General features: G+C 37.5%; 3 protein-coding genes across 3 annotated transcripts; all 3 read left to right on the top strand.

The window, feature by feature from the left end:
- The first annotated feature begins 19477 nt into the window (after nt 1–19477).
- LOC126595286 (uncharacterized) lies at nt 19478–20044 on the top strand. The gene has a single exon (XM_050261630.1). It carries the CDS (start codon nt 19478–19480, stop codon nt 20042–20044), a length of 567 nt encoding a protein of 188 aa, XP_050117587.1.
- Nucleotides 20045–38724: 18680 nt separating this feature from the next.
- LOC126597160 (FCS-Like Zinc finger 8-like) lies at nt 38725–41103 on the top strand. Its single transcript, XM_050263923.1, has 3 exons — nt 38725–38883; nt 38963–39804; nt 40681–41103. Exons 2-3 carry the CDS (start codon nt 39026–39028, stop codon nt 40760–40762), a joined length of 861 nt encoding a protein of 286 aa, XP_050119880.1. The 5' UTR covers nt 38725–38883; nt 38963–39025; the 3' UTR covers nt 40763–41103.
- Nucleotides 41104–46750: 5647 nt separating this feature from the next.
- Nucleotides 46751–50670, top strand: LOC126597719 (folate-biopterin transporter 1, chloroplastic-like). The gene is made up of 9 exons (XM_050264530.1): nt 46751–47042; nt 47196–47422; nt 47719–47783; nt 47874–48036; nt 48669–48817; nt 48912–49166; nt 49299–49467; nt 49558–49650; nt 49971–50670. Exons 1-9 carry the CDS (start codon nt 46766–46768, stop codon nt 50271–50273), a joined length of 1701 nt encoding a protein of 566 aa, XP_050120487.1. The 5' UTR covers nt 46751–46765; the 3' UTR covers nt 50274–50670.
- The last annotated feature ends 21419 nt before the right edge of the window (nt 50671–72089 follow it).

Below are 72089 nucleotides of genomic sequence, written 5' to 3'. Positions count from 1 at the left end.
TTCTTTTCAGACTCTCAAGTCTGTAATCTATGTATGTATCAATTTTCTTGCGCAGTAAAGCAGCATGAAGATGGCTGGTAAAAGTAGGGCAGGTGTCTTCACCTCTGAAACTAATAAATACATCATACTTTTCTTGAAGAGTTGGGGCATCATCATCAGCAGCGTTATCATCATCAACAGCAGGAGCAGCACCAACAAGAGCAGCACCAGCAGCACCACCACCAGAAGAAGAATACGAAGAAGAAAATGTTAAAGATCTGCAACACATGTAAAACAGAGTTCCCATGGCGATGACGATGATGTTGAAAACTAAATCAGAGTTTACAATTGAATTATTTTGCGTATCGTGGGCTCAACAAACACTGTTATTGCCAATAAAATAGCAGAATTCTCATTCTTCTCATGGGCTTTGCATGTTATGCAGGCGGGGAAGCTGGCTGATCTTGTTCTATGGAAGCCTTCGTTAACCAGAAATGGTGATAAAATGTGGTGCAATTGCATGGGCTAATATGGGTGATCCAATGCAAGCATCCCCACACTTGAACCGGTAAAGTTTATAGTTTACAACAATTCTTAGGCATGGATGCATTTTCTTGTCATGACAAATCTTTTGCATGATTGATGAGTAGGGTCCGAGTTTACCATAGAAGAATTGGAATCATAGTAGTTGGTATACGTATGTAGAAGTCAGAACCGCTCCAGGGAGTACAAAATTAAAAATTAGGACAGACAATGAGTAGTCATTTTCACGTTCAACGAGAAGAGAAGGGATAATGCTGTCATGTCCTTTTTATATTTTTTTAATTATTAATCTATTTTCTGTCGATTTTAACCGACAGATAATGATCTTATTTATTATTAATATATTTACTGTCGGTTATAACCGACACAAGTTCTGTCGGTTTTTAATATTTTCTGTCGGTTTTATCCGACAGAAAATGCTATTATTTATTCATTATTAATTTATTCTTTGTCGGTTATATCCGACACAATTTCTGTCGGTTTTAGAATATTTTCTGTCGGATAATTCATTTCCTGACGTTAGCAATGTTGTCGCTTATTATATCCTTCACTGCATCCATTTTCTGTCGGATTTTGCTTAAAATCCGACAGTAATATACGTTTTTTGTCGGTTTTTGAACCGCCAGTTATAGATAATTTTGTAGTAGTGATATAACCCATCTACATAGACCGTTAATCATCCATATAGTTTTTTTTTCGTCAAAATCATCCATATAGATTATAGAGTCAATAGATTTCTCAAAGTCCATCAAACCCTAAGATCTACTCTAACCCTTGGAGTAAAACTCAAATTTTAGGTTCTAAACTTATTCCAACTTGCTCCAACTCTTGGGTTAAATATGAGTTAAAACTCAAAACTCATTTGTAGGTCAAATTTAGCCTAAGATTATTCTTTAGGTTAGTGGGGCTGATCCACTATATATGTATATTTTTTTTAGTTTTATATTTATAAATTCATTGAATCCAATAGTTAAGATCTAATTTAATGAAATCCAAAGGTTAAAAAAAAAAAAAAAAAATTTAACGGTCCAAATTGAAAACCAACGGCTAAAGTAATTTAAAAAAAAAAATTATGTGTTTCATATTCTTTCATAGTATTTCACAAGTTTCATGGTGTCGGTTAGTGATTTTTCAATTTTTGTCGGAATCTAAATATTTTTAGGTTAAAATGTTCATAAAGTTAAATTAGGATACTCTACATATTTTTTTTTCTTTTAAAAAAGTTACTTTAAGAAAAAAAATTAGTTTAAATTCATTTTTTATTGATCTGGGGCTAAAATTTTAACCCATAAAGGTTAGAGCAAATTTTTTTTTTCTAAGTTAAAACCTAAATTTTCTGGGTTAAAAGTTTTAAGTTTTAACCCAAGGGTTGGAGATGGTCTAACAAGCAATTGAGTTTGATTACACAGAAAACCAAGAAAAAAATGATGGACCAATAAGAAAGGACATGATACTTACGCCTCGTTTGGCAACTTAGACTATACTGACTATTTCTGTCGGATAGGATAATTAGCCACCGGATAGTACTGACTAAATTAGTCGGGCATTTGGTGCAATATTGGACTAATGACCATATTATTTATACTTTGTATGGTACTATACCGGATAGAAGGAATTCAAAGTATTATTACCTTTAATATTAAATTGATGATTAATGGAAAAAAAAAATTTACACATTCACGACTACCAAATGGGTCAAATTAAAAAAAAAGAACAAAATCTTCCTTTATTTAAATCAAACTTAAAAAAAAAAAAAATTGAAAGGATCTCTTTTGTTCCCCAGATCTCTCCGCCACACCCCCCCAAACTCCCTCCCTTTCTCTCCCTTCTTCTTCTTCCCCGACTGATTTCCAACTACGAAGCTTTGCTATTAACACCCACAGACTCAGTTTTCCTTCACTGCAATTTCAAAAGAAGCTCAAAACTCCAAAGAAAAAAAGTGAGTAACAGAGTCAATTACAGCATCGTCATTCTTGCGAGCTTTGAAAGCACAGGCAAACATAGGGAGCAGATTGGACTCAGAGCCTTTGACATGCGACGGCCAGGCCTCGGGGCACTTGTAGTAAAGGAAGACATGGCGGCCGTAGGCATTGACGGTGCCGGCAAGAACGACAACGGCGAGATGGACGACGGCGAGATGAGGTGTCGTGGAGAACAAAGTGTGAGAGAGAAGGAAGGGAACCAGACTAATAATCCACTCCTTTTGGAAAAGTTTATTATGTAGGTGTATACCCTACTAAATAGGCAGATTGACTAAATTAATCTGGCGACTATTTAATACAGAAGGACACTAAACGACCGGTTCCGTATTATTAGTTCTATCCGATCTCTTATACAACTCACTAAACGAGGCCTTAGTGGAGAGGGTGGGCCCCTAATTGGTTGATTTTCCATGTGGCATTGAAGCTTGCCACCTACTGCTTCTACTTATTTGATTCTAGGGTTTCAGTAAAGGAATCTGTCTATATCTTCAGACCCATATGGCTAATGCATTATGCATGCAAATAAAATTAGAAACCATAAGAAAAAATATTTTGGACTGGAAAACCAAAAATGAATCATTTTATTTTATTTTGTTATGGTAGAAACATGCATGATTTTAGATTTTATCGTTTTTTTGGTAGAAACATGCGAGACGAGGACATTATTTTTTGCTCTTTTCCAAACGAGACTTTTCCAAAGAGAAAGGGAAATAGGATAAAACCCCAGGAGTTGAGTTGATTGTACAATTCCTCTGCAGATATGTACATTAATTATTGTTGTATCAGTAGCGGAGCCAGCATGAGATCATTGATTGTCTATGATCTAACAACTTAAAAAATTCTATGTACATTTGTCTGTGTATTGTATTTGACCCTATTAACAACTTCAGCAAACTACCTCATTCTCCTACTTCTTCTATTTTTTTATCATCATGTCTTCCTTTTCTCTCTTCTTATTTGCAACTCTATTGTGCGCATCAAGTACTTGATGAAATGCCTTAGTTGACAAGCATTGGCAATCTTCCACATTACTTTACAATTTCCTGTAGTCACCCTTTGACAATTCTCAACATATGTATCATAGTAGTTGTTGACATATATTAGCATAAGCCTTTAGCAGATGTTGGTAAGAATCAATACGTTCCTACTAGTTGCTCAACAAAATAGTCCATTGAAGTTTTTTTGTCGAAATCATGACCTCATTATTTGAAATTCTGGCTTCACCATTGTGTTGTATACATAATGTACCCACGTAATATAATATCTCTGTCCTTTTTTCACTTCTATATGTAGAGGTCAATTATGTATTTACATTATCTTTCTTTATTTTTTTCTCTGATTAGCTTCTTGTGTCTTATCAGTAATTATCTGAACATCTCAATTGCAAATCTTTGACGTTTAGCAGTAATACTAATTTCAACTGGGGCTAATCCACTGATTTAATTCCCTGCTTTGATCACTTACTCGAAAATTTTCCTTGGTGGTGTCTCATCTTCACCTTATCAAATTAACCTTTTTCCATGGGATGATATATATATGGACCCCCTGAGCTAGGTGGCCCTCTATATGTCATCATTTCATCAAATTAAATCGTCCACAAAGATGCTGAGGTGAATGCAAACAATACGGGACTAAATCGATGTGGGTCACTTCGTTGAATAATTATTACACAATCCACTCCACTCTACGGACGATCATATATATTCAGGACTCAAGAGCTAGCAGTGCACTTCTTACGTACTAATACTAATGAGTTCTATAACACCAGTACTCTATTATTATGACTTTGTATGTAAATGTTATGTGAAAGAAAGTTTACACATATTTCTGTATGGACAATGATTGTGTCCCCCTACGTGTCCCCTTATGATTAACGAACTTTTATCGTCCGAAGATTATTCATTTTCATCATGATCATTTAAAGATCGCTTTTCATAGGCGTTTGCCTCCGATCTAATCAGTAGATCAAATTGATTATAGAAACATGAGTTTAATTAGTCGATTTATTAGCGAACAAGGAAAAATATTATCTAGATAGGTGAATAGATTGACCTTAAAACAACAACGATATATGCAAAACATTATTCAATTTGGAAATTTTTTAGTCATTCATATGTATAAAACAAAATAGGTGATTCATCATGAGGATGCTACTTGTTAATAAAACTGTTGATTGGTTTAATACATATGGATGACTAAACAATCTCCAAATTGAATTATCTATTGCATGAGATGATGTTTAGATAAAGAGAATAAACAGTTCCAATTATGATGTTGCAACAATAAAAGTTCGTTGATCTTAAGTGGAGAGGACAAGTAAGGTCTCTTATTGGGGGACATAAGAATTATCCTTGTTGTATTATTGACTTATTGACACAATACAACACAATAACAATATATGTGTCATATAAGTTCCTCTTTACACACAAATATATATATTGAACCTTGTTGAGTGGGACACGACAGTTCCACCATTAGACCATCTCCAACTGAAGGAGGGCCAGAGGGCTCGTTTTAGCCCTTTTTGTTGGAAATTTTGAGTAGAGTTTCATTGTCCCACATTGCTCACCACCACAAGGTTTCCTCACTTTATAAGGCTTTGTCCCTTACAGAAAATGATTGGAGTAATGGACCTTGGAGAATAAAATTAGGCTCACCCTTGGGGTTAGGCTTTGGGTGTGCTAATTAATGTATAATTAATTATCAAAAGAACGAAACTAGGACCTAAAACTATTGATTGCGTATTCATTGGATATGCAAATAATAGTTCTGCTTATAGGTTCCTTGTTGTAAAATCATCAATTTCTGACATACATGTTAACACTATATTAGAATTAGCGGATGCAGAATTCTTTGAGGATATATTTCCTTACAAAGATAAGGAATCTGGTTCTAATACAAAGAGGGTTCATAATCATAGTCATGATGAAGCCTCTTCTTCTGGTGTCCAAGATGTGGAACCAAGAAGAGGAAAAAGAATCAAAGTTTCTAAAAACTTTGGACTAGATTTCAGTGCTTTCTTGTTCGAGAATGAACCTAGAACTTTTAAAGAAGCAATGTCTTCTTCCGAGGCTCCTTTATGGAAGGAAGCAATTAAAAGTGAAATGGAATCCATTTTGGAAAATAACAAATGGGAATTGGTTGATTTACCTCCAGGTAGTAAACCAATTGGCCATAAATGGATTTTCAAGAAGAAACTTAAGGCGGATGGAATCATTGATAAGTTCAAGGCACGTTTAGTAGCCAAAGGTTATCGCTGAAAGGAAGGTTTGGATTATTTCGACACCTATTCTCCAGTTTCTCGCATATCGTCAATTAGGACGTTAATAGTGATTGCGGCTATATACAACTTTGATATGCATCAAATGGATATAAAAACAACATTTTTAAATGGAGAACTAGATGAAGAAATATACATGGAACAATCTGAAGGGTTCGTGCTTAAGGGTCAAGAAAGCAAAGTGTGCAAATTAGTTAAGTCATTATATGGACTTAAACAAGCACCAAAACAATGGCACGAGAAATTTGATCATATACTTTGTTGACACATGAGTTCAAAATAAATGAATCTGATACATGTGTCTACATTAAGAGTAATGATAACACTTGCGTTATTATTTGCTTGTATGTGGATGATATGCTTATAATGGGAAGCAATAAAGATGTAATAAACAAAACAAAGAAAATGTTGAATTCAAGTTTTGACATGAAAGACTTAGGTCAAGCCGATGTCATTTTAGGAATTCAAATTAAGAGAAATAGTGAAGGGTATGTCCTTACATAATCCCATTATGCAGAAAAAACATTACGAAGGTTTGGTCAATTTGACTGCAAACCTGCTGCAACTTTTTTTTATGTTGGATGCAAGTTGGAGAAAAATAAAGGCAATGCCATATCTCAACTTGAATATTCTTAAGTAATTGGAAGTTTAATGTACTTGATGAATTCAACTAGGCCCAACTTAGCTTATGCAGTAAGTAGGCTTAGTAAATATACAAGTAATCCGGCACAAGAGCATTGGGATGCTTTAGTAAGAGTGTTAAGGTATTTTAAAAATACACTTGATTACGGATTACACTACACAAAGTATCCACCTGTTGTCGAAGGCTTCAGTGATGCCAATTGGATTTCTGACACTACATAATCCAAGTCGACAAGTGGATATGTTTTTACTTTGGGAGGTGCAGTAATATCTTGGAAATCCTCTAAACATAAATGTATAGCTCGTTCCACCATGGAGTCCGAGTTTATAGCTTTAAACTTGGTTGGCGAAGAAGCCGAGTGACTCAAACATTTTCTGGAGGATATTCTAGTGTGGCCAAAGCCTGTAACTGCTATATGTATACATTGTGACAATATGGCCGCACATCAAGGGTCGAAAGTCATGTATACAATGGAAAGTCGCGACACATCAGGCATCGGCATAATACTCTTAAGAAGTTGCTTTCCCATGTAACAATATCCATTGATTATGTAAAGTCAAAGGAAAATATAGCTGATCCTTTGACAAAAGGCTTACCAAGAGAGCAAATATTATTTACATCAAGGGGAATGGGTCTCAAGCCAATTCAATGAATCGAACTGGGCGGAAACCTAACCTAGCTAATTGGAGAACCCATTGTCTAGGTTCAATAGGCAAACTGGTTGAGTTTGATTTACAAGTTGAATACACGACTTACCCATTCTTATGATAAAATGTGTGTTGTATGTTGAGTTTGAGGGGTTATGTTTTATACATTCAATGACATTAATATCTTGTTATCAAGAGGAATATGGCAGACTATTCTTAATTAATGTCACCTATATAGGAGTAAATGGGCCACATTTATGAGAATTGAAATGGCTAAATTCTCTAAAGCTCCTATGAAATCCGGGATCTGTTCAGGGCCAAAATGAACACAACCGTATGAATTGACGTGTGGCAGACATGACTCCAAGGTCCATCACTCCAATCACTTTCTATAAAGGACTAAGTCTTATAAAGTGAGGAAACCTTGTGGTGGTGAGCAATGTGAGACAATGAAATTCTACTGAAATAGATGCCTCCGAACAAATGCATCCCTTCCTCATACCTGTTGCGAATAGGCATAATCATATTATATATATATATATATATATATATCCATCTGCATGTCATTTAGCACACAGAAAATATCAAATTCGTCTTCTACATTCCTAAACCTTCTTACTGAGAGAACCACACAGAAATTCGCCAGAAGTTAAGATTTTCGGTGTTGGAATTCTAACTTATCGTTGAATCCTGGTGAAGCAGACGTCCATAGAACTACAAGCACTGAGTAGGGATGAAATTTATATTTCAAGGACATTGCGGTACGCAAGTCTTGATCTTCAAGTTGTCTGTTTTATATTTTTGTTTTGTTCATACTCTATTAATTTTTCTATTCGCATTTATTATGTATTAGCATATATAATTATATCACAGATTATTGACTTATATCCAACACTCTTGCTTTGACAACTCGTCCCGAAATAATTTTTCTTAGAGATGTGAAAAGACGAAATTGGCCTTAACGTTTGGTGGTGGTGTGTATGTATTGGGCTAAGGATATTAGCTAATAAAAAATTTCTCCCAAGTTTGGGGACCAAATGGGAAGTAAGCTTTGGTTTGTTGTGATTGTTAGCCCAAACTAGGACTATACACTCTCTCTCTCTCACTCTCTCTCCCGTGTACTCTCTCTCTCTCATCTCACTCGGATTTTCTTCATTATCCGTACAATCATACGGACGATCTCCAAACCAACCCATTTCTTCGCGGATCGAGCTTGTAGACACTATCATCATCTTCATCTCATCGTCATGAACCCATCTATACCATTTTTGGACGTGAAAGCTTCGAAAAACCCAAGAAACCATAACCTCCGATTTGAGCATTGTTCATGCAGTTGTAAATGCATGTTTTTTAGAGGATTTCAAGCTTATAGGGAGCTTAGGGACCTCTCCACGAAGCTTGGAGAAGAAAAATGACATAATTTGGATGTCGGAAAGTCGAGATCGATGCATTTGAAGATTGGCTGGATTATCGAAGGTTCTCCGGCAACTTTTCGTGGATTTTAGGTCCCAAAATAGGTATAGTTGTGTTCTACTCATCCTAAGTTTCAAATTGATGCAAGTTTTACTAATTTTGGTTAAGAATTGGACGAGATATGAAGGTTTTTGTACTTTTCCATTTCCAGCGGACGGCGACCGGCTAGGCTAACCAAAGAAAAAGATAGAATATTCCGTCAAAGTTGATGGAATATTCTGACGCCGTCAGGTAGATTTAACGGTTTTTGTTGCTTTTTAACGGAATATTCCTAATGGCAGTTAGGATTCTGTCAGGGTTACCCGCGCGTCTGGCCGTGCCTTTGCCGGCGCGTTGGTGGTCGAAATTTTTTTTCTAAAAATATGGGGATGTTTGTGAGGTTGTGTAGATCATGTTGGTATATTGAAACATCCCATTTGAGTAATGTATGAGAAGTTATTAACTAGTTTTGTCTATGTGCTTTAAATAACGCTTATTCAGTTATTTCGCATATAGGTGAGACCTATCCCAAGGACGATGCAGTCAAGGGCGACTCGGGGGCTACGACCCTTCGACATACCAGTGAGTGGGTTTTTGGTTTTAAGTATATATTTATATACTTGATATTTTCCCAGAAAATGTGTTTAAATGAAAGTATGCTTTGAAATGCCATGCATATAAATTTATATTCAACATATAAATTAGTACATGATGTATAATATGAATTGGTGATGTGGGCACTCAGGTAAGTACCAGGTGAGTTATGTTTTGTTATATGAGATATTGAAAATGTGAGACGTGATTGAGAGCTCATAAACCTGCACCCCGGGTGATTGTGCTTTAGCAAGAGATACGGCACATACCTGTTTATGATGTCACCTCCTGCACCATATGCTCACATTGGATCCAATTTAGGTGCACAGTCTTGTTGTACAGACCATTATAGGTGGTTCCGACTCGTAGGTGACTAGCGATTTATCGCACAGCTATCATGAGAATGTAGCATTGAGCATAGCTATATTACACCCAGTCTTGTCGTACAAACATTTACAATGGTTTCGACTCGTGTGCAGTGTAGTGTCATATAGGTCACTTGTGGTAACTCCAGCTAGATTGACTAATGAGCTATGAATTCAGCCATACAGACCTCTGCAGGGGTTCCAGCTAATATGTTATTTTCCATGAATTTATTTTCACCTTTGTTACTTATTCTGTTTTATATTTTGGCATGGCATACTTATGAATATGGATATGTGAAGCATGATTTGAATATATATTCTGTTTTATATTTTGGCATGGCATACTTATGAATATGGATATGTGAAGCATGATTTGAATATATATATATATATATTCTATTTTTGGGAAAATTATACATGTTTTACGGTGAGGGGTTGAAGCATTTGATAAATGAAATGGTTTTGAAAAGCTTTATTTTTACTCACTCACACTTTCTATTTTGCGCCCCTCCAGGTTTTAGATAAGCTTATTCATTGGTGGCTCACGAGGATTAATTGGAGGTTTTGACAGACTATCACAAATGTAAGGCATCTTTGGGTGTTGTTTAATTAGAACTTGTCTTCTGGACTGAACTTAGGCTACTTACGCTTTGATTATGTATTCACACATATTCTAGTACTTGTCTTAACTAGTACTCTCATGAGTTGGTTTTCATTTATTCGTACTCTCTATTATCATTATTGCTTTTGCATTATGCACATGGTTACGTCATCCTTACGTGATGGCAAGCATGCCTTGATCTCGGTCGGGGTGTGTCAATATGGTATCAGAACCTAGGTTTAGCAGTCCTACATATCTTGTGAATAATCTAATCATTGTGATGTCTTCTGTCAGAACTATGCCGCCTCGTAGAGAGCAACGTCACTCAGTTGAGCCTAGTTTCCCTAATATTGCTCAATTAGGGGAAGCTATAGTTAATGCCATTCAGTCTTCACTCCGTCCGCCCCAAGGACACCTTTTAAGACTGTGTATAATCTGAAGCTGAATCATTTCATGGGTAATGAAGTTCATGTGGGAGGGGAGAAATGGCTTAATCACGTCGAGAAGACTTTTCTTGTGATGCAGAGTCAGATGAACCTTCATCCTGATAGATGGGTTGAGATGACTACCTGGTTTTTAAGAGAGTAGCATGCATCCTGGTAGAGATAGGAGTCTTATCAGATGCCACCAGAGGTAGCAGCTGATTGGGAAGTGTTTAAGCAATTGTTTCAAAAAAGATTCGTCCCTCTAGAGTATATTGATCGCAAGACACAAGAATTTACACATCTGAAACAAGGAAGATGTCGGCAAATGATTATTACAGGAGAGTTACTAATTTGTCTTGTTGTGATCCGGAGGTTGCTGCGAATCTGGTTGAGATGCTTCGTCATTTCAGGTTGGGCACTAAAAAGAAGTGGCGTTTTATAGCGACATCGACTCCTTATACCACTTACCAGGAGTTTTATGAGGTTTTACTGCGGATTGAGGATTCATAAAATATGCCCAGTTAGAGTGAGGAGGAAGAAGAAAAAGACGGAAATCAAAGAAAGGATGATAAGGGTAAAGGTCAATCCTCTCAAGGGCCTCGTAAGACCCAGAGTTTTAAAAGAAATGGTGTCAGTTCCAACTCTTCTAGTGGAGGTTTGAGCTCTAATGTACAGAGGAGATGCGGTAGATTTTCTGGCCTTAAATTTCAAAGGAAGAGGGATTTTGGTGGTTCAGGTATTCCTTTATACCGCATGTGTAATAATAAGCATTTTGAGAAGTGTAGGAGAGGCAGCAGTGCATGCTATACTTGTGGACAGATGGGGCATAGGGCTGTACATTGCCCTCAGAATCAGCAGAGGCCCCAACAGCCTTCCTTACCACCATCTGCGCTGACCCAGCAAGTTTCAGGACCTAATGGTTATGCCCAGACTGGTCGTGGAGGTGCTTATCATTATGAGGGTGACGCCACTCCTTATATTTCAGGGCAGTATCAGTACTCACATGACCCTCATCATCAGGGTGGTTACCCTCAGTATCAGGAAGGTTCTATGCCATATCAGCCACATTCAGTAGGTGGATCTCAGTGGTACCAGGGTGAACAGCCCCATCAAGTAGAGATTTTTGCTAGCAGTGCAGGATCTTCGAGATAATCGGGTCAGCCAAGGCAAAGACGAGGTATTCATGCTAACAGAGGTCGTGGTGGACAATAGCAAAATCAGGAACATATCCACAACATGACATTGCAAGAGGCTCAGAACAATCCTGATTTAATCATGGGTACGTTGAACATTCTTGGTCATTTTGCTAAAGTATTAATTAATTGTGGTGTTACGCCTTATGTTGTTTCTGATACATTTTCTCAAGTGACACAACCTCATCCTACACCTCTAAGATATGATTTAGAGTTTTCTATGCCTAAATGGGAGAGATGTTATGTTGATCGGGTATATACAAGTTGTTCAGTGATGGTGGAGGATGTCATCATGCCAGCTAACCTTATTCCGTTAGACATTGTTGATTTTGATGTGATTTTGGGCACTGATTGGTTACACTACAATCGTGCTAAGATAGATTGCTATGGAAAGACAGTTACTTTCCATCGTCCTGGATTACCTGAAGCTACATTTGTAGGAGAGCCTAGTGGGGTGAGGCATGGTGTTATTTCTGCCATGAAAGCCAAAAGATTGTTGTCGAAAGGTTGTCAGGGATATTTGGCTCATATGGTGTTGAATGATAATGCTCCTAGTAATGTGAAAGATGTACGTGTGATCAGGCATTTTCGAATGTGTTCCCTGATGATTTGCCTGGATTGCCGCCAGACAGAGATTTGGAGTTCGCTATTGATTTGCTTTTTATATCTTTGACTCCTTATCGAATGGCTCCTACTGAGTTGAGGGAATTAAAGATTTAGTTGCAGGAATTGGTTGATAAGGGATTTATTCAACCTAGTACGCTCTAGGTTTATTTGTGAGGAAGAAAGACGGAACTTTGAGGCTATGCATTGATTATAGGCAATTGAATCGAGTAACAATTAAGAACTGATATCCTTTACCACGTATAAATGATTTGTTTGATCAACTCTGAGGTGCCTGTGTGTTCTCTAAGATTGACTTGAGGTCTGGTTACTACCAGTTGAAGATTAAAAGTGAAGATGTCCCTAAAACAGCTTTCATGACTCGATATGGTCATTATGAGTTTCTTGTGATGCCATTCGGGTTAACTAATGCACCAGCAGCTTTCATGGATTTAATGAATCAAGTATTCCAGCCATATTTGGACAGGTTTGTCATTGTCTTCATTGATGATATTCTGGTATACTCTAAGTCTAGAGCAGAGCATGCTAAACATCTTAAATTGGTGTTGAAAAGTTTGAGGGAACACCAGTTATATGCTAAGTTTAGCAAATGCCAATTCTGGTTAGATCAAGTTGCATTTTTGGGACATGTTATATTAGCTCAAGGTATTCGAGTAGATCCTCAAAAGATAGCAGCTGTGGAGAATTGGGAACAACCATGAACCGTCACTGAGGTATGGAGTTTTCTTGGCTTAGCAGGTTATTACAGACGGTTTGTTAAAGATTTCTCAGTTATTGCATTACCATTGACGAGGTTAACCAAGAAGGATGTTAAGTTTGAGTAGGATAATAATTGTGAGCAAAGTTTTCAACAATTAAAGTATTGTCTCACTCATGCACCTATTTTGACGCTTCCTGACGATAGTGGTGATTTTGAAGTCTACAGTGACGCTTCCTTGAATAGATTGGGATGTGTGTTGATGCAGCATGGTAAGGTGATTGCTTATGCGTCAGGCCAATTGAAGCCTTATAAGATGAATTATCCTACTCATGATCTTGAGGTAGCGGCGATCATCTTTACTTTGAAGATTTGGAGACATTATCTTTATGGTGAGAAATGTAAGATCTTAACAGATCATAAGAGTCTTCAGTATCTTTTTACCTAGAGAGATCTTAATCTTCGTCAGTGAAGATGGATAGAATTACTAAGTGATTATGATTGCACAATTGAGTATCACCCTAGTCGTGCGAATGTGGTAGCATATGCATTTAGTAGGAAGACTCCAGTTAGGCTTAATGCCATTTATGCTTGTCATGTTCCTCTTCTTGCAGATTTGAGGTCCTCTAGAATGAAGTTAGGATTGGAAGATAAAGAGGAAGCTTTATTAGCTAATTTCTAGGTCAGACTAATATTAATTGATCGAGTACTCGAGGTTCAGATGGTTGATGAAGAAACCCAAGAAATAACTCAGGCAAGAAATCGAGGCAAGAAGAAAGATTTCAGAATTCGAGAAACTGATGGCATGCTTATGCAAGAGAACAAAATGTATGTGCCGAATAAGGCACAGTTAAAGAAAGAAATCCTTGATGAAGCGCATACTTCGGCATATGCAACGCATCCAGGAGGTACCAAAATGTATCATACCATTCGACCATTTTATTATTGGCTAGGTATGAAAAGAGAAATTGATGAGTATATGATTAGGTGTGCCATTTGTCAGCAGGTTAAAGCTAAAAGGAAGAAGCCGTTTGGATTGATGCAGCCACTTCCCATTCCACAGTGGAAATGGGAAACTATTACCATGGATTTTGGGTATAAACTTCGTCGTACACAAAATGGATATGATGGAATTTGGGTGATAGTTGATCAGCTTACTAAGTCAGCACACTTTAATCTAGTAAGGGAAAAATACTCATTAAGCAGATTAGCTAAGTTACTCATATCGAAGATTGTGAAGTACCATGGTGTTCCAATTGATATTATCTCGGATCGAGATCCTAGATTCACTTCTAAGTTCTGGTTAGCGTTCCAGAAGGCTCTTGGTACGAGATTACTTTATAGTACGGCATATCATCCTCAGACAGACGAACAATCTGAAAGGACTATTCAGACATTAGAGGATATGCTGAGATCTTCAATGCTGCAGTTTGGCGATGGTTGGCATGATTGTTTGGATTTTATGGAGTTCGCCTACAACAACAGTTACCATTCGAGAATAGTATGGCACCATTTGAGGTAGTTTATGGAAAATCTTGTCAAACGCCATTATGCTGGTCAGAAGTTGGTGAAAGAGTTTTGGTAGGCTCGGAGATTGTGGATGAAACTACTCAAAATATTCAGGTAATTAAGTCTAAACTGAAAGCGGTCCAGGATCGTCAGAAGAGTCTGGCAGAAAAACATGCTACTAATAGAGTGTATAAAGTTGACAATTGGGTATTTTTGAAGTTGTCACCATGGAGAGGTGTGGTACAGTTTGGGAAAAAGGGTAAGCTAAGCCCTAGGTACATCAGACCATATCGGATCACCAAGCGAGTCGGTGAAGTTGCTTATAGGCTTGAATTGCCTCTAGAATTGTCTAAAGTGCACGATGTGTTTCATGTTTCTATGCTTTGACATTACGTCTCAGATCCATCACATGTGATACCTCCTCAACCATTGGAAATTAATTCGGATTTGACTTACGACGAGGAGCCAGTGACTATTTTAGATTGGAAAGATAAGGTTCTGAGAAATAAAACCGTGCACCTAATGAAAGTTCTGTGGATAAATCATTCAGTGGAAGAGGCTACCTGGGAGACAGAAGATTGGATGAGAGAGATGTATCCACGATTGTTTAATGGTTATTAGTGGATTGTATTTATTATTTGGAATTTCGGGGACGAAATTTTCTTAAGGGTGTAGATTGTGACAGCTCGTCCCAAAATAATTTTTCTCGAAGATGTGAAAAGATGAAATTGCCCTTAACGTTTGGTGGTGGTGTGTATGTATTGGGCTAAGGATATTAGCTAATAAAAAATTTCTTCTAAGTTTGGGAACCCAATGGGAAGTAAGCTTTGGTTTGTTGTGATTGGTAGCCCAAACTAAGACCACACACACTCTCTCTCACTCTCTTCTCCCTCTCAGATTTTCTTCATTATCCGTACAATCGTACAGATGATCTCCAAACCAACCTATTTCTTCGCGGATTGAGCTTATAGACACCATCATCATCTTCATCTCATCATCACGAACCCATCTATACCATTTCTGGACGTGAAAGCTTCGAAAAACCCGAGAAACCATAACCTCCGATTTGAGCATTGTTCATGCAGTCATAAATGCATATTTTTAGAGGATTTAAACCTTATAGGGAGCTTAGGGACCTCTCCACGAAGCTCAAAGAAGAAAAATGACATGATTTGGACGTCGAGAAGTCGAGATCGATGCATTTGAAGATTAGCCAGATTATTAAAGGTTCTCCGGCAACTTTCCGTGGATTTTAGGTCCCAAAATAGGCATAGTTGTATTCTACTCGTCCTAAGCTTCAAATTGATGCAAGTTTTACTAATTTTGGTTAAGAATTAGACGAGATATGAAGTTTTTGTATTTTTCCAGTTCTGGCGGACGGCGACGGCAATGGTGACCGGCTAGGCTAACCGAAGAAGAAGATAGAATATTCTGTCAAAGTTGACGGAATATTCTGACGCCGTCAGATAGATTTAATGGTTTCTATTGCTTTTTAATGGAATATTCCTAATGGCAGTTAGGATTCCGTTAGGGCATGTTTGGCCGTGCCTTTGCCGACGCGTAGGTGGTCGGAAATTTTTTTCTAAAAATATGGAGATGTTCATGTAAATCACGTTGGTATATTCAAACATCCCATTTGAGCAATGTATGAGAAGTTATTAACTAGTTTTGTCTACGTGCTTTAAATAACGTTTATTTAGTTATTTCGCATATAGGTGAGACCTATCCCGAGGACAAGCCCAGTCAAGGGCGACTCGGGGGTTACAACCCTTCGACATACCAGTGAGTGGGCTTTTGGTTTCAGTATATATTTATATACTTGATATTTTCCCAGAAAATGTGTTTAAGTGAAAGTATGCTTTGAAATCCCATGCATATAAATTTATATTCAGCATATGAATTAGTATATGATGCATAATATGAATTGGTGATGTGGACGCTCAAGTAAGTACCAGGTGAGTTATGTTTTGTTATATGAGATATTGATAATGTGAGACGTGATTGAGAGCTCATAAACACTTCGGGTGATTGTGATTTAGCCAGAGATACGGCACATGCCTGTTTATGATGTCACTTCCTGCACCATATGCCCACATTGGATCCAATTTAAGTGCACAGTCTTGTCGTACAGACCATTATAGGTGGTTCCGACTCGTAGGTGATGATGCGAAATATATAAACACACAAATTAAACCCTCTTTTTATCAATTGTAGCAAAGTAGGTAAGTAGGGATCGTTCTAAGCCGGGGACTAGGAGGGATTGCTAAAACACTTAAAACTGACTCAAAAACGTAAAACAAAGTTTAAAACACTAAACTAGACTCAAAGAATGCAAAACTAAACTCTAAAACACTAAAACAACTCAAAAGACTCAAAACAGCACAAAAACACTCAAATCTGCCTAAAAACACAAACTGGGCAGATTTGAACTCTAACACTCCTTTGGACAAATTTTTGGGTTTTCTTGACTCAAAACACTTAAAAACACACTCTAAAATATATTCTAACTAGTTAGACACTCCAAAGAAAAAGGGGATTTGGTTTTGGACGAAAATTAAGTGAAATAAAACAAACAAGATTTAAACAAATGGTAGACGAAATTGGGTGAATTAGATGAATGATTGGCTAGCTAGGAGGTTCTTCACCACACATGTCACACTTGCATACAAAACGATTTCCAATTGCTTTTCAATAAACTATGAATCCTCAACGCCCCAGATTAACCGTGAATTGCACTAATTAACCCTCAGATTTTCCTAAAGTTATTGAATTGGATGATTGCATACAACAACCCAAAGCATTCCCCACAAGTTTCCTACATGAATTTCATAATAAAGATACAAGTAAGAATCATTAAGTTCTATGAAAAGCATAAGCATTGACGAGGCACTTGTTACTATGAATTGCATGAAACTTATGCCAAGAATTTACTTGACACGATTGTGATTAGCAACCTTTACTACTCTTGAATATAAGTTCATAACGATTAGGTGAAACTCCCTTATATCCTAGCATTAGATTTATGCATGAAAATTAAGCGTGCACTTTCAACCAACACACACAAATCAGTTTTAATTCATATAGATAAGCAAATTGAATTCACAACTTATGAAACACAATTGAAAGTAATCAAATTATATAGCAAGCATAAACATGGTTTCGAATCCCCCCCCTAGCCAATGGGGTTTAGTTCCTCATACGCACAAACCAAAGATAAATAAATTTAGACATTGAAATCCAAAGAAAGAGACCTAGACGCGCCAACTTGGACAACAAGTGCATCCACGAACTTCTCCTTCGTCCTTGTTGCGGCACAAAGCTTGGGGACAGGTTTTGGGGTTATGAATGGTGTGGAATGGATAGGGGATGGTATGGTGGTGTTTAGGATGGATGGGTGGTGCGGCAAAGGGTGGTTTTGGTTAGGAATTATGGAAGAGTGGTGATGGTGGCTGCGGCAGAGAGCAAGGATGAATTTCTGGCGTAAATGATGTATACGGGAGGTGGTAATTCGGCCAAAGGATGAATGAGAGTATATATAGGCACATAAAACCCTAGGGAAATCAGGTTAGGACTTGGACTTAGCAGAAAATAAGGATTAGGGCCAAAGAAATTAGAATCCAAAGGAGAAAAGGGCTAAGGGGTGCGGCTGATATGATAAGAAAACACAACGTAAATGCATAAGAACAAGCTCACTAAGTCGCATAAATATGCTCCTATCAGGTGACTAGCAATTTATCGCATAGCTATCATGAGAGCATAGCATTGAGCATAATTATATTACACCCAATCTTGTCGTACAGACCTTTACAGTGGTTCTGACTCGTGTGCAGTGTAGTGTATATAGGTCACTTGCGGTGACTCCAGCTAGATTGACTAATGAGTTATGAATTCAGCCGTACAGAGCTCTGCAGGGGTTCCAGCTAATATGTTATTTTCCATGAATTTATTTTCACCTTAGTTACTTATTTTGTTTTATATTTTGGCATGGCATACTTATGAATATGGATATGTGAAGCATGATTTGAATATATATATATATTCTATTTCTGGGAAAATTATACATGTTTTACGGTGAGGGGTTAGAGCATTTGATAAATGAAATGGTTTTGAAAAGCTTTATTTTTGCCCACTCACACTTTCTGTTTTGCGCCTCTCCAGGTTTTAGATAAGCTTGTTTGTTGGTGGCTCACGAGGATTAATTGGAGGTTCTGACAGATTATCACAAATGTAGGGCATCTTTGGGTGTCGTTTAATTAGTACTTGTCTTCTGGACTGAACTTAGGCTACTTACGCTCTGATTGTGTATTCACACATATTCTAGTACTTGTCTTTACTAGTACTCTTATGAGTTGGTTTTCATTTATTCGTACTCTCTATTATCATTATTGCTTTTGCACTGTGCATATGGCTACGTCACCCTTACGTGACGGCCAACATGCCTCAATCTCGGTTGGGGTGTGTCACTTGCCCTCCAAGAAATTAATATTTTAATGAACAGTGCAAGGCCATATTTCTTACCATCTCCAACCGAGGGCCAAATGGCCATAGGGCTTGTTTTAGCCTTGTGACAAAAAACCGTCTCCAATCGAGACCCAAATGGTCATAGGGCCAAAAATAATTTATTATTTAAATTTAAAAACTACAGCAACTTAAATTTATAGGAAAAAATTGAGATTTTTTTAATATTTTTTTTTTAAATTTTGGTCGAAAAAATTCAAATTCAAATCCAACAACTAGCTGACGTTAGTATGACGTTGGATTTAAATTTTTCTTGGCTATAAATATGGTAGATATTGGGCTATAATTCACACACCTTTGAATTCAATCTCTTTTAATTCAATTTCTTTCAATTCATGTTTACAATGAGTTCCAACTTTGGATCCTCTTCAAATTCCAACTGGGGGTCCTCATCCAATTTCGAATTGGAAGAAAAATGGGCGCAGATGAGACGAGAATATGAGAAGTCTAATGAAGAAGATGAAGCATGGCGTAACACACAATATGTGGCAGCCATGGATGTGGCCATGGTGTGTCAGCCAATTGAGGAACAACCTCAATGGGGTGGCTCTGTTGCTGGTCGCTTTTACAAACCACAAAATAGAGCGATAACGCATAACAATCTGATGAACAACTACTTCAACCCCAACTCGATGTACACAGAAGATGATTTCAGACGTCGCTTCCAGATGAGGCGTCATGTCTTCGAGCGTTTACTTCATAATGTCCAGCAGGTCAATCCATACTTTCAACAGAAGCTGGATAGAACAAGCTGCCCTAGTTTCTCACCTCATCAGAAGGTTACTATTGCACTACAAATGATGGCCTATGGCTCCCGAGCTGATTTGATGGATGAAACCCATTGTATATCTAAGTCTACATGCCTTAATATTCTTGCTGAATTCTGTAACACAATTGTTCAGCTTTACATAGCAGAGTACCTCCGTGAGCCAAATCAAGAAGATCTAAATCGGCTCATTCGCAAAGCTGAAGACCATGGTTTCAAGGCATGATAGGGTCATTAGATTGCATGCATTGGAATTGGAAGAACTGTCCCAACGGATGACAATGAGGCTTTAGCGGAAGGTCGAGAAAGCCAACTATTGTGTTAGAGGCGGTTGCCTCATATGACACATGGATCTGGCATGCTTTCTTTGGAGTCCTTAGATCCCAAAATGACATTATAGTTCTTGAGCGTTCACCCCTCTTCAATAACATGTCGGAAGGTAAATCACCTCAACTTGACTACTACATCAACGATCGTCAGTACAATATGGGGTATTACTTGGCATATGACATCTACCCAAAGTGGGTGACACTTGTCCAAGCAATTCCAAACCGTAAAAATAATGCTGAAAAATGTTTTACCTTACATCAAGAGGCATACCAAAAAGATATTGAGAGAGCTTTCGATATTCTACAGGCATGGTGGAAGATCATCAAGGAACTAACAAGAAGGTGGAGTCGAGAAAATTTAGATTCCATCATAATGTCTTGCATCATATTACACAACATGATTGTGGAGGATGAGCGAGATGAGAATATTGATGGAGAGTCTGATGACGACGAAGAGGATCCAAATAGGTCAAGAATGGCTCGTGCAAAAATATATGATGGGCCTAATTTGCCTTTCAATCCAAGAACTGGTAGTATCTCTTTAAATGAGTACATGAAGCGCTATAAGATGATACGTTTCCGTCCCACAAACAAGTACCTACAACAGGATCTTGTTGCATATCTTTGAGCCAAAAGAAGCATGGAGTAGGCGTTTAAGTTTTATGTTGGTAAATGTTTTTTTTTTTTTTTATGTTGTATAATTTTTATGTTGTTTAATATTATTTAATCTTGTTTCATATTGTTTAATGTTGTTTCATGTTACTTAATTTAATTTAATGTTGTTTAATGGCTTAGGAAGTTATAGGGAAAAAATAGAATTAAAAATAAATAAAAATTTTGTAAATAAATAAATAAATAAAAAATGAATAACGGCTTATGGCTTGGCCCGAGGTCGGATGGCTGGCTCATTTGAGCCAGCCTGTTAGCCCTTTGGCCATTTTTTGTTCAGTGAGACCCACAAGCCCTTTAATTTAATCCTCGATTGGAGACGATTTTCAAGCTACTTTCGGCCATCTGGACCCTTCGGTTGAAGATGGTCTTAGAATTTAGGAAAAGAACCCTCCCCTAACAAGGGAGAGGGACTTGACTGGTAGTGGGACCAAACAAGCTGGCATCCTATCTCCACTTAAATTTCGACAAGTGGCAGACCAGTTTGACCCTTTACTTTCTCTTCCATTTCTCTTCTCCGTTTTCTCTTCCAGTCCAAATCTCGACGGCATTCCGTCCATTCTCGACAGACTAGTTGGTCAAAAACAGGATTAAGCTTCTCAAGAACCTAACAAATCTGACCATGAGTCCCTAACTAAGGTTACTTCGTGACAGGACGTTTGAGGTATGTAACCCAGAACGAAAAAAATGTTGAACAACTGTGCTTATAGTCGGCCACTAAGTAAGGTTACAATTGTTAGGTGACATGATGTTCATTTTATTAGAATTATCACTTTTTTTTTTTTCAATTTTGGTTAATGTTAATGGCATTTCTGTTTTGACTTATCACACGGCTCAACCTGAATATTTCACGAATTTCAGAGTGAAAATCATTTCTTCTTCAATTTTTTGAACTAGAGATAGGAGGCAAGTTTATATTAAGGAAAAAAAAGGATGAAAATGGGTAAAGGGAGGAATGAGGGAGAAATTAAGAGAATGTATGAAACAAAAACTTAAGGTTAAACAACTTAATGGTTTTACTTTTTGTTTGTGTACCGTTGATTATTGAACACCCTAATCTTTGAAAGAAATGAGTGATGAGTTGATTATTGTTTTTCACTTTCATTCTGCTTGTGAATTGATGAGATTGACTACAAAATGTTATATCATGCAACACGCGTCGTCAAACTTACATAAGGGGTATTTTGATTTAGGTCTTAAATTTGAACTGTTATTGGATTTAGTCTACTGTTTTATTTATCTAATTTAATTAAACTTTTGGATTTATGCATCTTTATTCATATTTTTAATTTAAATATTTAAATATGAAGATTTAGCCACTTTCCTAAAAAAATAGTTAATAAAAATTTCTAAGTCATCATATATGATACCTACACCATAATTTGATTAAATACATTCAACATGTGGTAGATATAGAATATACGGAAAAAATAAATAATACTCAATCTAACTATCAACCATGAAAATAGTCCAAAGACATTTAATCTTCATACATTTACAAAACTCATACTAGTCTATGTATATGTGTGTGTGTGTATATTTCCTACATTTTTGCTCCTTTAAGGTGCACAAGGTACATCGTAAATTTATGACATGCAGAAACACAAAATACATTTCACATAACTCTTCTAGTTTTGAATCATTTCAAGGAGAGAGAAGATACAGTAGACTTAGTATTTAACCAAGACAAAACTACAAACTGACATTGTCCATAAAAACTTCAAACTAATTTTAGATCAGTATAAATTAATTTTGGGTAAATTACACTGTACTACCTCAGGTTTGAGGTCTATTGCAACCTTATACAACACATTCAAAACATTTCAATTTCATACCTCAAGTACTATTTTATTTCGATATAATACATCCGTTACATTTTCCATCCATTGTTCCGTTAAGAGTTGATGTGGCAGCCACATTTATGCCACGTGGCTACCACATTTGTGTCACATGGCAAACAAAATAATTTATATGCATTTAAAAATAATTAACTAAATAAAAGTAAAAAAAAATAAAAAATCCCAGAAACCCATCCCTTCCCCTTCCTCGCAACCCCCCCTCACCCCTCTCCTCCACTTTCTTCACCTCCCCCAACCGATCCCTTCCCCTTCCCTGCAACCCAAACCCCCCCCCCCATCCCACCTCCCTCGCAACCCCCCACCCCACCCCACCTAGATTACCTAGATTTGTTCTAAACAAATTACCCAGCTTTCCCATCAATTTTCCCTCGTTTTCTTGGCAACCAAACAGTAAATAACTCCAAAAATTCAATGGATTCCAACCCCAATTTTCCAGAATCTGAACCCAAGAACAAAAATGCAGAAAATTCAAAATTTTAAGGAAGTTTAAAACTTAAAAAATCTGGACCCAATGCCATACAACTCCCAGTCAATTACCCTACCCTCCCTCTCTTCACCTTCTCCTGCACATCGAACTCCGTCTTATCCTCCACGATGGTGGGGCCTCGCCCGTTCCTGGCGCAACGGCCACAGCGACGGCTGAAGCGAGGGCAGCAGCAAAGATGTTAAGCTTTTCCTGGAGGTAGTCGACGAGGATACAGGCCTCCTCAAGGGTGAGGCTGGAGATGTCAGTGTCGAGTTTCTTGATTTTTTCTGGGGCTTCGACGGCGGTGAGGGGGCTGATATGGGTGGTGCGGTGGGTGAGGGTAGGGGTTTGGGGGTTGAAGAGGAATTGGATAATGGGTTTAGTGGAGTGGGAGGGAAAGGAGGAGGCGGCAAGTGTGGTGGGGAGGTGAAGAGGGAGGAGTGGGAAAGAGAATGAAGGGGAGATGAAGAGAGTGGAGGAGAAGTGGGTCAGGGAATATGGGTTTTAGGGTTTTTTTTTTTTTAACTTTTCTTTAATTAATTATTTTTAAATTCATAAAAAAAAAATTGCCACGTGGCATAAATGTGGCAGCCACGTCAGCTCTTAACAGAACAATGGATGAAAAATGTAACGGATGTATTATATTGAAATAAAATAGTACTTGAGGTATGAAAATGAAATGTTTTGAAGATGTTGTATGAGGTTGTAATAGACTTCAAACCTGAGTGGTACAGTGTAATTTACCCATTAATTTTTGCAAGTTGAGTTTCACAATTCATGCACTTTTGCAAAATCAATTTCAAAATTTTATGCAATATCAGTTTCATAATTCATGCACTTCTGCAAGTTCAGTTTCAAAATTCCAACACTTGTGTAACATAAATTTCAATTTTTTTTGCACTTTGTGTGATCAATTTCAAAATTTCAGCACTTCCGCTAGATCAGTGTCAAAGTTCCAGCACTTCTACAAGATCAGTTTCACAATTCCAGTATTTATGCAAGATCAGTTTCAAAACTTTCAGCAGTTATGCAAGATCAGTTTCAAATTCATGTGTTTTTGTAAGATCATTTTCAAAATTCATGCATCCAAATCAATCAAACCTTAAAAATCAAACACTTTAAAAAATACTAAAATTAAAAAAAAAATCTAAAATCTCAATCATTCTAAAAAAAACTCATAAATCTAGTGAACAATAAGAAGAAGAAGAAAAGAAGGGAGGAAGAAGCATAAAGAAGAAATAGGAGAGGCAAAGACGAAGAAGAAGGATGAGGTGAGAGAGAAAGGTAGGAAGAAGGAGGAGATACAGAAACAAAGTGAAAATGACAAAGGAGGAGGAGTGAGAGAAAGAGAGACACATGTATGAAGGAGAAGGAAGGGAGAAAAAAAAAGGAAGAAGAAAAAATACAGAGAAAGAAATAGTACAAATAAGAATATAGAGACTTATTTTTCAATAATGGAAAGGTAAACTTGTAAATGTAAAGACAATTAAAAAAAATCATGACGTCACCAGCTATTATGTAGCTTGGCTGAACCTTCCCTCCCTATAGTGTAAAAATATCGATGTACCAAAAAAAAGTTTTGTCACTTAGTACTATAGTCTAGTGATATTCCTCTTCACTTGTAAGTAGGCCTGACAAATTCTGACACGACCCGTTAACCCGACACGAAACAACACAAAATTAATAGGTTATCGGGTCGACACGATAAAGAATTTGGTCGTTATCGGTTAACCCGATAAGCACCTGTTAAGATAATGAGTTGGTCCATGTATACACGTGGATAACACGATATATAATAAGCAAAATGTTAATTTAATCATTTTATACCCCCAAAAATACTATAATAATTATATATATATATATATTAAACTAAACTTAAAAAATTTGGAAAAGAAGGTAATATATTTTAATATGGTATAGTACTATTATTTTTTTTTCACAATTATTTCGGTAAACTTCTCTTTTATTTAGCATATCCTTGCATTTTTGATATTTTTATGTAGACTATTAGTATATTGGTGCTTTTTTATTAGGCTATTATTTTGGAGTGTAGATGTAGTACTTAACGGCAAATGTATTTTTATGTTTTGAAGTAATATTTAAATGGTAATGTGGTATGCGCAAATTTAAGAAAAAAAATGTTTTTCTTAACGGGTCATAACGAGTTAGGTCATTTTACCTGCTAGGTAAAGTGACCTGACCTGTTAAGGACCCGTTAAGATAACGGTTGCGACACGACAAGACATGTAACAGCCCGTCCCTAAAAATTATGATTTTTATAATTTTAGAAAGTGAATTTACGAAAATGCCCTTTAAGACAAAATGTTGACTTTTGTTAACTGTTGTGTCACATCACGTAAGGTTATTTTCTTGGCGTATCCTCGTAGTACTTATGCTCTGACCTCGCGTGTGAAATGAGTTCATTCTTGCTCATAGCGCACTCTGGTTTTTAGGTACTTTTAGGCTTAAATTTATTCACATCTTTCACATCACTATACTTTATGACTTCGTCACCTTCTAGGTGTCGGCCAGCACATCTCGATTCAGAATCCTAGTGGACATTACGGGTTGGGGTGTGTCACGACAAGTTAAGATAACAGGTGTTACGCAAAAACGACACAAAACACCGCAAACACGACCCGTTTGCCAGGCCTACTTGTAAGTAAGAGGTCTTAGGTTTGATTCTCACCAAAGGCGAATTTAAACAACATTATTGTTAGCCCATTATGAGGCTAAGTTCATCCCCTCCCCTTAGCTTAATTGTTCCTAAATAATCGATTAAATAAGAGATGTCATTTACCACAATTTAATGAAAATAAACTGATGTGGATAATCAATGAATGGACATAACCCAACATAGTGAATAAAACATAATGAATTACAAAATTCGACTTATATTAAATTTACTCTTCTTTTCCTAGTTTGAGTGGTAAACGCACAAAAGAAAAAAAAATCCAAGTGTCATATGCAAAATTTTATTTAAAACAACAAATTTCTTTTGACTAAAAAAAATAATAAATTTCATTGTTAAATATTTATAAGATATCATCCTTGTGTTTTTAATTTAAAAAAAAAAATTCTAGTTGACATGTTCTGTTACTTAGAAGGCTTAAGTTTGTTTGAATATCAAGTTATCATCAATTAATTCATGCACTGCACATTTGAAAGATAAGAACTTCATTGTTTGATTGTATTTTTATTTGTACATACTCCTATATTCCGTAGTAATTTTTATTTATCATTTTACAATTGTTCGAGTGGACCTTAATCCTGTTGTGGATATAAATACATAATACTAACTTGCCATTCAACAGGGGAAATAAGTCGACGACGTATGCATAACCAATATGAGGATGAATTATTGTGGTAGGAAGGGGCAGCACTGGGAGAATGACTTAACTGCAAGTTTGCAACTGAAATTAATACCATTACGTAGTATCCAAACCATATGCTTTTAGTGTAACCATAATAATTCATTAGGGATATGAATTATGATGGTGACACTACGTAATACCACTACTTAACCATAATAATTCATAAGGGATATGAGTGCGTGTATAATCCATGCCAAAAGTGATATTCACGTTGTATGTAAGTTTTCTCTCTAACCATAAGCTCTTAGTGCTTATTTGGTATTTAAGTGAAATTTTTTCTTAGAAAGAGGTAAATTAAAATGTCCAATACTAAGCATAGATTTAGCACAGAGTTGTATGATAGAATAAACTGCTGATTTGGTTTGTAGATTATTACTCGGTTAGAAATTAAGTCCATAAATTATATTTTCAAAAGAAAAGGTCATTGACAGATTGAGCCAAATCCTCATTTTGGTCTATGAAGTTACAAAAAGGAAGGATTACAATGATGCGTAACAGTGCAAGTTGGGAACTACATTGATCAATTTTGAAACTCAAAGACCAAAATGAGAAACTGGGTGGGTCATTTGACTGATAACAAGGGACAAAACGATTAAGGATAGTTCATTAGAGTTGATATATCAACCAAAAGAACGCATAGAGGTGCTATCCCATAATCCATTCCATACATAGGCTAGGCCTAGATGCATCCCATTGAAAGTATCATTGTAGAACATTTGCAGTGCTTTAGCAGTTGATCGGTAGTTAATTAGTAGTGTTGTTATAGTACATTTATAACAATTAATTTAAAAGTTTTTTATGTCTTTAAATGTCCTTATCGATCCAAACATAATACAATCTTTGATTCCTTTGTTTCTTTTATGAAAAAATGATCAGCTCGAAGCTTTGTCACGGAAATCTATTGTTAGAGGCCGATATGACTCACATAGGCTTTTTAATCTCTTTTGGCTACCATTGTGTGATTCACTATCATCAGAAATCGATCCAAGAACATACCTTCTAAAATATAGGCCTGGAATTCGTCCCCAACCACTGGGCCACCTTGTGATGATTGACAATCTTTGATTCCTTGTTATATCAAGTCTATACCTTGCTTTATATATACAATTATTACCGATGTAATTTAGTGTATTGCTAATTAAGCACCAGTGTGTGCGCTTTATTACAAATGAAGGAAGTTGAGATTCCATCATAAAGTTAATTGGCAATATTGTGACGCCCAACTTACTTATAAACTCTTGCAGTGTTTCTCCTTTCACGAATGTGGAACCCTTTAACCTTCACATGGAGCAAAAAATAATCCCAAAAATCTTGGAGGTGACACGTGGACTTTTAGCCAAGAAAGACAAGATTCCCTTATTAAATGATCAGGGCATCCCATGTGCAGTTCAGCATCGTAGGACATGCAACCAACGAACTACGAATGATGAATGCTCCCTGCTCGTGGCAAGAAAAAGTTAAGGGCATTGAAGATAAGATTAATTACTAAATCCTATTTTTAATGCATTCCCAATTGAAAACAAACTTTTTTAAGTAAGTAATCCCAATCACATTTATTTTGGGATATCTTCACAATTATTCCAAGATATTATTTACGCACTATCTTGAAAATATTCTCACCAAATTCTACCCTAAAGGTCAGCCATACTCCCTATAAATACCTCATTCCCCAACCAAAAACAGGGGAGAGCCTTTCTATACATAGAAAACCTTAAACACTCACTTTTTTTACAGAGACTAACTTAAGCATCAGAGATCAATTTAATCTTTCATTAATCATTTCTTGTGGACCATTATTATCATTAACAAACTCACTCAGAGATGTGGTTGGCCTTTGCCTTCGATTGATTTATGGCTAATTTGAAGATTTGATCATTTGCCTATATAATGTTATATTAAGATTTGACCATTAAACAATGTTCTGGCATATATAATCTTATCTTAAGATTTGATCATTTGCCTAAACCTAGTAAGAAAGTATAATTTAGACTACTTATTCTTAGTATTTAATTTTGTAGTGATTTCATTTTACATTGCTATTTGTCGTTTGCCAGGACGGAGCTAGGATTCTTTTATCAGGTGGGCTAACCTTTTTATTTATTTATATTGCATAAGTTAAATTCCATAAGGAGACTCCAATAAATGATCGAACAAGATATTATTGTTGTACAATTAATAAGAAAAAGAACTAGAGAGCAATTTAAAAGGAAAAAAAAACTAACTGTATGTATATATATATATATATATATATATATAACGTTGGACTCAACTGGTTCAAGGAAGTCTGTTGTATTATTAATGGCATTGAGCTTTCAATGTGAACATGGGTGGGCTAACGGTGATTAAATTAATTTAGTGTTTTTTAAAAACCAAAAAGTTACATGAGGTAAAATGGATTAGACAATCTTTAACCCTTAGCCTCAAACCTAAAACTTTTAGTTAAAAAAATTTAGGTTTTAACCCAAAAATAGCTTTTTTGCTCAAACTCTTCTAGCCTAAAATTTTAGCTCCAGATTATTAAAGAATGAATTTAGGCTATTATTTATTTTTAAATTAACTTTTAAAAAAAATAATGTAGACTATCCTAAATTAATTTTATGAACATTTAAACCTAAAAATATTTAAATTCCGATAAATATTCCCTAAAAATATTTAAATTCCGATAAATATTGAAAATATCACTAAATCAATACATGAAACTTAATACAAACGACAATTAATAAACCACATAAACTAAATACAATCGATAATTCATAAACTACATAAACATAATAATGATATTCACCATCTTTACTTGGTGGTGGACTTGGGATATAGCCTTGAGATGAACCATCATCTTGAAATATACTCCTTGTGGCATACCTTCGCAAAATTTCCTTTTGCTTATAACGTAAGAACTTCTTCATCTCTGGGGTGTATTTGTTGAGGTCCTCCATCATGAAATTACTTTCGAACCTTTCTTGCTCCTTATCCCCTTCGTGCGTAATGGCCAAATGCATTCGGGCCGTTTCTTCCTCCCAAGAGCTATGTCTTTCAGTCAATCTTGCAAATCCGGTAGCAATTTGTGCACTAATCGGATCTTGGAACTTCCCATTTCTCTTTGCCTCAGTAGCCACAAAAAGCGACATGCTTAAGGCTAATCCTAGCTTCTGCATTGGTCACTTCATCATCATAAGTGTATGCTTTAGGATCAATATCAAAGTTTCTGGGAGGACCATCATCAGCCCGAGCTCTCTTCTTCTCAAGCGTCAAAGTATCCATCAGCTTATAATTGATTCGAATGACGGGTTCAACCATGAGATCAGTAATAGGCCTTAGCCTCGGTATCTACCCCTAATTTTTCCATTCCACATAGAGGCTTTTAGTGCACCCACATAACCTCATGGGTCTTTTAAGCATGGATGCATAGGGATTCTATTGCTTCAAAGGAGTTGAGTAGAATCTTTATTTTTATGCCGGCACACCATCTTAGGATAGTTGCTTCAGATGAGCTAAGTAGAATTTCCATGTAACTTCATCATTTAATGAAATGAAAATGTCTTCTTTTCTTTACTTTAGCTTGTACTCAACTATCATGAGAATATTAATTGTCTTTAGATCTCTCAAATCATTTAAACCTCTTCAACATAGCAATCCCTAACATCCCATAAGGTTGGATGATAATTCTTCAGAAATTTAGCATTGACTGGATGTTTTTATAAGTTTCCCTCTAAATCGGCCAAATAATAACCCCCCTATCTAGTGCTTGATGAATAATGAAAGAACCTTCCTAAGTAGGACTCCATTTCCCAAAGCCTCTTACTTGGGCTCCCAAGGGCAAGACCGCTTTCCATACTAAGCCTCTTTCCTCAAAAGTCTTCAATTTTACCCTTTTGTTGTATGCTCAGGTAACAACTCTCTTTCATTCTTGAATTTTATTTAGAGCTTCGATTCGGGCTATATCAACGTCCTCAATTCCTTAACATATAGCCTGGATATACTTTTCACTGTGTAGCCCATATTGATTTTGAATTATGACCGAACTTACATTGATTTCCATGGGAATCACAACATCTTGCTCGAAAGTCAGAGCGTAGGGTGTAGTCCTAGTTCCTGCCCTTTTGGAAGTTCTACAGGCCCACAATGTATCTCCCAACTTCTCGTGCCACTTCTCTGAACTATCTGCCACCATTCTTTTGATAATGTTAACCAAGATCTTATTGCTGGTTTCTGCCTGACCATTTGACTGGGGGTAGTAAGGACTAGACCGAATCATCTTTATCTTAAACTAACTTGCGAACGCTTTTACCTCTTTTGAAATAAAAGATGGCTCGCGGTCTGTGACAATTGTCTCGATCATTCCAAATCTGTGCAAGATCTTGGTTTTAATGAATTTTTTAACAGTAGCTGAGGTGATGGTTTTTACTGCTAAAGCTTCTACCCACTTGGTGAAGTAATTCGTTGCCACAATTATGAATGTGTGTCCCTTGCTAGAAGCTGGATGAACTTGCCTGATGAAGTTCATTGCCCATCCTATGAAAAGATAAGGTTTGACTATGGGGTTCAAGGGCACTAAGGGTACATGTTGGAGTGGTCCATGTCTCTGGCATTCTTCACATCCTCGGGCATAAGCTTTGCAATCTTTCTCCATCTTGGGCCAAAAATAGCCATATCTTCTTAGTAGCCACCTCATCTTGGTTCCGGCTTGGTGTGCTCCACAGATCCCCTCATGGACTTCGGCCATAACTCTCATAGACTCCTATTGGCTTAAACATTTCAGCAATAACCCATCCAGAGTCTTTCTTAGCATATTCTTTTCCCACAACACATATCTAGTGGCTTGTTGTATGTTCTTTTTGCTTATGGGAAAAGATGGATCTTCCAAGTATTGAATGATGAGTGACCTCCAATCCTTTATCTTAGGCTCTTCAGTCATTATATCCAAGTTGAATCCTCTATCAAAGATAGAAGTGAGATTTATCTTTTACATTTCTACTTCTATCTCGAACCTACTTTCTTGGATCTACAATCCAGCAGCCAATTGAGCCATTTCATTGGTTATTGTATTTGATTCCTTGGGGATATGGCTGACTGAAATTTCATCACCCCAATATCTCAATAATTGCATGGTCGCCAAGTAATAACCAGCCATAGTAATGTGTCTGTATTTGTATTCTCCATTTAGCTGGTTGATTACCAGTTCTGAGTCACCAAATACTTCGACCTCAGTTGCCCCTAACTCCATCAGAATTTATAAGCCAATTATCAGTGCTTCATATTTTGCCCGATTGTTGGTAATCTCTTGATAATCCAAGAGGAATGAATAACAATGGTGGAGGCCTTTGGGATCGATGATGACAATCCCAGCTCCCGTAATATTCTGAGTGCAAGATCCATCAAAATATAGTCTACAATGAGTGATCCAGAGGCTAGTTATTCTTTTTACTTCTTGCTGAACCTATTATTCCTTGCCCAAACAGGCTCTGTTTGGCGGGATCCATACACTTGCTGCTTCCAGAGTCCATAAAATGTTAACCATTTCCTCTTGAGACTCTTGGTGCCCGGCTAAGAAGTCTACAATTGCCTACCCATTGACTGCCCTTTGAGGCACATACTGAAAATTGAATTCGGACAGTGCCAGAATCCATTTCCCAATTCTTCTTGTCAACATTGGTTTTGACAGCATATATTTGATCACGTCGATCTTGGCAATGATATGGATGTGGCAAGGCAACATGTAATGCCTTAACTTACAAGCAGTAAAGTACAAAACCAAACATAGTTTCTCCACTGAGGTATATCTTGTCTCTACCTCAGTAAGGATTCTACTAAGGTAGTATATAGCTTGTTCCTTTCCTCTTTCATTGTTTTGGGCCAGTAGGCTCCCAATTGACCTCTCCAAGGTATAGATATAAAGCTTCAACGGCTTCCCCCTCTGAGGTGGCATAAGCACTAGTGGTGAGGCTAAGTAAGCTTTTATGATGTCCAAAGTCTCTTGGTGTGATGGGCCCCATTCAAAGTCTTCCTTGTCTTTTCACCTGAGTAAAAGGGTTAGTGGCTGAATCTTGCCCGCTAAATTCGCGATGAACCTAGGGTTAGTGGCTGAATCTTGCCCGCTAAATTCGCGATGAACCTCCTCAAGAAGTTGATTTTTCCTAGTAGCTTTTATAGTTGCACCTTATTGGTGGGAGGAGGTGTCTCCATGATTGCTCGAGCTTTGTTCTTGTCGACCTCCATTCCTTTTTTGTGAATAAGGAATCCCAAAAAGTTGTCTGATCTTACCCCAAAAGCACACTTCTTTGGATTCATTTTTAACTTGTAGATCCTCATTCTTATTAAGGCTTGTCTAAGGTCGATTATATGTTGCTTTTCAATTTTGGACTTCACCACGATGTCATCAATATTTACTTTCATGCTATGGCCGATTAGGTCATGAAAAATGGCGTTCATTGCTCTTTGATAAGTTACACCAGCATTTTTTAGTCCAAATGGCTTTACCAAATATTCATATGCCCCAACATGACTTGGACACCTAAAAGCTGTTTTATGTATATCTTATTTAACCATTTTTATTTGATTGTATCCCGTATTCCTATCCATGAAAGACAAAACTTTGTGCTTAGCAACTGCGTCTATGGATAGGTCGGCTATGGGCATAGGGTATTCATCTTTAGGTATGGCTCCATTAATGTTTCTAAAGTCAACACAACATCTAATTGCCTTAGTTAAAGCTTTCAAAACAAGTATAATGTTGGCCAACCACTAAACATATTTGGAAGGCCTAATAAATCCAGCCTTTACCAACTTTTCGATCTCTTCCTTGACCTTTTCTTCAATTTCTTTGGACATCTTCTGTGGTGCTTTTTTGACAGGTTTAAACCCCATCTGAATAGGCATTCTATGTTCTACCAAGGTTGGATCTAAACCTGGCATCTCAGTGTAATGCCAAGCAAAACAATCTTTGAATTCATGTAGAAGGTTAACAATCCTTGCCCAATCCTCGATTTCTAACAAACCACTGATCTGTATTGGTCTTGGATCCTCCTTAGTTCCCAACTTAATGGTCTCCAAGGGGTCTTACACTTCTGGAGCTAGTTTGTCTGGTTCCGTACATAAAAACTCAACCAATTCTGGATTCTCAGGCAAATCCTCTTGTCCATCTAAGTCATATATACATTCAGCCATTTGGATGACTGTTTCTAACTCTTCCCCAAAAGACTATACTTCTCTGTTCTGGCTACTTGAAGCCTATCTGCTCCACTGTTCTTTTTCCATAGCTAAGTTCTCCATTTCTTGTCTTTTCTCGCTCCCAGACACCAACAGTCTTTTTATTAAGGACCAGATTGCAACCACTTGGTCCTTCCTTTTCTGTTCTAACATTAATGGTGTTAGGGGTTTGGGATGATATAGGGCCGATCTCATTCTTCCCTTGTAAGGCATAACCCTTGTTCTAGAAGCTTTTGATCCGTCACCTTAGTTGGGTGGCCATTCTTATCAACTCCTAAACACTGAAGAATCCCAATACAAGGATCATAGAAGTTGGCTTTTGCGATGTTGGTTGTGGGTAAGAATGGCCGTGACTTGACCTTCACCATTTCCCAAAACCCAAGTCCTATTTCTCTTTTTTCATGGTAGACAGCCACTTGTTGATGTAAAGTAGATGGCACAGAGAGACTCTAGTGAATCCAATCTCTGCCTAGTAAAGCTCTATAAGTGGAAGTATAGTCTATAACAAAAAAAGGCCATCGTGATTTGTTTTGAACCCAAATCGACCTCTAATAACAGTATTCCATGAGTTCGGGTGATGGCTCCTAAGAAACTAGAAACTGTAAGATCCGTAGGAATAAGATATTCCTCACTTCTGCATATTCTCTTCATCTGCTTGTAGGGCAACACATTGACCGCGACCTCTCCATCGATCAAGACCCTTTTGAAAGGTACTCCTTCTAGGTGAGCAATTACGTATATGGGTTTGAGATGATTGGCTATGGTCAAACTCGGGCGTACAAAAACCATTTTGTTCGAGTATATTCTTTCAGGCTTCCTTCCTGGTTACTCGGGCACGCTTGTCTGACGGTACTCTCCTTGTCTAGCTTCTTCGACACTAACATGCGCCATCATTGGTTATACTGCCAGGTAATCACCTTCCATCATGGAAGGTTAATCATGCTTGGCCTGAAACATGGCTGATAAAACATATGTTATGTTTACGTGGAAGTTACTGGGTCCAGGTAGATCTTTCCCCTTACCCTCAATGTTGTTCATAAATTCCTACAACCAAGCATATGCCTCATCGGGCAACATTAGCTCAAGTAATCCTTCTTCCTGGGTTATGCCAAAGTTCGGCAGTTGTTCTGGAACTTTGCATATAATTTCTATCAACAATGGTACGGGTAACCTTTTTTCGGGTGAAATAGTTCCGAAGCAGATCGGTTTTAGGCTCTATCTTGGGGTAGACATCATCATCATATCCTCTTGAGCTCTCCTCAAGATTCTCTATTTCCCGGGATGGGGATTTGGCGGCACATGGTCCCTTTCCCTATCATTTTTGTTGTTTGCCTTCTTTAGCTCATTCTTACTCCTCCAATGAGGTTGATTTCTTCTTTCATGAGGAACATTTTTTAGCTTTACATTCTTCGAGGTTTCCGAAGTAGTGGGAACCTTCAGCAAGTTCACGTGGGCCTTATGCTACCTTTGTACCCTCATAATCATGAAGGCTCCTATCATTTCAAATTATGTACCATCTTTGTCCAACTCGGGCAAGATTCTTCTTTGTGACCGCATTCACGGCTATTCATTTCATTCTAACATCTCCACCAGCATAAGCGGGCTGGGATGGCCTCACATCCATCCATCTTGGTATATTGGCCTCCTTATCCTCCATTTCTTCTGAAGCTTCATAGTTCCTGAACACTTCTAACAGGTTTTTAGGCTGAAAGTCTCCTCCCAACCTCTGGAAGACATTTTCCTAGAGGTTTCCTCCTCAATTGCCCATATGATTCTTATGTGGTTCTCACGTTTTTCTTCTTTTCTCCTTTTAATCAGTTCCTGATCAATGACAGCTCCAACCTCTAGTTCGCATTCACCTTGACACTTGCTACATAGCACCACTCCTTTGATTATGGCGGCCTTGGGTTTCTCGGGCAGCTTGATAGCTCATTCAATTGGTCTATCAACTGGTTTCCTTTCCGCCTTGACCTCCTACGTGGCATTTTCCTTTTCTTTTCTCTGCCCATGTTAGATTGATTATGCTTATTGGGGCTTGTAGAAAAGAATCAGCATCAGTCATTGTATCAGCTCCTAATATCTGTTTTATTTCTGGCCTGCATTACCCCCTTGCTATCTAATGAAAATAACAAAGGATCAGGCAACTCTGATCTCATGACTTTCTTCAACACTAGCTGATCTACTTTAGATATTTCCTCATTTTTTTTCTTTATTCTTTTCCTTAAGTAAAGGAAATAGAAGAATAACTAACTCTTCCATAGGGCTGGGTTCTTCCCTCACCTCCTTAGCACAGTCATTCTCTGGAGTAGAGTACTTCAGATCCAGCCTTATTTATCGATGTACTGTTAAGGAAAAGAGTTTGCTTACTTCCTCTCTTGTTTGTAGAGAGTTTCTTTCCATGCTGTTTATGACAGCCATCATGGTGGCCTAGAGGTCTTCATTTATGACCCTCCCTCCTGATTTCTTAGAATGAGTCGGCTTTCCACCAAGGCGGATTCTTGCAAGTCTTTAGGGAGATTTGCCATGCTAGATCTTGGTGTGTACCAGGGTGGTTTTTGTTTTGATTCCCACCTGAAGGTTTGTTCCTTCCTTTATCTCCTTGGCATACAAGATTTGTGGTCCCACCGGGTGTGCCAAAACTATGTTCGGGCAGGAAATCTGGCCGATGGGCGTTCCTGGCTCGAGCACACAGCTCATTGAGGGGTTGGAACTTTGGTTAATTGTCGGGCTCCTGCTTGTCTCAATACTGCAAGAGAAGAACAAAGTTAGTTCTGAGATGTGCCTTTGTAGGGCTTTAAATGTAGGTCTTGAGGCTCACAATCAAAACCAACTAGGTGTTTAGGCGTGCCACTGCCATCTCAGTATGGCAGATGTAGAACAAATATGTTTTAAGCCGATTACTTGCGCTCCAAGTTATTTTTGACTTCTTGTTTATCAAAGGATTGTTGTAGATGGGTTAAGTCTACATTAAGTTCTTTTTTATGCCTTGAAATCAAGGAATTTTAGTTATCTTGTATGCTCGAGGGGTGTGATCCAAATCTGATCAAGTCATCAGTTTAATACATTACAATCTTGATAAAACCATTAAATGAACCAAATTTGAGAATTGATGGGGGTTTGAGTCATCAAAGGACTGGAAATAACTTGAATATAAACTGGGGAATGCATTATAATGACAAATCTATTAACTGAAAGATAAAAACAAAGAGAGTCGAACAAGATTTCACCTTGTCGGGTAAGGTTAAACGTCTTGCGGTCTCTTCTTTTTGCAATTTACAAAGGATTAGGTACTAAAGGGGACGACTAGAAAAAAGTTCATGATCGATACTACAACATTTAGGAAAAAGGTAGCAGAGCTTTTACATAGACAAAAAAATGTCTTTCTAAGGAAATCTACGGCTAAAAGGGGTGCAAAATCTAGACAAAGCACGACTTTCTGGGTATTTGCTTGGTTGAGAGACACGTTGTATGTTTATTTGTTTGATTGGTTAAATGTCCTTGTCTTTGGGCCCTCTTCCTCCTTTTATAGACGAATTAGCCCAACTGTCTGTAGCTATGTTCTTACCCGAAAGCAATTGAAGGGTAGTGACTCATCAGTATTTTACTTGTACTGACATTGAAAAGTACTTTTAGGCTAAGAGTAGGTTGATTTTCATCAGTTGTCACTTCTCTTGTAAGCACCTAGCCTTTGCATTAATGAGGGAGAGCCAATTAGTCTTGAGATGGACGATCTGGGCTTGGTGTTGGCCTTCGGGCGAAACTCATTTCTTTAGTCTTTTTGGGCCCTCCTTCCTTTCGGCCTAAAGTTCAAATGTTAACCCAAACAAGAGCGTTATGATGTCATGGTGTTATGTTTTAAAACACAATTGATTTTTCATTTTAGAGCATAACATTAGTAAACAAATACATTTATTAAGGAACGAGTGAAATGCAAGCATGCACTTAGCTAAATTAGTTAGAAGAATGTACTCTCTCCTTTATGCACCCAAGTATTCATCATCTTTGACCTTAATAATAAGGATATAAGTGAAATAATAACATTACATGACTTGTGAGGTACGGTTGGAACTCAACATAAGCCGAGCGAAGCTGGAAAGTAAGAGCTGGTGAGTGTGGGTCAATCTTTGGCGCGTCGCGTCACTGATGCTCAAAATTCCACTAGTAAAAAAAGGAGGTGGATCGTCTAGCCTCCCATTTTCATAATCTTCTCATCCCCTCATGTTTGTGTGATCACAATTAAGTCACGTCAACATTTTATATTATTTTTTTATAAAAATAATAAAATAAAAAAGTAATAAGAATATAAAATATTGACGTGATTTAACCGTGACCACATAAAATAAAAAGAGATGGAAAAGTATGGAAATGAAAAGGTAGACAATCCACCTCTGTAAAAAAAAAAAAAGCCAATAATGTAGGAAGTGGACTGTAGAGTGCGAGAGAGTGATGAGTAATTGTACGCTGAAAAAAAAAAAGCCATCGATTTGATGGATCCATCCATACCTGGACAGAGCCCGGTGGGTGGTTTTAGCAAACCCACTGATTCTCATGCACGCCCACACGCTTCTTTATATTCACCCTCACCAACCCATAAATCCGACGAGCTCTCTCTCTCTCCCTCTCTCTCTGCAACTCCACTTCGATGTTTCAGGTTCATGATGGGAAACTGATTTAGTGCGGAAATAAAGAGAGGAGAGAGAAAAATATATATATAGAGAGAGAGAGAAGACGCATAAATCACAGTTCATGTGACGAGCTAGCTACTCCTTTTGTTTCATATAATTCTGGGTTTTATTCGTTTGTCTTTTTAATTTCTAATCCTGGTTAGCTTCTCGTTTGCTTCCAAATTCTGAATCATTTCTTCTGATGAAAAAACCACTTTTGCTAAACCAAAAATACCAACAAAAATATAAAAAGACATAAAAAGCTGAGTAGCACCAACAAAAATACAAGCTTTCTTTGTTTTCTGATGCCGTGACGCATGCACGTCTTGTCCTTAGAGATATGGAGGTCACAGAGTTGTGGCAGCAGAGAGAGAGAGAATCGTTTCATGGAATCGTTTCTGCAATTTCTGGTTTCTGGGTTTTTTCATCTCCCATTCTCTAACACCGCAGAGCTTAAAAGTCTGCAACTTTCTGCCATTTTCTACAGCTTCAAAGCTTGTGAGTAATTTACTGGGTAAAAATCAGATTCAAGTTTTAATTTTGGGTGCATTGAGTAGTTATTTTTCTTGTTTTGCAGAGGGGTTTTATTTTTATAGGATTTTTCAAGAACCAGAGCAAGCAAGCAAGCGAGCGAGCTCCAATGGCGGAAAACGGCTCTCTTCTCTCTCCCAGAGAAAAACACACAAAACTCACTTCCTCTTTCTTCGCGAATCCGAGATTGTTCACCAGCTTCACCTCAAAAGCCGTCTCTGAATCCGACGCCGTAATGAGCCCAACCTCCATCCTCGAAACGAAACCGTTTCTGGGCCTCCGAAACCCCTTCTGGTCCGAATCGAACACACCCAGAACCCCGGAACCCGAATCCAGACGCATCCACTGGGACAAATTGGACTCCAAAGGCATCGGCCTCGCCATCGTCGACGCCCTCAACGAATCCGACCCGAAACCGTCAAATCCCAAAACTCGAATGGTGATTTTCGGGTCGCAGCTCAAGATCCAAATCCCTCCCCTGCAACCCTCTGTTCTCTCCCCTTCCCGATCACCGAAATCTTCGGCGGATTTCAGCACCAAGACGGAGAATTCCCATCTGGGTTCTTTCTCCTCCGTCTTGTCTCAGTCGCCGGAGAAGAAATCGCTCTTCGAATCCGAGACGATGAATTCGACCCGGGTTTTCACGAGCCGTCTCTCTGTCAGTGAAATGGAGCTCTCTGAGGATTACACGTGTGTGATTTCCCATGGGCCGAACCCGAAAACCACGCACATCTTCGACAATTGCATCGTGGAGAGCTCCGATGGCGTCCCGGAGTTTCCTCCCGGCAGGAAGTCAAACGGGTCAAGCTCTCTGTCTGAGAGTTTTCTCAGCTTCTGTGACAATTGCAACAAGAATCTTGGCCACGGCAAAGATATTTTTATGTACAGGTTGGTCCAATTTTTTGTTCCCTATTATTTTGTCGGCACTCTCTCGAGACACCGGCTTAAAACGATTATTTTTCATATCTCAATCGTAATAATAATCGATGTTCATTATCCGATGCATGATTACCATGTTTGTAATCTTTAATCGCCCCGGTGCTAATATTTGATGAATGCGTTATCAATTTTATTTTTTATTCTTCAACATAATTTGAATTTGATTTCTAATCATTTTTTAATCGATTTTTCTTTTCTTTTGAGTTTTATCATATGATTCATATATATATTCTTGGATCGTGGTTGCTATCTGTACAACTATTTATGATTAGAATCTTATATTATACTGACCCGAATCATTAATTGATTTTATAATACAATTATGGATAGGTAACTACTACTCATATTAGGAGAGGATTATGCAGGGTATCTTCTTCTATAAGATAAATTAAACCCATCTACTCCCCTTCAACCAACTAATCAGTTTTCTCCATTTTATGTTCACTTCAATCATGCAAATGCATTTCATTTTGGTATTCCATAGAAAAAGGGCTTCTGCGGCTGAAAAAATAGGAGCAATTGCTGCTGAAAAGCCAATAACAAATAGACGTGTGTTTGAATAATTGAAATTAAAGACTATCACCGGACACTTGTACATATGTGATTTGGTTCTAGCAGCATTTCATGTTCTTTAAGCAGCGAAATATGGTTCTTATATATAACAGTCAATATTTTAATCTAAATTACGAGAAAAGTAGCTCGAATTTGGTTTCAGAGACGCACAACCTGCTGTAACTTGGGTGCAGAGGGAGCACTCTGCATTAGCAAACTTGGCTAAGCGGAGTTTTGCGTGATTTAAGCATTCGTTGAAATTGTGTTTTGCAGGGGTGAGAAGGCATTCTGCAGCCGTGAGTGCCGTTACCAGGAGATGTTGTTGGAGGAGGGAGTGGATAAACTGGAAGCTTGAGTAGCTGATTGTAATGTGCATGGACCATGGAAATTGTTCCTGACACTTGACCGAAAAACTTCAACAGAGAGAGGGAGAGGGGTACCTTTTTTTTATTTTCTTTTTTTTTTGGAGCTAAATAATAGGGAAGGAAGGATAGTGATTTGTGCCATGAATATAATCCATGAAATGAAGATACATGTAAGACAATATAGTAGTTGAATTTTCTGGGAGAATGTATCTTTTTCTCTTTTGTAATTTGCTTTCTGCTTCCCCTCCTTGTAGAGTTGTAGAGGGAATGAAATCAAAGGCTGAGTTTTGTTGGATTGTTAAATATATAATTGTTGTTGGATTTTCTGTAATGTTGCTCGTTTAAGCACCGATTGTCGAAAAGCACTTGAATTTTTAATAAACATTTCATTGTGTCTTAAATAAAAGCGCTTTCATTAAAAGCCCTATGGATGAAGGTGTTTTTAGCAAAAACGCAAGTGCTTTACCTTTCATAGTCTTGTTTGAGACTGCTTTATTGTGACTTGAACAAAAATGCTTTTATTGACAACGCTTAATAAGAATACAAAAGCATTTTGTTATAAACGCTTGCGAATAAAAGTGCGTATAGAACAAATGCTTATCAAACTCCCCTATAGTTTTTGGATTTCAATGCTTGGTGTAGGTGAGGATCATGATGTGTGACTAATTAAAGCCTACATTATATCTGTGTCTAAAGTGTCAATGATTTCGGTTGAAGTTGATTTTTTTTTCTTTTTTTTTTCATAAACAGTGTTTGTTTCTACACACAATCACTTACTCCTCTTTTTTCTTTTTATTAATCTTTTCCGAAAAAAAAAATTATTAGATTTTTGTGGTAGCTTTGATTAGCCCAATAATGGAAGAGTGCAATGTGCATACTTTAAGGAAAAAGTTTATGTGACTGATTTCAAGGGAATAATTCTCTGTAAAACTCACTTATTTTAAAGGGAACTGGATCCTCTCCGAGGCAAATCCTCGGGATCCTGCTGAGCAACAAACACGGACCATTGGATTTCGATCCAACAACTACAATTATTATAACTTTAAGAGGGACTTCCTTGTTTGTAACCGTTATATCGAAATCCAACGGCCTGTGTTTGTCGCTCAACAGAATCCCGAGGGTTTGCCTCGGATAGGAACCAGTTCCATTTTAAAGTACCAAATTTCAAAGCATAACAATAAGACACCAGACAACCACCTTTCTTGGTAACACTTTTTTATTTATTTACAAAATAGTCTTGATTTTTGCCACTTTTCTTATCAAATTGAAGTTGTGTTGTCCAAATCATGACAATTGCTTCACATTTCTTAACAAACAACATTAATTTGTATAAACCTGAAAGTAGAAATAATGTTGCCAAAAACTCTGGCATTTAAAATTGATAAAAATGATGTCTGAGATTATCCATCGCCAATCATTTTGGTTATTTTGTGAAAATTCTCCTTTAAATTTGTTTGTACCATACTTAGGGCCTCCGTATTTAGATCTCGTATAAATACTCGGATGACTCAAATGTAATTATGTAATAAATGAAGGGGCAAATATGTAAAAAGGGGAGGAGCCCTTAGTCTATAAAAGGGCCTCCTCACCCTCACAATCAAGGGGCTCTCACCCTCACAATCCCCTCACTTTCATCAGAGAGCTCTCTCAAACTCTTACTTTCTCTAGGGGACTCCCCTCACACTTGTAATTCATACATTCATACAGAGAAACAATATCAACATCAGTGTAGACGTAGCCCAAACATTGGGATGAACCATAATACATCTTATGTTCTTTACTTTCTTGCAGATTCACGGTTAGATTTACGTTGTTCCAAGACCCCTCCGGTTTTGTGCATCAACAAAATTGAAAAAAAACCACAAGTTCAAGTTGAAGAGTTGATTTGATAAAAATGCCCTCAATTTAGCGAAGATTTTTCACGAAATGACCAAAATAAATAACAGTAGACAATCTAATTGACCACTTCTATCGATTTTAAATCACAAAGACCAAAGTGAGGAGGTATGCCAATTTTAGGGACTAGTTTGACCAGAAAGCCAAATAATTTTTAAAACTAAGTAAAGCTAGAGCACAACTATAAATGGAAGATCTTAAAAAGAGAGTATCCTCGCCGGATCCTCCAATCATATTTGTTCATCATCCAGCTAGTTTTTTTAAGGTACTATTTATATTTAATTTAAAATAAAAAAATTACAATGATTTATGACCGCACGATATACGATGAATGAATGTGATTTGAGGATCCAGCGAGAATCCTCTTTCGATCTTAAACATCCTTTCATCACATGATATAAGCACTAAGTAATGCTTATAGTTCTGTGTTAGTGTTTTACCGCTTAGGTCATGTTTATATTTCAAACCATGTCTTTTCAAACTTTTGTTTTGAACAATACTTTAAATTTTCAAAAAATAAACCCGTAATGCTTAATCCTCAAATCCAACGAGGACAAATATGTCCTCTTGGACATGTTTACTATGAGGAAAAAAAAATTAAAAATAAATAAAGGGGGAAATAAGAAATAAAGATGATCTTATTTCTTTATAAACTTATTAAAGTGGTCTCTCTTGTAGAAGTAGGTAGGATACGGATGTGGGCGTATTATATTCCATATTTTAATCTCGAGATTCTCTACCAAAAGTTCAAAACAAGTATACAATAAATAAAGATAATTCATTATTTCTTATGTTTTGCTTGTGTGAAAAACTAGAAGCGAAGCCAAGACTATGTTGGTTGTATATTGAAAACGAGAGTGGAGCCAATTTTGCCTACATCATCACTCATCACATCTCCAACTCGAACCAATACTTTATACATTATATAATAAGAAACTTTAACAAAAAGTTTCTGTTCACTTTAATGAAAAACCATATTTTTACACTAAAAATCAATCATGATATTATTCACTTTACTTTTTATTTTGTCTTTATCATTAAAACTCAAAGTTTTCAAATCATTTTCATTAGTTTTCCTTATATAATAAGTCAGATATAATGAGAGTGACATTTCACACAAAAAGAACATGTTCTTGAAAATGGACTTATAGCAAGCTGACTCTAAAAAAATAAGAGATAAAAACTTACACCTCATATCTCTACAAGAAATAGAAACTTACATGTAAAGGGTGCTATACTTTCCTTCCTGCAACATTTTATTATGTGAGGGAGGTCAGCATATTCATTTTTGCGTTAGAGTCTTAAGAATAATTGAACCTAAGGCCTATCATAATGCTAAAAGCATTAACTTAACCTCCCTCACTTTTTAACCTACCCTAGATTTGTTACTATTAACTAATTATGTTCGTTATCATATTCGTTATTTTCGATGATACGAAAGTATCCATTTGGCGCCCAGCTCTCAAGGATAGATTCAACCAACACAAGTTTCTCGCTTACGTCTAAGGCTTTAAACCCTCCAACCACGAGCAGAGCCACCCACAAGGCTAAGGTGGACTTTAGCCCATGCAAGTTCTTTGTAAGTGTAGTGCTATCTACACACTCATTTTTATTTCTCACACATCTCTCTCAGTTTTCGACCTTCGGATTGAATGAATTGATGACGATCAATGACAAAAAATTAATAAGGGTATGTGAATAGCACTATCCTTTTTCAAACTCATGCTTTAATGATTTATGTTAATGCATGATTTATGTTAATGCATGTAGCCTATATAGCCCACTCAATTCCAATACATGTTATTATTTCATGTATATTTATTAGATGATAGGTAATAAATAATACTTTTTTATGCTACAAGTAATAAATTAGTTCTATCTTCCCTCCCCCTTCTATCCTATTCATTAAAGAAAAACATCATTTACCCTATGCGATTTAGCCTCCGTACTTCTTACTCAAGAAAAAAAGAAGAATTTTCCTTTAGTTCACAATTAAATCCCTATCTCCGTAATTCCTTACTTTTTGTTGCAATTTTCCAATGAATGCAACCTTTGATACGTTCTTAATTGCTTTATTTACTTATTCTTGGTTTATTTAGCAAGTTAATTGTTTATATGGTCCTCGAAGTTGTCGGTTAGGGTTATGATTTCAATAATTGTTTATATTCTATTGTTGTTCTTTTATATTGATTAAAAATAAACATATGATTTTATGATACTAATTTCAACTAGCCCACCCAAGATAAAAATCATGGCTCCGCTATTGCCTCCAATTGAACCTAAAATCAAACATATAGTGATTTTACACTCTATTATGATCATCTTTGTCCGAAAATGAGATCTAAAATGAAGAAAAACTTATCAGAATCAACTACATGTCAGGGCTAGCTGTGATTCGCAACCTAAGACCTAATAAGCCGGTCAATCAACATCAACATCTCCTTATAGACATAAATGGATATACGTACATTCGGTGACACCATAGATTTTCTCCGCGATAAGAGAATTTCTATACTTTTATTAATTGATAAAATGATTTTTTTATTTTAAATTAATAAAATAAATGATAAAAGAAACAAATCATTAAAAAATGCAAACGAGGCAGAACATTGTTTTTACCTTGAAGTAATAATTGTCTAAATTAAATTGGGCCTGGATCCGGTACTTTTTATCATCTTTGAGTCAAGTTGGCCCAAAGGCACTTTGTTTGGGCCATGGGCTAGTGTACTGAAGCACTCATGGGGCAAAGCAAAAGCCTAACGCGTGCATTTGTTGGCTTAGGGGGGGTACTTACGTCTTTCCATTATCCCTATACAGAAAGATTAGAATCATCACACGAAAGAAAAAGCGTGCAAGTACACTTTTGGTTAGGGGTGGGTTCAAAAAACCGAAAAAAAAAAAAAACCAAAAATCGAACCGAACGAAAAAACCGAACCGAATTGAAAAAACCGAACCGAACCGAACTCTTTTGGTTCGGTTCGGTTTTGGTGGTCTAGAAACCGAACCAAACTGAACCAAATCGAAATAATTAAATTAATATTTTTTTAATTTTATTTATTTAATTATTTGTTTTTATTATATTAGAATATGATACTTCGGACTGCTGCTTTGGTAGGACTTGTTTGCTTTCCAATTCAAATTATCTTCTCAACTTCTCCATCTACAACAAAAATTAGAACTTATACCATTACATGCAATATTTCTAGTTTATATCATTAAGTGCAACACATATATAAGAACACATATCTCAACTGCACTGCAGTTGATTAGGGAAAGCAAACAGCGTATAAAAGTCTCATGAGTTTATTAAACACTATGAGATCAAAAACAAAATTCAAACTTTCTCACCTATGGCCAAGTATAGTAGCTTCCTTGGCCTAACAATTTTGAAAAGTATATCAATATATTCAAAAATATTGATGAACACCTCTTCAAAATTTGCTGGTGGTAGAAGCTAAACACAAAATGTAGAAATTATATTATGTAACCACATATATGGATAAAAAAAATTTGGACCATAAAGATAAAGAAAATATCAAAAATTGTTACCTAGACAATAACCAAAATAAATAGTATATTATAGAATGTTTATCTTATTGCTAGTGAAGAATACATGTATATATATATATATATATATATATAGAGAGAGAGAGAGAGAGAGAGAGAGAGAGAGAGAGAGAGAGAGAGAGAGAGAGAGAGAGAGAGAGAGAGAGAGATTGAGAGAAAAAGAGGAATGAATAAGGTCGTACTCCATCATCATCGTCTAAAAAGAAATCTATTTACAGTTAAACTTTAAACCCAAAATATTTTAAAAAAACCTTTATGTTATAATTCTAGTTGAACTTTAAATGTTTATTTTCATTATCTTTAAGTCTAGTCGGAATATTTATGTTATGATTATGTTGGATATGATAAAATTTAAGATTTCAAAATTTTTCATTTTTTGAAAAAAAAACCGAAACCGAACCGGAAAAAACTGAACCGAAAAAAAATTGAACCAAACCGAACCGAAATTTCGGTTCGATTTCGATTTTGGCAAAAAACCGAACCGATTTGAACCGAACCCACCCCTACTTTTGGTATTAAATAATTTTCAAATGGAGTCACTAACCTTTTGCGCAATCTCAATCTTGCCCTCGGGAAATCCAATTTTGTCCTCGGCCTCCTTCGCTCCACCTCCTCCACTACACTTCGTCCCTCGGATCCGCCGGAAGCCGTGCACTGTCTTATCCGGCGCCCACAGAAGAACTCGCCTCCGACGCAGAGCCCGCCAGAAGCTTCCTCCTGTGAACGACATGTCGGTCGCCGTCCCGATGCCATCGTCCCCTCGCCGGCTCGACTTGGACCACGAGTCGTTCCTCGATTCCAGGATTAGTATGTCTCTCTATTTCCGTTTATTGAAACTTTACAGTAATTATTCTGCAGTCAAAATGTAATTATGAATATCTAAGCAAGTTTTAACAATTGGGTTTTGGCAAAATGTGATAAAGATTGAAGCTTTACTTAGTTTTGGTTCAATGCGATAAGGTGCAGGAGAAAGGGATGTGTTGATAACTGATAGGGAAAAGGAGGAATGCATGCCTTCTCCAAGCAAGACCAAACATAGAACGAGCAGTGTGAAAATTTTCGGGGTCGAATTGTGCCCTGACAATGTTGCTGTTGCCATGGTGTATTTTGTTCAAGGTGTTCTAGGCCTTGCAAGGCTTGCTGTCAGTTTTTATTTGAAAGATGATTTGCATCTCGACCCGGCTGAGGTACATTTACATTCATATTTTTTGTTGCTTTACATTTGTAGCTGTAGTTATTAAAAGTGACATGCTTGATTAACTATGAGCTTAAGTTGACGTTGTTATGCACTGATCGGTAAACAATTTTACCTTGAGGATTCCGAATAGTACGAAAAAGGTGTTAACAGGGTTATGGATAATGGGATTCTAGCTTTGAATTACTAATGCAAGGGCACATATTGTTTTTTCTTTGATAGGTGTGAATTACTTGTCTTTGGTGTTTGTAGTCTTGGTTTCTGACAAATTTATATGTGTTTGACTAGACAGCTGTGATTACCGGCTTTTCTTCGTTGCCATGGCTGATTAAACCTATATACGGTTTTATTAGGTGTGAGTCTATTTGCCATCTCTATTTGGTATCTCTCAGTTACTGTATTCCTCTATTGTTGTTTGTGAACAGTTTTTTGGGTCCTTGCAGTGATTCTGTGCCACTATTTGGTTACCGAAGAAGGTCATACTTGATTTTGTCTGGGCTTCTTGGTGCAGTGTCATGGAGTTTGATGGCCACTGTTGTTGATAACAAATTCAGTGTTGCTTTCTGCATAATTCTTGGATCTCTATCTGTTGCCTTTTCAGATGTGGTAAGTATCTATTAGTTATTCTTTTTGAATGTTATGGAAGGTATATCTTGTTATGTGTCACAATATGTGCCTAACTTAGCTTTCAGCCAGAATTTGAAGTTGACTTGGTTCTCAGCCAGAATTTGATTTAGACCATTTATTTAGATTGTTTTCGACATGGAAAATCCTCTTAAAAAAATTCAATTTGTTATGAATTAAAGTGTATCTCAACATTGTATATGATTCAAGCGATGCGATGTGTTTACTTAAGTAATTAATTTTGAACTTATCAGATCAAATACATAATACATGTAGAGATATTACGAAATAAAAAATCAAAATGATCCCTAAGAGAGTTTATATGAGGAGGTTCTGATCCTCAGTTCTCTCCTTTGAGATTACAATAAGAGAACATTGAAAAATTGGGGGTAAAAAAGCCCTAAATGATTCCAGAGGAAGAAAGAGTCAAGACTCACAAGTGTCTGGTTTAATTTTAGGGAAAAACTTAGTCTACTTGTCTGCATTATTTAGAAAGGTTCAGCTTAAGAATCCAGATCCTCTGGTATGAAATGATGAATTGCCTCCTTTTTTGGCTCAGGTTCTTCATTCTGTAACATACTTTGTAAACCATGTCAAAACTTAGCATGTTTTAGGTTGTAGATTCCATGGTTGTGGAGAGGGCTCGTGGTGAATCACAAAGCATGTCAGGTTCTCTTCAGTCTTTGTGTTGGGGATCTTCTGCTTTTGGTGGAATCGTGAGTTCCTATTTTAGCGGCTCCTTGGTGGATGCTTACGGTGTAAGGTGCACAAAGTTTGCTGTTCAGAATGTAGGGTCCTATTGCTGATAATCATCTGATGTGGTCTTTTGTTTGTTTTTCAAATTGTTGATGTTTCAGGTTTGTTTTTGGTCTCACGGCTTTGCTACCACTGATGACATCTGCAGTTTCTATTCTTGTGAATGAGCAGCCTGTGATTGGTGCCTCGAAGGGGCCAAATTTTCCTCTGGCTGGTCATAACTTGCTTGATAGCTGGAAACAGAATGTTCTTCAGTTATGGGATGCTGTTAGGCAACCCAATGTATTTTTTCCCACGTTATTTATTTTCCTGTGGCAGGCAACCCCTCACTCAGAGTCTGCAATGTTTTACTTCACGTACGTGCAATTTATGAGCATGGTCATTATCCTTTACTTTGCAAAAGCTACAGGTGTTCATGGCCGCTTTCAATTTGTTTCAGTAAATGTTTCCAATCTTAACTAGGGCTTTTATATTTCCTTGGCTTTCAGCACAAATAAACTTGGTTTTACCCCAGAGTTCTTAGGACGTGTCAAGCTTGTTACCTCTGTAGCATCATTGCTTGGGGTTGGACTGTATAATGGATTTTTGAAAACTGTTCCATTGCGGAAGACATTTGTAGTAACAACTGTTTTTGGTTCAGCTATTGGGTTGACTCAGGTTTGTGATACGAGTTATTTTCTTAAGGCTCCCTGACTTAACTGTGTCAAATGAAATTCAGGTGTAATTATTATTGATCTTATGTCTCAGGTTCTCCTTGTTACTGGATTAAACCGAAAATTCGGGATAAGCGATGAGTGGTTTTCAATTGGAGATTCTTTGGTCATAACAGTTCTCAGTCAGGTACACTATTAAAACAGGTGTATTGGTTGCTGTGCCCTGTAATTTGTTAAAAGAATGTAGTTCCTTGGATGCATGCATTTTGAGTGTGCCTTGAAAATTTAGTCAAACGCAGCTTCAAACCTTTCTTAGAAATAGATAAACCGATAAATTTAACTGATGAAATTACTCTTCGAAAAACTAAGCTTGTAACAATGTATTGTTTTTGATATTTCGAATCTAATTGTACCACATGCATGACAGGAAATATTTCTATTGCTTGTGCAGAGAACTGATTCTGTGAACGGCTGTACTGCAAAACTAATTCCTAATTTTCGTTGCAGGCTTCTTTCATGCCTGTTCTTGTGCTGGCTGCTAGATTATGCCCGGAGGGAGTGGAAGCCACACTTTTCGCAACCCTCATGTCCATTTCAAATGCTGGGAGTGTTCTTGGGGGGCTGATGGGCGCTGGTCTGACCCAACTCTTAGGTGTAACCAAGGACCAATATGATAACTTGTCCCTTTTGATCATCATCTGCAATCTCAGCTCCTTGTTGCCTTTACCACTCCTTGGCCTCCTTCCGCCGGATCATCCTGATGCAAACCCGGAGGAGAGTGAATCAGATATTGAGATGAAATCTAGCTGAGTTATGGTTGTTTGCCCCTATGGTAGGGGCCCTACCTCATCCAGTCAGTGGTTTGGGGCATTCCCCTTTGATGTGCTCCTTGATCCCTAAGCTAACTTGTAAGTTTTTGCCTCATACCGTAGCGTACACTTCAACAAGAGAAAAACAAGGGAATTGTTATTGGCACTTCAAAAATCTTATTCAACACTGCAAACTTTCTATATTTGGAAAGAAAAATACACTTGTGAGGAGTGTAGAATAAGATTTTTGGAGTGCCAATAACACTTCCAAAAAACAATAGGGTTTTGTAAATATCATATGCTATGTGTATGAAATGAACTGATAGCATCCTTGGCCTTATTTTTCTGTCATTGACTCATTGGATTGAATAAATCAAAGAAGAATCGAGGGTTGAAAAGTCTGGTGTGTGCAAAATAGAGAAAAATGGCATGCAAAAACCATTTAAACTAACATATTATCCTAATCATTAGTCATTTTTCTATTATGCACAGCAAAACTAACAGAAAACTGGGCTGTTCCTGAGATTTGGCTAATCTAGTCCTCAGTTAATACTGAAGTTTATGCCATGTGATCTGCAGTGGTTCGGGCAGCACATGACTAACTAATTAAACTGGACTTTATCATGTCTTCTGTCTGAAAGAGTTAATAAATGGTAATCCTGAGCATATTAAATTGGACAACGGTCCAACACATAACAGCGGACAAATTCTTTTCTGGAGGGGTAAGACTTCATATGGCTAGACTGGAGTTAGTCTCAACTGTGAATACGCTATCTCAAACACCATAGTGTAGGCTCCATTGCACGAGAGATTTTCTCTTGCAGTCGGTAACATCACATGGCAGTAACGGACGAATGGTTTACTATTTATACATGACAATCATCTATGTCATAGGTGATGCCATTAAAACAAGGGAATTTTAACAAAACACTTTCGGTACTGTTCATTTTTAACGAAAAACCACATTTATACCTTTTCTTGATACTATTTACTATACCTTTAAAAAGAGCTTTTCATTAAAAGAGAAGTTTTTTTGAACTTTTTGTTAGTTTTCCTTTAAAACAATTTATTGATTTCAAGAGAGTTTCTCTTTTGCTACTACAAAGTAAGTTCTGTGAAATAACAACTCTCTTAAGCAAAATAACATTATTCAAAAAGGTACATTATTGGTATCTTCTAAAACAACCATCATGATCAACCTAGGAGTTCAAAGCCTCTAAAGTAATACAAGGTCATGCAGGCAAAGTACATAGTGATATCTTATTTATTAGAGACACTACAGTGACGATGAACCCGTTCAATGTAAATCTGTATCCATCATAATGGGTTACAATGATTTCAAATTTGACTAATCTACAGTCAGCACATATTATCAGATTTATTATAACACTTAAAACAAATATTTTAATGGATGATGATAGATCTGTCTGCATTTTTCAAACCTGGTTTAGAAAACAGTGGCTTTTTATGTTGTCTCCATATATGAAGATAGGTATGTGTGGGCTGTTTTATTTTTATTTTACAGCATAGATACACACACACACACACATATATTTGGAAGTGATTGGTTTCTAGATTCTTCGCGGCTCATGCATTTCATCAGACAGCATGGCCAGCATCCCAAAAAGCCTTCCATATGAAGGAGATATGATGATGGATTGAAGGTTCCAAATGGAAAAACTTACGGATGAAGTGATTTGGATTTTTAAAATTTGATCAAACGGTCAAAAATTATTATAATTTTTAAAAGTTTTTACTAACTTTTCTGTTTCTCAATGATTGTGGCTGATTAAATCATTAACCATAAAAGGTCAGAAATACAAGGATATATACTAATGTACTAAAAAAAAAACATGTCCACCATAATAATGTACTGCAAAAAAAAAACGCCCCCGCGGCTAAATAAAAGCACGAGAAAAAAACCTAGCCGTCCATCTTTGCCTTTAACGTTGGAGTTGGCGGCAATTTTTGTTGATATCTGTTTTTTTTTTTTTTTTCCTTCTTCTTCTTCTTCTTCTTCTTGGTTGTAGTTTCTCTTTCGCTTTATCGAGGAGAGTCTTCTATTTATGGTTATGGTCGCCTTCTTGCTTTGTCGAGAAGAGTTTTTGTAGTTATGGTCGTGATCGTGATTTGTTCAATCTCAAATTCTAGAGAGGCAATTGTTATCCAAATATGAGGTGGTGGTGTTTGTGGCTTGTGCGCTCGGTAAAGAACTATGAGAAGAAAACTCGATATTTGTTGGAGGGGACTCATAGCAGGACTTCTTTGCCAATAATAGAGAAATCATTAGAGATTGGTGTGGTCTTTTCCTTGTGGAGCCTCTCGAGCATGGAATGTTTTAGTCCTCGTGACTAGGGTTTAGGACTAAGGGTCCTCCATGATTGAAGAATCGTATTCTATTTTTGATGTGTTTGTAATTGTAGGTGTAGATATTGTAAAATTTGGGGAAACAAATACTCGCCAACAAATTAATGTTTTGACTTGCTAGGCTTTTGTGGCATACACCGTGTCCATGGGTTGCAATTTTTACACATAGCATGCGATTTATCAATATCGAACGAGTCATCAAAAGTGATTTGCGTCGACGTTTGGTAATATAAAACAATTACCATATTAAGTTGATGGTCGAAACAATTGCGAAATTATCTTTTAAATTGACTTTGATATAAATCATGTCAATTAAATTATTTGGTTAATTTCCCAATATTTACTCGGTTAAATTATTTGATTAAATCAAATTGGACTGCAATCAAATTCTTCCATTCGTAGGATTAATCAAGTCATTTGATTAAAAGGTTTTTATCACAAATGGTACCTGAAATTGACCCTCACCATCAAGATGGTCTCTGAAATTAAAAATCAATTGATGTAGTCCATGAAAATAGGTGTCGTAAATCAATGTGGTCCTTCTATCACAATTCTGTTAAGTGATGATATGGCACATGAATGGGCCCCACAAGATTTATGGGTTTTTTATTTTTTTATTTTTTTATTTTTTATTTTATCACAAATGGTCCTTGAAATTGACACACACCATCAATATGGTCCATGAAATTAAAAATCAATTAATGTAGTCCTTGAAAATAGATGTCGCCTATCAATATGAATTTTCCGCCACTATTTTGTAAAAAAATTTGTTATGTGCTAATGTTGGTTTAATAATTAATTAAAAAAATTGTCTAAATTCCTTTTTGCACAACAAATTTTTTTTTTCTTATAGTAGGGCTTAGTCCGAAGAGAGATCTCTTCCATAAATTCTCAAAGGCACAAGGCTTAACCAAGGCCTAAGAGGGGTTGTGGAAATAATTTTTAACCAACAATAGACGCACCTTGGTTATAACTTCATTATCCGAAGGCAAACCTCGTTGTTCTTTGCATCACTAGACCATCAGGGAAGCGTCGAACAAGCTCTCGAAGATTAAGGTTGTGAGGATGTTGATCGCCTAAATGTTAACGGTAATGTCTCATTTGCCAATGGGCCAAGCCATCACCAAAGGTAATCTCGATCCAAGTTCAATCCAGTAAAGGGTGCTGAAGTGTGTAAAGATGCGTGTATTGGTATTTTTTTAGAAAATAGAGAGCGAAGGAGGTAGAGAAATGTAGACTAGGATCAGAGGTGATTGCAGGACTGGGTTTTTGGGTTGACAAATTTTTTATTAACTATTAAATTATTAAGCCTATTTGTAATTTTTTTTTTAAATTTAATTAGACTTGTGTGACCCATTTATGTGTCACATCAACACATAACATAATTTTTGACAAAATTGTGACAGAAGAACTACATTGATTTGAGACACTTACTTGCAAGACTACATTGATCAATTTTCAATTTCAAGGACCATTTTAATGTCGCTGGTTAATTTCAAGGACCATTTTGATGTCGTGGGTCAATTTCAAGGACAATTTGTGAGAAAAAAAAAAAGAGAAAAACTTAAGGGGCCTATTTATGTGCCACATCATCACTTAACATAATTTTTAAAGAATTGTAATGAAATGACCACATTGATTTCCGACACCTATTTTCAGGGACTACATTGATTGATTTTCAATTTCAGGGACCATTTTGATGGTGAGTGTCAATTTCAGGGACCATTTGTGAAAAAACCCTTGATTAAATCAAATTGGACACCAATCAAGTCCGAATCAAGCTAATACCAAATCAAGTTCTTTCACTTGGCTTACCAAATTATTTGTTTTGGTTCAAATCAAATACCAAATCAAGTCCAAGTCAAGCTTTGGTTCTTTTATCAACTAAATTATTTGGTCAAATTATCAAGTTAATTGATTTAGTTCAAATAATGCCAAATCAAATTCAAATCAAGCTTTAATCAAGACGATTCATGGAGAAAACAACAACAACAACAAAGCCTTTTCCCACTAAGTGGGTCAGCTATATGAATCCTAGAACGCCATTGTGCTCGATTCTATGTCATGTATTCCGTTAGATCCAAGTACTCTAAGTCTTTTCTTAGAGTCTCTTCCAAAATCTTCCTAGGTCTTCCTTTACCCCTTCGGCCCTAGACCTCTGTCCCGTAGTCACATCTTCTAACCGAAGCGTCAGTAGGCCTTTGTTGCACATGTCCAAACCACCATAACCGATTTTCTCTCATCTTTCCTTCAATTTCGGCTACTCATACTTTACCTCGGATATCCTCATTCCTAATCTTATCCTTTCTTGTGTGCACACACATCCAACGAAGCATCCTTATCTCCGCTACACCCATTTTATGTACGTGTTGATGCTTCACTGCCCAACATTCTGTGCCATACAGCATCACCGAACTTATTCACAAAGACAAACTCAATAAATCAAGGCCCAACAAATGAATTAATTCAGTGAAAAGAATCATTGAAAGACCTATAAATACGAGGCTCCAAGAGAAAGAAGTGGACTTTGAGACACACGACAAACTCAGATAACTTGATAGAACTCTTTACATTTTTATCACGCTAGTGGATAATCAACAATCACAAAGTCTGGCTGATAATGCCATCATGCACACCATATTGTGTGAGAAACACTATTTTACTAACTTCATACATGAAAATGCACCTCTGACAACCCTCTCCGGCCCATCCAACTTGATAGAATGTGCTGGGCCGACACTGACACTAAGAGACGAAAGCTAGGGGAGCAAATGGGATTAGATACCCCAGTAGTCCTCGCCGTAAACGATGGATACGCACGTGCCAATTCATCCACCATCAAAGTTGAAGATCACCTATCACGTGATACTACTCGGGGTCCCTATTTGTTCAAGATCAAGCCTCGACAACTCTTGAAGAAATCATAAGCCTTATTCAAGATCAAGTGTTCACCACTCTTGAATCAAATTCGACTTCAAAATAAAGGGAAGCAATTCCAAACTTTTGGAGAAAACCAGAATGCTCTTTGGCCAAAAGCAAACACTAAAATCCCAAACACTCGTGTTCTACATCAATCTCGTGGAGAATGAACAAGCTCAACTAATACACATGCTGGTTCATCCACACGAAAATTGAAGACCACCCACCACGTGAAAATGCTCGTGGTCCTATTTTGTTCAAGATCAAACATCGACAGACCTTGAATAAATCTCTTCCCGATTTAAGATTTAGTGCTTGCCACCTTTGGATTAAATCTAAACACTGGAGATCAGAGGAATATTCTTGTAAATATAAACTACAGAGATTGTAACCCTAAACATTCATGTAATACAAATATTATTTTGTATACGTGTTCTTATATCATTCATTATAAAAATTTCGCATTTACAGTAAAATAGTAACTTTTTTTTTTACATGTATAGTCTTTTCAATATTCTAAGAAACAGGTTTATTCTTATGAAATTTCTTTCTTCCAAATAAAACAATGTACTGCAAAAGACGCACAGGTTCATAACCAATGTTCAGCCCACAGTTATTGCTCCTGGGTTTTCTTTCTCAATTTTTTTTCCCTTATGAATCAATCATTGATCATAATTTCTCCTCTTTAATCCTTATGAATTGTACTAAAGGTTATTTATTATCTTGTTTTATAAAATAGGAAAATGCAGGGAAATATAATGCTATTAAATTATAGAAAAATACATGTGAAGTGCTACACCCAAGGCCAAGGTTATACAATAATGAAAAATAATTATGACTATATAATGGATAAGTATGAAGATGTATGGATGGCCTATGCATTTGGATTGTTCCCATAAAATGGAAGGATAAGAAGTAGGTTGTTTGGCCTAAAACCAGAGCTGCAAGTGCCCTTACCAGAAAAATAGTTGCAATTGCCAAATGATTGATTTGATTAGGCATTGGCTGAGTGGAAGACAATAATTCTAGATATAATGCATGTGAATGCCATGTGAAGCAAATTAACTTTTTGAACCAAACTCCACCTTCTCCTATCAAATATTTAACTTACATATAGACACACACACACACACACACACACTTCATATGATAATTGGAAACCAAACAAGAACCATGTGATTAATCATTGACCTCAGAACAATGTATATAGGCATATATAATCCCTAATTAAGTAGGAATATTTATGCACAAAAAGTTAATGCACTTTTTTAAATAATGTATTAAGGGTCTCTAAACCCCAATACAAATGACATTATTAAGGTTATGCCTTAAGATAAACAAGACAAATTGATCAAGGTAAAACATCCTCCACTCCTGAGTGGCTTGTCTACTTTCTTAAGCTAACACTTAGCCGAGAAGCCATAACTTATATTAGGATATCAATACTAAAATGAAACCTTATGAAGAATCTAGGCCAGCATTCTTGTATATTAATTGATGAAGTGCTCGTAGGACCGCATATAAAAAAATTTCCTAATTCAAGGATTTTTCGGTTTGAAAAATAAAATCAATGGACCGATTAGAATACACAATATAACCTTCGGTCATGCCTTCATAACTCCAAATATATACTTGAATTTGTCACAATACCCCATGTCAACCACTTCCTTCGACTCTTTTTCAAAGTTAAGGAATATTGTTGGATGACATATTATTAAAATCAATCCTATATTCATAAAAATAAAAATGATTTTCCGGTCATTGGCAAGAAAAAGAGAACTTAATTCAAGCAAATGCTCTTAAGCAACGCTTGAGTGAATGCTTTTAGTCATTAGCTTGAGTCACTCCACATATTTGTTATTACCTAATTAAACCATATAAAGGTCACATTCAACTAATCTGAAACTCATGGTTGAAGTGATCAGTTGGTCATACATATAGAGAAAGAGTCAGTTATAATCCAAATGCATAGTGTGTGTGTGTGTGTGTGTGTGTGTGTGTGTGTATGTATGTATGTATGTGTGTGTGTGTGTATATATATCCCCACTAGTTCCTTCCTGCTCAAGCAACAGTTGCAGGATTTTGGTATTTGGGTCATATCATCCGATCAACCCCACAATAATATTAGTTGTATTTGGAAAAACTATGGTGGCCATTAGAATTGCCGAACATCTACCAGACAAGTACTCAAACGTCGGGTTTCATGACTAGGACTAGTGTTTATATGGCCACGGTTTTAGGGCAACTGAAGCTCTTCATTTTGGCAACCCCACATGCTTGGCCATGGCTTGCCCATGCACCTTCGATTTGTAGGACCATGCGACCTATTATATATATAGGCAGAGAATACTTGGCTCTATATTGAATGCAGTTATTTTCTTCCACAGTTTGGCGCAAATATTGTATTGAGTTATTTCTTTTAGTTGACTTACCACATATAACACTTTAATTGTGAATTCACAATTGTAATTTACAACGTTACGTCAAATATGGATGAATAGTTGATAGGAGCATATTTATGCGCCTTAGTTAGCTAGTTCTTATGCATTTTCATTATGTTTTCTGAGTTAAAATAGTCTTTTAAGCTAGTTTTATGTGTTTTCAGGTTTTAAGGGCGTATTACACAAAATGATGCATTTTGGAGCCTTTTGGAGCATAATGGAGCTTGGAATGAATGTCACATACTTGGAGCCAAGAGGATGGACGAAATTGAAGATTTGAAGATGATGTTTCCTACTTGAACAAGGATTCCTAGTCGAAGTAGGAAAGCGCCTAAGTGAAGATGGAATCCTAGTTGAATTAGGATTCCTAGTTGAAATAGGTTTCCTAGTGAAATTGGGATTCCTAGAAGATGAAGTTCCCTACTCAAACAAGGTTTCCTACTCGAAATAGGAAAGTTAAATCCAAATGGCATCAAGTTTCAGCAACAAAGAAGATTTCCAAGTCCAAGAAGGAAAGGTTTCCAAGATGAAGTAGGAGAAGAATTCCAAGTCAAGGGAGGATTGAGACATGTTTTCCTAATGCTAGAAGGACTCCTAAGTGTTGTAGGACACAAATGAGAAGTTTCTAGAAGAATTCCCCTCCTTGCCGTGAGTTTCTACATTTCCTATTAGTTTTGGGGCTTTCTAGAAGCCCTATCCCTAATCCCTACATTGGTGCCGCACCCTAGCTTCTAAATGCCCTAGTTCCTTGCCTTGCAAGGCATTCTAGAAGGCCTATCCATATCCTACAAACCTGCCGCACCTAGGACCCCTTTTCCCTTGCAAAATCTGATTGTTTAGACCTATTTCCTTGTGGATTTGGGTTATCCAAGTCCATATCTGATTACCCTAGGGTTTTAAGTGCCTATATATACTCCTATTAACTCCTAAATCAGATCACCACTCACCACAATTCACAATTCACGCCAGAAATCATTCCTTGCTCTTTGCCGCACCCTTCCACCACCATATGCCATAATTTCTGCCTAAAAACAACCCTAGCCGCACCACCCATCAACCCTAAACACCATCACACATCCTCCATCCATTCTACACCATCCATAACCCCAAAGAACCTGTCCAAAGTCCTTGCCGCACCAAGGAGGGGGAGAAGGAAGCTCGGAAGATTCATGCAATTCAAGTTCGCGTCGCTGGAATTTCTAGGTGTTTCTTTTCCTTTGATTTCAATGTTTAAATTCAATTCTCTTTGTTTTGTGCGTATGAGGAACTAAACCCCCCCTTGGCTAGGGGGGGATTCGAAATACATGTTTATGCTTGCGATATGATTTGATTACTTCTAATTGCGTTTCATAAGTTGTAAATTCAATTTACTTATCTATGTGAATTACATTGATTTGTGTGTGTTGGTTGAGAGTGCACGCTTAATTATCATGCATAAATTGAATGCTAGGATATAAGGAAATTTCACCTAATCGTTATGGACTTATATTCGCAAGTAGTAAAGGTTGATGATCTCAATCGCGTTAAGTAAATTATTGGCATAAGTTTCATGCAATCATAGTAACAAGTGCTTCGTCAATGCTTATGGTTTTCATAGAACTTAATGATTCTTGCTTGTATCTCTATTATGCAATCATGTAGGGGACTTGTGGGGAATGTTTGGGTTGTCGTATGCAATCATCCAATTCAATAACGTTAGGAAAATCTGAGGGTTAATTTAAGCGGACCTAATTAACTTGGGGCATTGAGAATTCATGATTTATTGAAAAGCAATTGGAAATCGTTTTGTATGCAAGTATAACATGTGTGGAGATGAACCCCTTAGCTAGCCTTCCATTCACCCATTTAAATCAAATTCGTTTTTATAATCTGTTCTAATTTACAAAGTTTGTTTTGTTTTTAATTCGTCCAAAACCAATCCTCCGTTGTTTTAAAGTGTCAAATTAGTTAGTAAGTGTTTTACTTTGTGTTTTTAAGTGTTTTGATTCAAGTTAAAACCCAAATTCGTCCAATTTGGTGCTTAGTGTCCAAAACTGCCCAGATTGTGTTTTTAAGGCAGTTTTGAGTGTTTTGGTGCTGTTTTGAGTCTTTTGGTTTGTTTTGGTGTTTTAAAGTTTAGTTTTGCATTCTTTGAGTTTATTTTAGTGTTTTAAACTTGTTTTTACGTTTTTGAGTCAATTCCAAGTGATTTTGCAATCCCTCCTAATCCCCGGTCTAGAACGATCCCTACTTACATACATTGCTACAATTGATAAAAAGAGGGTTTAATTTGAGTGCTAGTTAATTTTCACATCAATAGTTACTCTCTCTTGTACCTATGCACATGTCCGAATGAACTCTAGTGAAAGATGTAACATTACATCATTTGAAAGACAAGACGTAGACGTACATGTCACCGAGATTGTGATCATTATACTGTAGAAATGTACAAGTCAAAATTTTCTAATTGTGATGTTTCCCTTTATAATTAAAACATGTGCATATTCTAGCCTTCTAGTTTGGTTTATGCTATTTTTTTAATAAACAATATTATATACACTAACGGAATGGGGTGGACTTAGTCTAACAATGAACTAGCAATAATGTGATTCAAATTCGCCTTTGGCAAAAATCGGACCTAAGACCTCTCACTTACAAATGAAGATGAATATCATTAGATCGTAGTACTAAGTGACGGTTTATGCTATTAGCTAGCTTAGCTATATGAAAACCCATTTGGCTCACCATTCAAATCTTTAGTTGCGTGGCGGTTCAGTGTGCTTATCTCTAACATTGCTTAATTAAGATGCATTAATCCATGATTAAGTCGTAAGATTTTCTGTGCTGGCACTTGCACGTACATATGTGTTTTTATTCAATGATTCCAATTATTGATATGGTGCTTTTCTTGTGGATTATAATTACGATCTAAATCCAATTGATTAGTGGTCGGTGGTCCATATTAATTATTGATATGGTGCTTTTCATTAACTCTATATACCAAAAAGAGTGCAGCAATTTAGAAATATAACCATTTTAGAGATCACGTATTGAAATATGACCTACATTTTTTTAACTCTTGTAAAACTAATCAAAATAGATGTTCAAAAGACTAAATATGACCTACATTTTTTTCATCTCTCACAATCATGGGACTGAATCATCAGCAACGTCCGTGGAGATATCAGAGTCGTTGCTTCATGATTCCGCCGACAAAATGAAGGCCGTCAAGTCCGACGACGACAACCGAGTCTCCGAATGGAAGGACCGGATCACCGTCAGAGGGTTGGGATTATCCCCTCCTTAAACGTCGTCGTCGGGCTGCTCGGATTCTTCTTGGTCAAGTCATGGACTGGATTCTTGGGCGTCAAGTCATGGACTGGCCGGGATTATCCCTCTTTACCATGCAGGAGAACAACTTCAACCAAACATGCATCGTTGCCTTGCTATGGCCTCGCTTTTAGCAGTAAACCTAATTACTTTTGTTCCGCTCTTCACTAATTAGTATTACATCACTAATTAACTGATTAGCTAGTTCTTAGCGCTTATTCCTCTTTTTGTTAGTTAACTTTGATGTTAGTCATGGAAAATTGGTGTTTCTCCTCTCTAAACCCCTCATCTTCATTTTAATGATTGAATGGAATAGATATAACAGAGCAATGCCTGGTGGTTCAACAATGGGAATGAGGTTGAGGGTAAAGAAAATTACAATGTTGGGAGGAAGAGAGAGTTTTAGTCTAAGGGTAATTAAATCTTCTGAACATCAATTTTGGTTAGTTTTATAAGAATTGTAAAAAGTATGTTATATTTCAATAAGTGCTCTTTAAAATGACTATATTTCCAAATTTTCCAAAAGAGTGCAAAATTTACTTGACTTTTTAATTGGTTATTTCATTATTATTTTTGTGGTTTTATCTTATTGGGGACGTAGGTTTAAATTGTAACTTGACTTATATCTCTAATTTTTAAGTTGCAAAACATTTGATCTAACTCTTAAGGTTTAAAGCTCAGTTTTAATCTATAAAAATCTTTGTTTTGACACGCAATTTTTCACAATAAAGATAAATGTTTAAACATATGAGGTATGCAATGCCTCAGTAATACATATCTGTTTTCATGTTTATGTATGTTGATGCACAAAACCAGTGAGGACTTTGGTATAACAAAAAGTGTTAAGTTTGTGACCTTCGCTAGATTGCTCCAGTCACTAGTGTGGATAAGTATGTAAATGGATAGAGACAGGGAAGCAAACACAAGATGTACGTGGCTCACCCAGATTGGCTACGTTCATAGAGTAGAGGAGTTCTCATTAATTGTGAAGGGTTTACACCAGTACATAGGTTCAAGCTCTCCTTTAGTGAGTACAAGTGAATGATTTAGTACAAATGACATTAGGAAATATTGTGAGAGAATGATCTCTATTTATAGAAGAGAGTTTCTAGTTTCATTCTGACATTGACACATGTCGTGTTGTGATTGGCTTCTGATGTTGACACGTGTCACGCTATGATTGGTTTCTGATGTCGACACGTCACGCTGTGATTGGCCTCCTGGTTGGAGGGAAACTCTTATGGGTCCTTGACGGTATAACGTTGATCGGTGCTTAGTAGTTTCGGGATTGGTCAAGTATGGTACAAACAGTGCTCCCCTAAGTTCCCGAGTGAATGAAGCTCCTCGATTGGGGACTTGCAAGATCCAAGCTATTGAGTAATCACGAAACTTCTAAGTACTGAAGTGTTCTATCATTTTCACTTGCCTTATCTGTTTCATACGTAGATGCAACATCTTCTTTGGAAGTACTTTTCCTCCATACAGGGGTGGTATCTTTAACCGATGAAGATGCACAAGGTAATGTATCAATTTCACTTGAAGATTACTTGTAGTTTCGGGCTTGGTCAAGTGTGATACAAAACCCTATAGTAGGAATCCCCCAAGTCGCCGAGCTAGGAGATTTGCCGAAAGAGGTAACAGACAAGGTAAGCAATCAGACTTCCAAGCAAGCAACCTGGATCGGAGGTTCGACTTCGGCTTCCGGTTGATTGTTCTCCTTCTCCTTGTGTCGTAAACAGCAACAAGGATAAGGAGAAGCAAATGGAGAAGAGATGATATGAGATACTTTTGCTTTTGAAGAAGTAACTTTCCATAGGCTTATTCTTGAACTGGGCTGGAGGGTTTTCTGGTTTCCTCCAGAGTATAAGGCCGACTCAAGAATTTGAGGGTAAAAAAAGGTCTATCAAATCAAGAGTGCGTTTGAACTTGATGATATGGGATACTTTTGTTGTTGACGAAGTAATAGATGAATCGGCATGTGTTCTGTTGCGCTTGTCTCCACATGCTTCCTTGTATCCTTCTCACTTGCCCTATCCGTTTCTCAGGCAGATGTGATGTCTTTTCTGGAAGCATAAGATGTTGAAGATGAGTACTCAAGAGCAATGCCAGGTAAGTAATCAGGCAAGAGGTTCTAGGTAGTCAGTTCCTGACTGGAAGCTTAATTCCAAGTGCTGACTGATTGCTCTCTTTCTCCTTGTCTTGCAGGTAAGAATAAGGGCAAAGGAAAAAATAGGGAAAAAGCATGATATGGGATACTCTTGCTTTTAACCCTGATGATATGAGATACTCTTACTCTGATGTGGCTGGTTTGCATAGGTATTATTTTGGGGGGGGGGGGGGGAAGAAAGCTGAGTATTTCGAGAGGCTTTGTTGGGAGTGCCCTCTCAGATATGAGGAAGGGTTAAGCATTTTTGCAGGTCTGCCTGTCCGTGGAGGATGAAGGTCGACATATATAGGAGTCTCCTTAACAACAAGTAGTAATGCTATTCCTTTACCCTTCTTGGTCGTAGCAATGTAGTGGGAGCTGCAAGCTTCACGTGTTTTAACTTTGTCAGAGCACTTTGAAAAAGTGGTATGTGGTATCTAGAAAGCTGATGTTGCGTGTGAAGATTGCAGACAAGCTTTATCCAAGGAAATCTGGCTCTCAAAGTTCGGAGAGCGATGCCTCTTTGGTTTTCGAACAAGCAATCCTGTCGGGGATCTGGCTCTCGAGATTCGGAGAGCGGTGCCTCTTCGATTTTTGAGAAAGCAATCATGTTGGGAGTCTGGCTCTTGAGATTCGGAGAGCGGTGCCTCTTCAATTTTTGAGAAAGTAATCCTGTTGGGAGTCTGGCTCTCGAGATTCGGAGGGCGGTGCCTCTTCGATTTTTGAGCATGTAATAATGCTATTCCTTTACCCTTCTTGGTCATAGCAATATAGTGGGAGCTGCAAGTTTCACATGTTTGAACTTTGTCAGAACGCTTTAAAAAAGTGGTCTGTGGTATCTGGAAAGCTGATGTTGCGTGTGAAGATTGCAGACAAACTTTATCCAATGAAATCTGGCTCTCGAAGTTTGGAGAGCGGTGTCTCTTCGGTTTTCAAACAAGCAATCCTATCGGGGATCTGGCTCTCGAGATTCAGAGAACAGTGCCTCTTTGATTTTTGAGAAAGCAATCCTGTTGGGAGTCTGGCTCTTGAGATTCGGAGAGCGAAGCCTCTTTGATTTTTGAGAAAGTAATCCTGTTGGGAGTTTGGCTCTCGAGATTCGGAGAGTGGTTCCTCTTCAATTTTTTAGCAAGCAATCTTGTTGGGAGTGTTTTCTCGAATGTGAGTAAAGGTTGGGCATTTTTGCCAGTCTGCCTTGCCACGGAGCACGGAGGTTGACACACATTGGTAATTTCTAATTATCAAGCAGTGGTGCTGTTCCTTTACCCTTGTGGGTAATAGTAGGGTAGCTGGACCTTCAAAATATATGTGTCTAAACTTTGTCAGCGATCTTTGGTAAAGTTATCTGTGGTACCCGAGGAGCTGATGTTGCATGTGGAAAATGGTGCCTCTTTGAAATCCGGAGAGTGGTGCCTCTTCGATTTTTGAACCAACGGCCCTGTTGCCCTTTCTTTTATAAGGGCACTCATTGTGTGTAAGAAGTACATTAAGAGAGTTATTGCTTGTAGGAATTTTCCCCTTACTTCAGAGATTTATTGCACCTCATTTCTCCTTCATCATTTCTGAGAATGTCTGGCCCATCCGACCGTCGTTTTGACTTGAACTTTGGTGAAGAGGCAGCAATGCCTTCTCAAGACAACATATGGCGCCCATCCTTCTTATCTCCTACTGGTCCTCTTACCGTTGGGGACTCTGTGATGAAAAATGATATGACTGCTGCGGTGGTGGCCAGGAACATTCTCACTTCCAAAGATAACAGACTACTTTCCAAACGGTCTGATGAGTTGGCTGTTAAGGATTCTCTGGCTCTCAGTGTTCAGTGTGCAGGTTCTGTGTCTAATATGGCCCAACGCCTATTTGCTCGAACCCGCCAAGTTGAATCTTTGGCGGCTGAAGTGATAAGTCTCAAACAGGAGATCAGAGGGCTCAAGCATGAGAATAAACAGTTGCACAGGCTCGCACATAACTATACTACAAACATGAAGAGGAAGCTCGACCAGGTGCAGGAATCTAATAGTCAGATTTTACTTGATCATCAGAGGTTTGTGGGTTTGTTCCAAAGGCATTTATTGCCTTCGTCTTTTGGGGCTGTACCGCGTAATGAAGCTCCAAATGATCAACCTTCAGTGCCTCCTCCTTCTGGGGTTCTGCCTAGTACTGAGGCTCCGAATAATCACCCTCTGGTGCCTCCTCTTTCTGGGGCTCTGCCAACTGCTAAGACTTCTCCTGAGCAACCTTTGTGAAGGCTCCCTCTTGTTTTTTTTTATTTTGATTCATGTATATGTACATATTTGTAACTTATCGGAGATATCAATAAACAAGCTTTGCTTCATTTCAACGTATTGTGTTAAATACACCAAGCCCTTCTTCACTAAGTTCTTTGAATTTTTCCTTTTGTTGAAGCTTGTATGTTGAAGCTTTGTGAGTGAAGCATGTAGGTTGAGGTAGTGCTCCCTTAATTTCCCGAGTGAGGAAACTTCTCGTTTGGAGACTTGAAAAATCCAACTCACTGAGTGGTCGTGAGACTTCCGAGTATCAAGGTGCAGTAGCATATGGTAGGAGTCCCCCAAGTCTCCGGTCGAGGGAGTTGACGAATGAGGCACTTCCTTTCTAAGTGATAGCCCAAAACTCTTTCTTTATATATATTTGTTATGAAAGTTGTTAGGCCCAAAGAAGATGAGGCCTAGGCAATTTTTTTTTTGAATTTTTTTTTTCGAATTTTCGAATTTTCGAATTTTTGAATTTCCAAATTTTTGAATTTTCGAATTTCCGAATTTTTGAATTTTCGAAATTCCGAATATATATATATATTTTTTTTAAAGCTTTGTAGATGAAGCTTTGGTGTTGAAGCTTTGTAGGTGAAGCTTTGTTGGGCACCATGAATTGATTTTGCTTCACACTATCTTGATCAAGATAGTGTGAAGCTTTTGTAGGTGAAGGTTTTGTGTTGAAGCTTTGTAGGTGAAGTTTTGTGGGTGAAGCTTTTGTGGGTGAAGCTTTTGTGGGTTAAGTTTTTGTGGGTCAAGCTTTTGTAGGTGAAGCTTTTGTGTTGAAGCTTTTATAGGTGAAGCTTTGGAGTTGAAGCTTTTGTTGGGTACCATAAATTGATTTTGCTTCACACTATCTTGATCAAGATAGTGTGAAGTTTTTTAGAATATGTAGTTGTCTTTCATTGATGAAGCGTTTGTTGGTAAAGCTTTGGAGTTGAAGGTTTGTAGGTGAAGTTTTGAGGTTAAAGCTTTGTTGGGCACCATGAATTGATTTTGCTTCACACTATCTTGATCAAGATAGTGTGAAGCTTTTGAGAATTGTGGTTGAACTCCTTTGATGAAGCTTTTATTGGTACCATAAATTGGTTTTGCTTCACATTGTATTGATCAAGAGTGTGTGAAGCTTTTGAGAATTGTGGTTACCCTCAATTGATAAAGCTCTGGTTGGCACCATAAATTGGTTTTGCTTCACACTGTCTTGATCAATAGTGTGTGAAGCTTTTGAGAATTGTGGTTGCCCTCTATTGATGAAGCTCTTGTTGGCACTATAAATTGGTTTTGCTTCACACTGTCTTAATCAAGAGTGTGTGAAGCTTTTGAGAATTGTGGTTGCCCTCCATTGATGAAGGTCTTGTTGGCACCATAAATTGGTTTTGCTTTACACTGTCTTGATCAAGATTGTGTGAAGCTTTTGAGAATTGTGGTTGAACTCCTTTGATGAAGTTTTTGTTGGCACCATAAATTGGTTTTGCTTTACACTATTTTGATCAAGAGTGTGTGAAGCTTTTGAGAATTGTGGTTGCCCTCCATTGATGAAGCTCTTGTTGGCACCATAAATTGGTTTTGCTTCACACTGTCTTGATCAAGAGTGTGTGAAGCTTTTGAGAATTGTGGTTGAACTCCTTTGATGAAGCTCTTGTTGGCACCATAAATTGGTTTTGCTTCACACTGTCTTGATTAAGAGTGTGTGAAGATTTTGAGAATTGTGGTTGCCCTCCTTTGATGAAGTTCTTGTTGGCACCATAAATTGGTTTTGCTTTACACTGTCTTGATCAAGAGTGTGTGAAGCTTTTGAGAATTGTGGTTGAACTCCTTTGATGAAGCTCTTGTTGGCACCATAAATTGGTTTTGCTTCACACTATCTTGATCAAGAGTGTGTGAAGCTTTTGAGAATTATGGTTGCCCTTCATTGATGAAGCTCTTGTTGGCACCATAAATTGGTTTTGCTTCACACTGTCTTCATCAAGAGTGTGTGAAGCTTTCTACGAGTTGTAGTGTTTGCATTGTTACAGAGGGGAAATGTTTGAAGGAGATGCAAGAGAGCTGAATAGCTTGATCTTCGTATGTCATGCACTGAAGTTGATGTTGGCTTACAATAAGACTTTGTTGGTGACTATAACTCTTGTTGGGCATAAGTGCTCCCCTAGTTGAGTTGTCAAGCTTGAGGGTTTCTGATTATTTGTGAATGCATGCCACCGGTGTTTGTAGGGGACGCAAGACAGCAGCCCTAGTGGAAGAAGAGCCGGAGATGGTAGAAGAGGGTGTGATCGAAGAAGATTATGAGGAGGAAGGTGATGAACTTACCCTAGTGCTTCAACGGGTCTTATACTCAAAGCTTAATGAAAACACTCAAAGACACCAGATTTTTCGATCCAAGTGCACGGTTAATGATAAAGTTTGCCAATTGGTGTTAGATGGCGGCAGTTGTGAGAATTTTGTGTCGCGAAAATTGGTAAATCACGTTCAGTTACCAACCAAGAAACATCCTCACCCCTATCTTGTGGGTTGGATTAAGAAGGGATCGAGTGAGAAGGTGACAGAAACTTGTAAAGTTCCCATATCAATCGGCAAACACTACAAAGATGAAGTAATTTGTGACGTTATAGACATGGACGTCACTCATGTGTTACTAGGCAGGCCGTGGATGTGGGATAGAGACGTCACGCACTGCGGTAGAGAAAATGTTTATAGATTTACATGGGGAACGCATTTGATTACCATGTCTCCCAACGGCCGATCTTCGGTTGCAGAAACTAAAGGAACCGAACCGAAGTTGTTTACCTTAATCAATTTTGAGAGGGAAATAGCGGCAGAAGTCAAGGAAACCAAGCAACTTTGCATGGTTGTTATGAAAGGTTTACTTGCAGCTGAACCTATTTTTAAAGCTTCATCGGTTCCTCCACAAGTGCAAGAAATATTGCAGGGTTTTGATGAGTTGCTTTCGGAAGAGCTGCCAAATGAATTACCACCTATGCAGAACATCCAACATCAAATTGACCTAATCCCTGGGGCTAATCTACCCAATTTACCACATTACAGGATGAGCCCAAAAGAGAATGAAATCCTGCGTGAAAAAATTGAAGAGCTACTCCATAAAAGATTTATTCGGGAAAATCTAAGTCCTTGTGCTGTTCCCATGCTTCTTATTCCAAAGAAAGACAAGTCATGGAGGATGTGCGTTGATAGCAGGGCCATTAACAAGATCACGATCAAGTACCGTTTCCCTATTCCTCGTTTGGACGACATGCTAGATGAGTTATGCGGCGCAATGATATTCTCCAAACTAGATTTACGGAGCGGGTACCATCAAATTAGAATTAAACCAGGGGATGAATGGAAAACGACATTCAAAAGTAAGGATGGATTATATGAATGGCTAGTTATGCCGTTCGGACTATCAAACGCACCCAACACCTTTATGCGACTCATGAATCAGGTGCTACGACCTTTTATCGGTTCTTTTGTTGTTGTTTACTTTGATGATATTCTCATTTATAGTAAATCCAAACTTGAGCATTTGGAGCATTTAAGGATGGTGTTGGAAGTATTGCAGAACAACAAGCTCTTTATTAATCTAAAGAAGTGCAGTTTTCTCACTTCCAAGTTGATATTTCTTGGCTATGTTGTGAGTTCCGAAGGAATTCATGTTGACGAAGACAAAGTAAAAGTGATCTGTGACTGGCCAGCTCCCAAAAATGTCTCTGAACTGCGTAGTTTCCATGGGCTAGCAACGTTTTATCGGCGTTTTGTGCGCTATTTTAGTACCATAGTAGCCCCGATGACCGAATGTTTGAAGAAAGGAAAGTTTCGTTGGGAGGAGGCCCAAGAGACGCGTTTTTCATTGATTACATAGAAACTTAGCACTGCTCCAATTCTAGCCTTGCCTAATTCTGATAAAGTTTTTTAAGTCGAGTGTGATGCCAGTGGAGTGGGAATTGGTGCTGTCCTTTCTCAAGACAAACGGCCCGTAGCCTTTTTCAGTGAGAAGCTTAACGACGCTCGTAAAAAATGGAGTACATACGCTCAGGAATTCTATGCAGTCGTCTGCGCCTTACGCCAATGGGAACACTACCTTGTGGGTAATGAGTTCGTCCTTTACACTGATCATCAGGCTTTAAAATGGGTGAACAGTCAGAAGAGTGTGGACAAGATGTATATGCGATGGATGATTTATCTCCAGAAGTTTCCTTTTGTTATTAAACATAAGTCTGGAGTCATGAATCGAGTGGCCAATGTGTTGAGTCGTCGGGCACAACTTATAATAACGCTACAACAAGAAATTGTGGGGTTTGAGTTTCTGGCTGACATGTATGAGGATGATGAGGACTTCAAAGGTATTTGGGCTTCTTGTCTACGCAATCATCCAACTTCAGATTACCATGTAACAGATGGTTTTCTCTTTCGCGGCAACGCTTTGTGTATCCCACGGTGCTCCTTGCGAGAAAAACTCATCCGTGATTTGCATGGTGGCGGTTTAAGTGGACATTTGGGGCGTGACAAAACGATCGCGAGCTTGATTGCACGATACTATTGGCCTCAACTCAAGAAAGATGCTAGCACTCTTGTTCGCAGGTGCTATGTTTGCCAAACTTCTAAAGGTCAGTCTCAAAACACCGGTCTTTATATGCCTTTGCCTATTCCTGAAGATATATGGCTAGACCTCTCTATGGACTTCGTGTTGGGACTCCCTCGCACCCAGAGGGGTGTTGATTCTGTCTTTGTGGTGGTTGATCGTTACTAAAAAAATGACTCATTTTATTGCCTGTCGAAAAACCTCTGATGCTGTCCACATCGCTCAACTTTTCTTTCGCGATGTTGTGCGACTCCATAGGGTGCCGCAATCTATTACTTCTGACCGTGATTCAAAATTTCTCAGTCATTTTTTGGATTACTTTGTGGAAATTATTTGGTATAGATTTGCGACGTAGTACTACGGCTCACCCACAGACGGATGGTCAAACCGAGGTTACAAACCGCACCTTGGGTAACATGGTTCGTAGTGTTTGTGGCGACAAGCCAAAACAGTGGGATCTTGCTCTTCCTCAAATTGAATTTGCCTACAACATGCTGTTCATAGCGCAACTGGCAAGTCTCCTTTCTCCCTAGTGTATACTTCTGTCCCCAAGCATGTCGTGGACCTCGTCAAGCTCCCTAAGGGTCTAGGTGTGAGTGTGGCTGTTCAAAAGATGGCAGAAAGCATCCAAGCTGTTAAGGCAAAGGTTCGTGAGCGTCTGGCACAGACAAATGCAAAATACAAAGCGGCGGCTGACCAACATCGGTGTTCCCATGTGTTTCAGGTCGGTGATGTTGTCATGGTGTTTTTGAGGAAAGAATGATTTCCCGTCGGAACTTATAGCAAGCTGAAGCCTCGCAAATATGGACCCTATACAATTATACAGAAGATTAATGATAATGCTTATGTTGTGGATCTTCCTTCTCTTATGGGCATTTCTCCTACCTTCAATGTTGCTGATTTATTTGAGTTCCATTCAGATGATGAGCCATTGTATCCGGATGCTAACTCGAGGACGAGTTCTTTTCACGAAGGGGAAACTGATGTAGAGCAGCTAGCGGAAAAAATAGAATAAACAACTGAAGTGCCGCAAATTCGAGAGCAAAACAGCAACCAAGTCTGATAGTTTTTTTTATTTTATATTTTCGTTTCTTTTTGTTTTAGCCCTTCTAGAGTTTGTTTCATTGTAGATTATAAATACACCTTTTTGGCGTATTGTGAGGGACTTTTTGATTTCCCATTAATTAAAATCGAGAATAATTCTCTCAAGCTTCTGGTGTTCTAGATTCTATCTAAGGGTGACCGTTCGTGATCCCTTTTCTTGTATCTTCCGCTGTGTCAAATAGTCTTCGTTACATAGGATGCCGAACGGCTGAAGCTTAACACTTGTACAATGTGAGTTTACTTGTAATAGCACTTCAAGTGATCAGCGTTCCATGGATGGCCAAGGGTCTTGCCATCGGAGCTTCTAAGCTTGTAGGAGCCAGGGCGACTGATGCCAAAAACTTCAAACGATTCATCCTAGTTTGGACTAAGTGTTCCTTCACTCGGTAGTCTGTCGCAGAGTAATATTTTCTTCAATACCCAGTCCCTCACTTTGAAAGAACGAGGTTTGACCCTTAAGTCATAGTAGTTGGAGATGCGCTGCTTTTAGGCGACATTCCTCAAGTGAGCCTGGTTTCTGTGTTCCTCGACTAGATCTAAGTTGAGGGTAAGTTGTTTGTCATTTTCGCTTTGCACGTAGTTCTGGACTCGGAACGTTGCTTGCTCAAGCTCAACTGGGAAAATTGCCTCTGTACCAAAGGCAAGTAAGAATGGGGTTTCTCCTGTTGATGTCCGATACGAAGTGCAG

Source organism: Malus sylvestris, chromosome 13 (genome assembly GCF_916048215.2).
Source record: "Malus sylvestris chromosome 13, drMalSylv7.2, whole genome shotgun sequence".
Lineage (NCBI taxonomy): Eukaryota > Viridiplantae > Streptophyta > Magnoliopsida > Rosales > Rosaceae > Malus > Malus sylvestris.
Note: the sequence above shows the minus strand (reverse complement) of the source record. Positions and strands in the feature narration are given on the sequence as shown.

Bases quoted from the DNA above. Each gene is read 5' to 3' on its own strand.
- LOC126595286 (XM_050261630.1), top strand. From the start codon at position 19,478: ATGAGACGAGAATATGAGAAGTCTAATGAAGAAGATGAAGCATGGCGT.
- LOC126597160 (XM_050263923.1), top strand. From the start codon at position 39,026: ATGGCGGAAAACGGCTCTCTTCTCTCTCCCAGAGAAAAACACACAAAA. The intron at 39,805-40,680 runs GTTGGTCCAATT...TGTGTTTTGCAG, and splicing joins AAAGATATTTTTATGTACAG to GGGTGAGAAGGCATTCTGCA.
- LOC126597719 (XM_050264530.1), top strand. From the start codon at position 46,766: ATGGAGTCACTAACCTTTTGCGCAATCTCAATCTTGCCCTCGGGAAAT. The intron at 47,423-47,718 runs GTACATTTACAT...GTGTTTGACTAG, and splicing joins TGCATCTCGACCCGGCTGAG to ACAGCTGTGATTACCGGCTT. The intron at 49,167-49,298 runs GTACGTGCAATT...CTTGGCTTTCAG, and splicing joins TCTGCAATGTTTTACTTCAC to CACAAATAAACTTGGTTTTA.